At 40.0% G+C, this 72,089-nt stretch overlaps 1 protein-coding gene and 1 long non-coding RNA gene across 3 annotated transcripts in view; both read right to left on the reverse strand.

The window, feature by feature from the left end:
- The window catches only part of SKAP2 (src kinase associated phosphoprotein 2), a 100,642-nt gene extending 88,340 nt beyond the window's left edge, over nt 1–12,302 (reverse strand). Inside the window, exon 1 of one of the 2 annotated variants that reach the window (XM_054161200.1) lies at nt 12,196–12,302. The gene's annotated coding sequence lies outside the window, so the exon portion shown is untranslated. The remainder of the gene's footprint in view (nt 1–12,195) is intronic. The other variant, XM_054161198.1, reaches the window with a different exon arrangement.
- A 10,827-nt stretch (nt 12,303–23,129) lies between these two features.
- LOC128897184 (uncharacterized) lies at nt 23,130–39,931 on the reverse strand. Its single transcript, XR_008462232.1, has 3 exons — nt 39,811–39,931; nt 25,144–25,249; nt 23,130–23,160 (listed from the first exon to the last, which is right to left on the reverse strand). It is a non-coding gene; the product is annotated as an uncharacterized LOC128897184 (long non-coding RNA).
- Nucleotides 39,932–72,089: the final 32,158 nt, after the last annotated feature.

Genomic DNA, 72,089 nt, shown 5'->3' on the forward strand with positions numbered 1-72,089 from the left:
TCCATCAACCAATGGCAATAGCAGCATGCTACAGCTCAGGCTGCAAGGAATTGATCAAACAGGGTAATGAGACTATTTCTTCATGGAGGTTATTTTAAATGAATATAAATATTTTCTTTCTACATAATTTGCCACAAAAGGTCACTGAACTCCCTGCGTTTCTAAAGAAAAATGCTGTGATATCCCCTTTATATATTTGAATTAGGATATAGCCAACAAACAATTCGGGGCATTTTTGATGATCGTGTAAATCTTAATGAGGTGGCATCCCAGACAACTGATTAGCAGCAACATTTTATCTTCACATTTAGTTAAGAACGAAAAAGAGGATTTGAGGGTATTTTAGAAAATCATGGTACACCTACACCCTTAAAAAAAAAGAAAATCTCTCACGAAATAATATGTTCTGGTAACCTAAAGACTTAACAAAAGATCATGCATATTTAGCTATGCTTGTCATACTCTGATAATATAGCTCTTTCTATAGATTCTTTCAAGTGAACTCGTATGTTAAAAATACTCACTTTGTATCAGAGCCAAGTTACTGATAAGGAGATCCACATTCAGACATCCCCACTGACATCATCTCAAAGAAAACTACTATAAACAGACACCAAGAGATCCTTGACATTTAATTCAAGCCAACTGCTACCAAAACCTCATCAAGGTTCTCCTTGCCTCCTATAGGATTTTTAGTTCTGTCATTTCCAGTACTGAACAATTTCTCCCAGTGCTAGGAAGTGGTAGTGACTTAAATACGAGTTTAACTGTATTTTTTTCACAAAGGCATTGCACCAGCGTACTCCTAAAACTCTGCTAAATAAATAGTGCTTATTGTTTTCCACTTTTAGGGATAATAAGAAAAAAATATTCTAACAGGCCAACTAAACACAATTGTTCATGTTTGAGAGTTCACAAGGTTACCCCAAACAACTTTAAGAAAATGCTTTTAACACAAAAGAAAAGTTAGATTTATACCCAAGGAGAACTATAATTCATTCGAGACAGCACTTGGAAATGGTAGTTAAAGCAAAAAAAAAAAATCAAAGAAATATATATATAAGAAGGATTTCAATTAGCTAGCCTTGTTCTGCCTTAAGAGGAGTCCACTCATATAGTAACATGAAGGGCTTTGGATCTTTCTATTTATTTTTTTAATTCACTCAAAATATTCAGAGTAATTCTATTTTATTCCTAGATGTGTTCTCCAAAACTCTGTTCTTCATTTTGGGATCCTCAGTTCTGCTAGTTGTTTTTTTCCTCTAACCAGCAGAGGAAGTGAGAATTAATTTTTTTCAAGTAAGAAATTATTAAGAACGATTAAAATACTCCCCTCCTCTCTCCTGCCTGAAATATTAGTCACAAAGCATTCTTTACCTTTGTATCAACACTGTTAGTGTATCTTGCCTGGCAGTGAATTGCATCTGAGGCTGGAAAACAATAAAGCAACTCAGATGCTTGTCCTGCTGAGCCACGACTTCTGGAAATTTATGGTTGCTTTAAAGAAAAGTTGACAGCAAAAATAAAACTGCAGTTCTGTTATTAAATAAATAAATAAATAGATAAATAAATAAATAAAAAGGTAGCTCAATTGGCTACTTATTCCAAAACAAAGCTCGTTACAGCTGTTACATAAACCACACAAATTATTACTGTCGATCCATAAGTTCTTTTAAAAGTGGAACTTCCCAAAAAACCAAAAAGGAGATAATTCTACCTTAACATGGAAGATCTATTTTTTTTTTTTTAACAAAAATCCATTCAGAAAATACAAAAATCCTGGGCAAATGTATTTGAAGCACAGGTGGAGGAAACCAATTGATACCTAAACTCTAATTTATATTTTTTTTTTCCCTCAAAGAGATTGCATATTAAGTCCTACAGTCCATTTAAAGATACAAATAAATAAGTAAATAAGTAAATAACTAACAAAACCATGCAAACCCCCCACAGTATAAGTAGTCCCTTACAATACCAAAATAAACCCCAAAAAAATATTCACTTGGGAGAGGCAGAAATCAGCACCCACTAGCCAAAGACATCTCCTCAGCAAACTAACGGTTTGACAAAAATCAGTGGAAACAGCAGAGAAGCCAATGCAACTTCCAGTGCCAAGGATCCAGATGGCACTGCTGGAAAAATTATATCTACAGACTGGCAGCTTGATTCCATGATTATTGCCCAAGGGAGGAGGAAGAGGAAAACAAGAGGTATTTCACTGTGATGGAGTAAATCAATTATCACCAGCTCACTGTGGCATTTTCACATTGTTTTTATACCACATTCTAAATATCACTCAAATCACTGAGAATACTGGAATATTCCAGCAATTTAAGATGGGGGGAGGGAGGAAGGTGTGCTATGCATTAAAAACAATTAGAAGTAATATGTACTGAAATGCACCTCCATCAACTGCATCTCATAGTTTCTGTTTCCAAATGCAATTTGCAGATGTGTTGTGGTTAGCAAGTGAAAACAAAGTTTTTATTGTCAACCTAAAATTCCAAACATTATCTATACAGATTACAGGGTGCAGGGGGGAAAGGGTCTGCACTCCATGTTTTAACTCCATTCTTTTGTGTATTTTAAACTCTTAAAGTGCCATTATTTTTACACATGCAATCACAGAATAATCATGTTGTTAAAACAGAGCAAAATGGTTTGAGTTAAAAAAAGTTTGTGGCAGTCTCACCAACTATTGTTAAGACCTGGCTTCTGAAGAAGCTGTTAGAGGGAGAAAAATTCGTCCCCTCATACTTTTCATATAAGAAAAGCTGCTCTAGAAATAAATCAAAAGGACAAAATTTTCACCCTACCAACATATGCATATCCATTGAAATCACTAAACACAAAATGGAGAGAATTACAAGACTGTTTCAGAATTTCCACCTGAAAACAGGCAAAGCTATTTTTTTTCATTGGAAGTCAATGAAAACACTTCCATTAACTTTTTCCCAGGCAACCGTAATAAGGCCCATTTCCTCTACCCGTACTGGTGAAAGCACAATTCATCTGTCACCTATCAAAAAGACTTGGGCCATCTTCATTTCACTTGTTTCCATCCCATAAACAGTTCAAACATCTTTCCCCCCCCCACCCCCGCCCCATCACATTCTTTCAACACTAATCCTTTCCTCCTTACCTCTTTGATGCAAAGCGGTGAGATGCAAGCGCAGATATGTCAAAGCACAAACTAAAACACATCTTTGAATTTGCATGGTGAGCATTTATACATCACCCATATTCATATACAAAATAGAACTGCTAAGGAGTAAGCAAAAAGATGGTTTACACATACATTAAGGTATCTCTGGAAAGTTATTATCAGACTGTGGTGAATTCCTTGATGAAAAGGACACATTTGTGTAGACAGTGCAAATATTCAGAAGGTTGCCAGGAAAATCTTGTTTAGACCATAAGAGGATTTCCTCTATTTTGTAGTGTAAGATCATCCATAATTTGTTCTCCAAAATGGGTCACAAAGTATTTATGACTACCAGCAGCTGGGCTAAGACACTCATGGGATATTACCTCTCATTACTGTGGTAACTAGTGGTGAATAGGCCCTGACTAATGCTAGTTAAGAAACTGTAGTAGTATTTTCAGTTTGGAGACAAGACAGCAGTAAGCATTTTGAGTTTGCTGCTCTACTCTTAACTCCTTATTCTCATAAGCAATCCAAGTAACCATCTATGAAGAATTGCTGAGGGAACTATCAACCGAGATAATACCATCTAGTGACAGATGTCCAAGAGAAGGGTGGTTCCTGCTGCAAATGTTTAAGCACAATATCTCCAACATCTTGAAAAGAGTAGTAATGAACTTGCTCATAGAGTAGATCTCTGAAGATTTGATTTATGATCTGTTTTTTCCTTTGCAGAGCACTGCAATAAACCTTTTCAGGACATAGTTTTTACTTCTCTCTCCACTCAAAGGTTTTACTTTTCCATTCAAATTTAATCTTAGAATTCACAAATATTCATCCACTGCACTCCCTCTTTTATTTAAAAGGAAACAAATCCAAATGCACTGAATTAATGCCTGGATTGCATGCTGCCTGACAGTAAACAGGCCTGTTTTGTTCTTGGTTAAGATTTACAGATACACTTTGCACTTCTACAGAGAGTATTAATCAATTAAAACACAAAACCAGAAATATGAGAAACATCTTTTTCTGATCATTAGAATTGACATCCACTTCTGTGCACATAATAAATTAAACAGGGGCACAAATTCCTAATTATCAATTCAGAGAAAGAAGTATACACCAAACTTAATTTGCACATTTATTGTGAGACCATACTTTTTTTCTTTTCTCTCCAGTTGATTCCTACATCCAGGTATTCTAAAGCCTCATCCTTGAGCCAGAAAACCTGAAGTACCACACAAAGTGCTGGTTTTTTACATATTGCTGATCTAGTCAAAACCAAAGAAAATACTACAGCTTTGTAGAGTTTGTTCTCCCTAAGATGTTTGGAACAACCACACAGTGTATGTTGAAGGCAGACCTATTTGCCTGTTGTACTCGGTAGATACCAGGAAGGAAAAGATGTCTTTTGCCATAAATGCCAAGCAGCAACAACCTGTTGGACCTGAGCTCAACTCTGAAAGAGCACTAGAAGGGTACCCAACCTCAAGGTGCCACTGGAGTAGCATGAAGCAGTGCTACCATCTACAATCAACCCATTTGGTTCTGGGAGGAAAGGCATAAGGAGCATACTGGAAGCTAATTTGCCACTACTGCTTGTCAAGAAGAAAGAAGAATTAGAGGGATACCAGAAGGTAGAATGTTTCTCAGCTGAGGGAAAGCTTTAAGGTCCTAAATCAATAATTTCCAGCTTCCAAAACACACTTGAAAAGTTTATCACGAATCAAAAAGGCTGAAGGAAAACCTTCCCTCTTCCTTTTATTTCATGATTGTGATATATAAGATATTATCTAGAAAAAAATTAGGCCAAAAAACAGTATGAAGTAAATAGAAAAAATCTATTGCACTTCAGCTTTCTGGGCTTTTTATATCATAATATTGCTAGGTATCTTAAATAAAATTAGGGAAAAAAAGATGTTAAGCAGGTCATTATTTGTTTTCTATTGTGGATATTGTCTTGTCTTGGTAGTGGAGCACATGTAGATGTTTTGTTATTGAGTAGTCACTGTAGCAACATAGATGAAATAAAATTAACAACAAACCATGTCATCTCTCTCGTGGGAGAAAGGTAAATGCTAAAAGAACACAGGGGTTTATTATTTAATAGGAAGTTCAAACGTTTTAGTATCATCAATTTGTTCACACTGTTAACCTACACAATGCCTTTTTTAACTTTACTGTTGACTTTAATAGGGCCAAAATCTCACTTTAAAATGCAGCTTTCTACCAGAAATTACTGTACAAATGGTTTAAATCAAAATTAATGAGATTAGCTTTGCATGTTTCACATGCCTTTTTATTTTTTCAGGTTTTTTTTTAACCCCTTGCTTCCCCAAAATAAATCATTGCTGCTATATTCACCACTATGGAACCTACAAATGAACACACAAGCAAGCAGTTGCGTTGCTTGCTCTTTTCATAAGGTTTCAATAGCAGTCACTTTATAAAGACTCTTCTCAGTCTTCAAATACATTCATGACAGAAGGGGAGGGGGGGGAAGGACAAAATAGCCTTGAATGTCAGATTGACAAAAAGTTTAAGGCACGTATCCTTTACTAGCAAGTGCAGTGTAGCACTGGGGCAAGCTGCCCAAAGGAGATTCAAGTTGTACCATTAGAGATTATTAGGAAAGATGAGACAGATGTTACCAAGAAATATCTCAGGCCAGCATTAGTCTTCAGGCGTCTCCTATCCAACAGGGAGTTGATCTTCTTTATAGCTTCTGATGATTTCAAAGTTAGCACCCCTTTCTCATTTGTTAAACAGATTTGGATCTGGGAGTTAATGCACATATGATCCTATATAGAATCATAGAACCAATAAAGTTGGAAAAGACCTCAAAGATCATCAAGTCCAACCTGTCACCCAAGACCTCATGACTACTAAACCATGGCGCCAAGTGCCACATCCAATCCCCTCTTGAACACCTCCAGCAATGGTGACTCCACCACCTCCCTGGGCAGCCCATTCCAATGGCTAACAACTCTCTCTGTGAAGAATTTTCTCCTCACCTTGAGCCTAAACTTCCCCTGGCGCAGTATGAGACTGTGTCCTCTTGTCCTGGTGCTGACTGCCTGGGAGAAGAGACCAACCCCCTCCTGGCTACAACCTCCCTTTAGGTAGTTGTAGACAGCAATAACGTCTCCCCTGAGCCTCCTCTTCTCCGGGCTAGACAATCCCAGCTCCCTCAGCCTCTCACCAGTCTTGTTGCCCTTCTCTGGACATGTTCAAGAGTCTCAATGTCCTTCTTAAATTGAAGAGCCCAGAACTGGATACAGTACTCAAGGTGTGACCTAACCAGTGCCAAGTACAGGGGCACAATGACTTCCCTGCTCCTGCTGGCCACATGCACCAGTATCTTCACTAACAACTTTTTAAAAGCACTTCATATTTTAAGTTCTTTTTACTTTTCATTGTGTTCAATCAGCTTGTAAAAGATTGCATTCTAAGTGACATCTAAACTGTTCATAATCATCTCAGCCTAATTCCCTTCCTCTGATAGCCTCTGTATACCACATCAGAAATTCTAGGCTTTGGTTCTCCTGCTTCAGATCAGGTTGCTAATTACAACTTTCTGAAAGCAGTATTTCTGACCAGTCATATTACCCTTTCAGCCAGAATTGTCCATGAAATGTGAAATAATACCTTGCAACACATATATGGCATTTCCTCTGCCATGTAACATCTGTTCAGATGCAGCAAGAGTCTACTAAACCATTGCTGAGAACACAGAATTACCTACATATATCAAAATAATGAAGTACATTATTTCACAGTCACAATTCTGACAGGAACTAGCATCCCTTCAAACCAAAGCTGGGTAAAGACTGGACTTCAGCATGCCATAAGAGCATAAAGTAGAAGTCACCTTCTCTTGCCAAAGATCAAGTGTCCCAGTAAATCTGGATCTCATCTTCCCCCAAATTGATCTTTTTTAATAAAATCTGAATATTTAAAGAAATAAGGAATGAGAAGATACATGGTTTGCTGCCTTCAAAGAGAAAAACTAGCCAAATAAAGAACTTGCTCACCTCTTCGAATAGCTGACATGAGCTTAGTTTGGAACTCTCTCCAGCACTGCAAAGCAAATAAGTCCTAGGATAACTCAGATAAACTTCCAATATTGTCATCCCCAAGTCAGCTGAACAGCCTCTCCACATACATGATTACAATACTAAAATAGTGGTAAACCAATACAAGATTGGAGGGATAGGAAGGTCTAAAGGAGAGTGATGTAACAGGTGATATAACAGCTTTTGGTTTAATATAGTGCTTCCAAAACAAACTCAGTAGGAATGTAGTGAAGAGAAAGTGGTCAAATACTTGTATATGCATTGTACATAAAGATAACCTTCTTCAATGACAGTATTCAAACCTTTATGCCTACCAAAGAGGGGAAAAGAAAAAGAAAGAAACCAACAAAAACAAAAAAGGAAACTTAATCAGTACTTGTAATTCAGACTTAAAATGTCAAAAGAAGCAGCATGCAAAATTTACTCACATTATTTTTCGTTCTCACTTGATCAATCAAAATGCAAAATGTCATGTTCATGCAAAGGAAATACTATAGATCATGTAAATTAGTTGACTCAAGGCTGCAAAGACTCATATAGAACTTTTCCAGAGGAGCTGCATGAAAACAGCTTTAGAATCTGTTGTTTCACCTAAAAATTATACTAACAGCATGTTGCAGAGAGCAACAAATTCTGTTCATTTTCAAGACTTCATTGATTCAGTTTCCCCAAAATTCTCCAAATGCTCTATTTTGCTTGTCCAGGTCCTACCTTCCTTCACTCCAACTATGGGAAATTTTTTATATGAGATTCTCATTCTATTTAAGAATTTTCTACTAAAACCCATGTTTTATTCATTAGCTCTAGCCAAATATGATAATTTGAAGAGCATATAAAGTCCCCAGACACATTTTCAGTACTTCTTTCATCCCTACATGCTCAAGGCAATATTTCTAGACTTTCCACAGAAATTATGATGATCTAAATTATTTTATCACAGCATTCACTGTGATCATTTTAGATCCACTAATTACCCAGTCACGTACTCCCTGCAGAGAGAGACACATCTTCTTCAGAGTGGTCAGTTCACTCACAGTGCCTTCAAAGTCAGAAAGTTTGTTCCATTAATGCTAATAGCATTTCCTACTGCAGAATCAAGTTACCACACCATAAACCAAGCAAGGTTTACTATTAAAAGAAAAAAATATCCCTGGAGATCATAAAAGATAGTTACACTGTTAAATAAGAAAGTTTCATCATGGTATTGAACCTACCTTTAATACCATCCTAAGAAACATAAAAACCAAGTGAAAACCAGTCACTTTGCCCCCCATTGTCTCAATCAAAATCAAGTTTGTTACCAACTTTAAAGACAGTCTTACTACTCCAGTGAAAGTATTTTGGTATACTTCAGTTTTCACCTCATCAGGACACATATTTTTTTTGCTATTCACATTCTTCAAAACACAGATGGAAGGGGAGTAAGAATTTACCAAACATAACATTGTTATACAATGTACTATACAAAAACCTGTCATTTAAATTGCAAGAAACCTAGTCATCAATAAGTGAAAAAATACCCTGCTCAAAAATCAATTATGTTGAGTCTTTTGTATAGAGAAGTACTACACCTTTCAGGCAACTGGTATTAATGAGCAGACATGGCTATAGAATCTCCATCTGTTTTTCTGACAAAGCTGTGACTACTTCAGTCTCTCATTGAAATTCCATTAATCTGGTGCACCAAGGACCAATGCGAAAATCAAAACTCCATCTAACCCTTTATCAGCTCACAATAACCTACAAGTGAACTCTGCCTGTTAGCATACAGCAAGTTATGATTTTGCTATCAATCAGGCTGTTAGCCAATTAAAAAGGAAAAAAAAAATCAAGTTAAGAACTGAGTGCCTGGCAGTGCTGTTTTGTTTTGTCTTGCATTTGGGTTTGTTATTTTATTTGGGGGTTTTGTTGTGTTTTATCCCTCTTCCAGTTTCTGTAGGGTGCCTAGACATGTAAGCCTATGCATCATTCTCCTTTGCTGTGATTTAATTGCTGCCAGCAATCAAGTCAAAGCATCACTGAAGTGTGCTTGAATTTCATTAGATGATATAACTTATGCTACTTTCCTACAGTACCTAATAAACCATAAAGAAACCAAAACACATATGGCTTGAGGGAATAACTGGGAAATTAGGTGGCCATTGGGGAACTGAGTGAACTTTTGAACCAGAGGAATAGAGAAAAAGAAATATTAAAAGGAAAGACAGACTTAGAATGCACACAGAGACATGGGGGTTTGACCTTTTCAGTACCTAGAAAATTACATTAGCATTATGAAAAATACATATCATGTTTAGAGTTTATAATCCATCAAAGTTTAGATACTTTATTAGTGCCTACCATAAGGTAAAAGTCAAAAGGACAACACAACAATCAGATTTGACAAAAGGCCTTTAAGTGACCTGTGCTAATTTAGTTATCCCATACTTATTGTTAAATGGATTATCTCTCTTGTAATTAATACACCATTAAACAAAGGTCACACAAAAACTCCAGGATTTTACAATAGCTGTAATGTACACGTAATACACTAATTCTTTATCTGTTACCAAGGGGGTGCCTTCACAAATTATATTCTGACAGTAACATTGCAAAGCCACATAGTAACACTTTCAGAAGTGTTGTACAAACCTTGCAGTCTAATTCAAGTATATAAAAGGCAAATGCCTGCTTTGTTTTGGCTTTTATTAGCAGAAAATATATAGCAGAAAAATATAGATGCAAAAATATGGACTCAAACAAATAAACAACCCCTCAATTTAGTTTCCTACTGTTAGGCCTCTCTATTAATGCTATTGAGCCTTGATCCTACACAAAGGCGGTTCTACATCTGCAAAGAGCCCTGCCGAACTAAACTGGTAACCATAGAAGGTCAGACTCAGCTAGTAAAAACCAGAAATAGAGCATTAAGCTTCAGAACCTATGAGAACTGAAAACAACTGGCACCTTCAAAGATCAACCCACCTCTTGTGAGATTTTCCCAACATACATTTTCATACACGCTCTAGGTGGCTAAACTTTTAACGATGGACTATATGTGTTAAAATCAAGTCTGAAAATGACACACGAGACATTCAAAGAAGAAAACAGAAACACTCCTCCAATGAAGTATAGGATCTACTAATGAAGGTATTTGTAGATCAAAATCTACCACCTTTTCCTCATGCTGCATTCCCACTGGCTAGTTAAAAAGGATTTAGCCTAAAACACAGAAGGACCAGTGAGGTAAAACTCATCTTAAATAGAACAGACTCGCACACACTGTATTTCTACCTCAACTAGAATGATTAGCCAAGGTACTGTTAGGCAGCTATTATACCTACTTGCAAAATAGGCTAAAAGTTAATGTCCCATTTGCACAAAATCACAGTATTTTATATACTCTTGCAAGGCCATTCTTCAGCCATTCACTATTTACATTTATTAATACTATCACTTTTTTCTTGATTAACTGTTTCGAAAGACATCTATCATCATATCTCCTATTAAACAGTCATACAATTTTGCCACATAGCCTTTATGCAATCAGTACCATGTTATTAAGTTACAATTAGAAATAATGTTAAGATTATGTTTGTAAGCAAAAATAAACACAGGGAAAGTTGCATTCATCTGTAGTTCGGAAAATTAGCTTGGGTGTTCTAAAAGCCATATTCAATTTGACTGATAATTACATTTCAACCAGAAAGCAAATAAATAGACTTGGGTTTGTTGGTTTTTTTTTAATGCAAAGTCACATTGCCAAAATGCAACAAGATCAATATTAAAGGGGGGGGGAAAGTGTTATTATTACTGTTACACATTTTACAGAGTTCTGCTTATAAAAAAAATTGTGTTATTCTGAATCAGTGGTTAGAAGGTTTATCACTTATGCATGTACTTCTCTTATCCCTGTTCTGCAATAGACATAATTTTATACCTCATAAAAGCAATTTATGTTTCCAAAGGGAATAATCTGGATAGCATAAAATGTGGAGTGCTATGTTGCAGGAAGCACATTTTCATTCAGCAATTGTATTTTGAGATGGAGCTGCACAGTTTGATCATCATATCATGTCAGAAAACATCATTCACTAGTAAGTCTATCTAACTTCCACTGCCACAAATTAATATACAATGTTAATTTATTTCTACATACACTTAATTTAGTGCCATATATTATCCATAGAAGGTATTTATGTTATGTATACAATAAACCAATCTCAGAAATATGGACACTAAAGTGAGCTTGTTAACTGTTGAAATATTCAAATCGTTCGTGTCTTCAGAACAGTCACATTTAGCATTAAATTTAATGAATAAAATAAAATAACATGAAAAACAGCTACGGAGCCTAGATTATTTTTTTTCAAATGTAAACTCAAATTTAAAATTTATATGATGAAAACATTCTGCAAAAGACTGTCTTACGAGAAGAAAACATTGCAAGAATAATTAATTTAATATTTTATGAGCCTGTTCTGAATGGAGTTTCCAGAAAAGTATCAATCACGTAAACTGCTTCATTATTTATTAGATAAATAATACAGGAAGCCATTAAGTAGCACAATAAAATTAAGCAAGAATCTGATAATGTTGAATTAACAAACAATTTGTTACTACAAACATTCACACTGGTTTAGGACCACTGATCTATCTTTAAAAGCATATGCATCCACAGAAGATGCTTTGTTATGAAAAAACATGAGTTTTTCTTTAACTAAAACAAACAAACAAGCAAACCAAAAACACCCGTTAAAAAAAAAGACCCAAAAAACACAACACATCTGAGAGCGCCCCACTATGCTCTAGTGCCACTAGAGAGAGCTCTTCCGTTCTTTTAAAGGTTCTTGGAAAGGTAAGGAAACTGCAGCTGTGATGCTTCTCTGTTGATTTGATTTCCAGCACTAACATTCGCATCACAAGGATCCGATTACATGAGTTTGTAGCAAACTGGCAAATCTAGTACCTTCTAAGGTAAACAGTGTCACATACCACCAGGGAGTACTCCATCCTCTTTATCATATTGGTCAGATGCTACCGAGTCACCATCACCAGGAGTCGAAGAAAAAGAGCCGTCAGACTCATCCCCATCTTCCAGTACTGTAAAAGTTAAAAATACATTGGAAGTTAAAATATCTTACCATACAAACAGACAGGATTGGGGTGTGGGGTGAGGAGGAAAGGGGGAGGGGAAAAAAGAAAGAAAAAACCCCACAAGTATTTTCATTGAAACGTAAGAAGGATACCAATTCCTATCTGAAACCAAGACAATCCCATTTCTCATGGACTTGTAACACGCACCGCATCCACTCAAGCTCCTCTTTGGGGGCTGCCTCCGGACCGGCCGAGTACAAGTTGCTGAAGTGGTTTCCCTAAGCGCTGCGATATAGCGAACCTGCTCCCCACGCTGCAGAACCGACAGCTTCTCACACAGACGGGGAAGAAACACACCACAGCACAGAGCTGGGCGAGGGGAAACTCTGGCAGGAGGAGAAGCAAGCAGTGCCAAGCTCCCAAGTTCTGCCTGTCCGAGTGCAGGAAGGAGCTGCAGCAACTTCCGTGCGAGGAACTGCCAAACTACTGTTGGCAGCAGTTTGTCGCCCTCTGCCCACTTGCACTTTTCCTCACCATAATTAGGTGCTACTTTGTAAATGTTTTATGTATATTCCTCCCACCAAACTAAACAGGGAATTGCCTTCTGACAGCAGCGAGTCGGAACCCACAGTTTAATGCAGCAATCTATTGATGAATTCCTAACACAGCTGGGAGCTCTATTGCAATACATTATTATAACATACAACCCTACATTATTAGCTAACCTGTGCATTACTTGATGAGACTGCATTAAATGTGAAGGTCTGGGAAAGGTGAAGTTAAATCAATATCAGCCATGGTTTTCATTTAATTAAGCAAAATTTAAGTTATCTCTCCCAAAATTTAGTATTTCTGATTTTTTTTTCCATTTTATTTTAATACTGTTTTAGGTGAGGAAGAGGTGGAAAAGTAACACAAACTTGATTGTTCATTTAAAAAGTATATAAATCAAATAGAATAAACCAAATAAAACAAAATAAATCTCATAAAAGAAATAAATTAAATTAATTAAATACATAACTAAAATTAAATAAGATAAATAAAATAAATCAAACCCTTGTGAAGGAGCAAAATCCAGTAATTAAAGATAATAAATATCACCAAACCAAAATCATAAAGCTGATTGTCCAAAAGATCAAGTGACTGTTCATTTTCTTTAAAAGCACATAAGGTTAAATTGTTTAAGCATTTTCTTTTGGCATGTTGATATGCAGAAATGTTTCCAGAGACTTCCAGGCATGCTTCACTAGTCACAAGTTCCCTTTTGGAGTACTGTATCCAACAACTAATTTCTCAGAATTCAAAATAAACACCATGCATAGTGAAAATATTCTTCTCCACAGACATATGAATTGCATTCATCTGCAGGACTGCCTAGCCATGGCTCAGACTTTTATGTCTTGGCTTCACATTTAATAACGGAAAAATCACAGAGTCCATGCCCCAAAGCATCACAGTCGCTATCAAAGAACAGTGAGTTTTCTATGCAAGTAAGACAATGAAACCTGTTTTTTGCTTTGCTGGAGTTTTTACATCCCCAAATTGTTAAACACCAAATTCTTTTCCCCTTCATTAGTTTAGTATGCTTTTTTTAGGAAAGCTTCCTTTCAAGCTTCCATGCCACACAGCAATTGCTTTGAACCCGAATCCAACTCCAGTCTATTTTTGACACTGCTATCTTCCAGTAGCACTCTAGCCATCGTGTTAATCTGATCAAAATATTTGCATTTCATCACACCTGTCAAAACAATCAAAAGTAACTTATGCCTCTCCAGGACTGTCCTCTTCCTCCAAACAGAGAACCGGAGAACAGATAGCAGAGGAACAGAAAATGTTATGCCATGTTTACAATCAGCATGATCATCTTTCACATTTGCATGCCAGAGTCCAGTTGCCTCTCTGTCTATATATATCTCTGTATCTTTATTAGATGATAGACTCCATATAAAAAGTTCAGACATGATACAGTATCAAAAGTCGTTCCAGTCTTTTCCTGGCCTAAACATCCACTAGTATTTGAATGCATAGAATGTGTCTATGTATAAGCTCTAACTGTCAGTCAGAAATGTCCTCTTCTCAGCTGTGCTATCATTTAAGCTTTATGAAGGTGTCAGCATAATTTCAAAATATTAGGGTGTATTTCTACAGGAAAACAGTTCCAGAAACCCCCACACTCCAGCACCAAAAATCCGTGGGCTGAGTAGCAAGAGTAAACCTAAGTATACTGAGTACATCTAAAGGAGCAGCCCTTGTGGATGACAAATAGCAAGTATATATGTACAAAGAATATCTCCAGAGAATTTTGACTCACTCAGCAATTCATAATCTCTTGCAGAGTTGTGATTTATTATGTAAGTTTGCATAGCTGCACTGTTACCTTGCTCTTCCATTAAGTCACAATACTACTATTTTCTCATTTCAAATGCTTAGAATTTCAAATTCAGTAAAACCTTTGTGCTTTGTATTCATATAAAAGTCCAGATGATCTAGAAACAAGTGGCTTTTTAATGCATACATATATATCTAGGGCACACCATGCATCTATTCCAGATGTATTTGAAACAAAAACGAACAAACAAAACCCCCAAACCGGGGCACACTGAATGTTGATTTATAATAAAACAATATGTGCTCTAATTCTACAATATCCAAGTTCAAAATGCTCTTAAAACAACAAAAAAATATATATTGAGGTATTAAACGGGGGGGGGGGGGGGGGGGGGGAGGATCACATGCTCAGTGCTTTTTAGAAAGCTTATAGTCTTCAAAGCATTTTCTAGATGTTAAATTGCAAATAAATGCTTGTAGACTTCCAGGAAGAAAAACCTCAGTGAGAAAGACAATTAGAAGAAATATATAAATCCCATGTCATACAACACTACATTTAAGTATCCACACTCTGTGTGGAAACTGGAGAACAGGTTACAGACACTAAATAGAGGTACAAGCAACCTGTATCCCTGCAGGACTAGATTAAACCAAAAAAAATCTTCAACTTTTAGAGTAAATAAATGTAGTTATAGATTTATATTATACACTGAAATGCAATCCTCAACTCATGTACTTCGTGCATAAGAACTGCAGGCATTTTGAAAGGACTCAGTGTACCCTGGAGCTTAACACAGGCAGCATTTCACAAGGTTTTTTTGTGCTTACGTAAAAGAATGACTACGTGCTGCCTTCAGGATTTGCCCCCTAATTCTGACACGGTTAAAAGATATCTTAGAAGCATATGCTATTAATACATAAGGATATTGCTCCTGACAGTTTAGAGAAAAGCTTCCTCTTGATTCTACAGAGTCTCCTGCATTCCCACTCAGAATAATCTCTGCCCTTTCTCCACTTTTCATGCTCCTCCATCAAGGTGTTGCACTGACTGCAGTTTATACTCCATCTGCTGAGGAGGACTAGATAGAATTGCATTGAAGCTACGTGTGTTACTCCTTGAACAGTCAGAGGAGTCAGTGTTGAGCAGCACAAGCCACTACTCTCTTCAGGTGCCAAGCACCTAAAAATACACCCGAAAAGCATCAATAAATTAAAGAACAGCATTCAGCTTGCATTTATGTAATAGAAAACCGAACTACAAAGCAACAATGGGCATCAGGTAAATGTATCCAATACAATTTGCAGACATAATTGAAAGCATTACTGCCTAATCAGACATCTAAAAGCAAAGCATGCTCAAACAAAATGTCTATAGACTCATTAGTTGGCAGCCATTCCATTACAATCACACATAATGTCAGTAGTGCCTTGAACCTGTGCCAATGACAACAGCATAAATTTTGCATCTCATTTCTGTGGTCATAAAATTAATGATCAGTTTAAAAATACTTCTTTGCTAAAGTTACTGCCCAGAGAAATGACATGAATGTGTTCCTGTTATGTAGTCATGTGGTGGGTTGAAGTTTCCCCCCCAGCATTAACTTTTTTGCCAGCCCAACTCAGTTAGAAGCAAATGAAGCTGCATTTACAAGCAAAAACTACACTCTACAATGGAATGCAATGAATATGTATAAAATATACAGTGTTTACAATATCATACAGATATTTACAATTAGTAAACAACACAAAAAAAACCCTGGTCAAGAAGATCAGGGAAGCCATTCCACTGCCCCCCACACACACCCTGTCCCAAAAAGAGAGAGGAGCAGAGAGAGAACAGCAGTGGGTTAGACTTACCCAAGGCCAGCCAGAAGCACGTTCTCTCTCCCGAGAGAAGCATAACAGCCAGAGATCAGAAGAGAAGAGAAAAAGGGGAAGAATTGCTATGCTACAGCTCCTCTTATTCCAGACATTTACCCAAGGAATTTGTTTAGAATAATCTTTTGTTTTCCTTTTTACACCCAATAGTGGTTTCTTTATATTTTTCTACTTTTCTGCTTGAAATCTGCAGCTAAGTTTTAAAGGCACAGCCTAAAACCACCACAAGTCACAAGCATAACTAAGGAGTTGGTGCTCATTAATATAGTTTCTTGTTTTCCCAGAATACCATACGATCTATCTGGAAGTTGAAAAGAGGTTTAATTAACAGTAGATAGTTAACAGTTGCAAGAGTAACAATAATTTGTACATGAACTGACCCTATTCTCCAGTTTCTGCAATTTGAACTAACCTCTTGTGGGTTTGATAGGTTATGCACCCTGTAAAAAAAGTGGGGGGAAAGGAAGCCACACAGTATCTTTCCTTATTAGATACTACCAATACCATTACAGCTTATTTATTGATTTAGGAAATAATGTATACCAAAGGGTAAGTGATGTACAAATGGGGCATAAAACAAACTCTCAGCATTGTAATGAGTGCTGCACTGCAATCTCTGCCCCCCATACTGAAGAATTCCAACAGATTTAGTTGATACAAGCTGTATATAATGAACAGGAGCATATTACTTCCTAAGAATTGGGGGGAAAAGGGGGGTGGGGTGTTGGTGGTGGTTTTTGTTTTAAATCCAGACTTTCATTTCCCCTAAGAATTATTTTTCTTCTCCAACAGTCTGATTATAGTAATGATTATATTAATGAAAAAAAAAAATGAAGAAAAAAAAAAGAGCAAGCAAGATGTTTCAGCCAATGCCTCTGAAAGAGACTTGCTAGCTCACATCCTCAGATCACTAAACACTTTCAATTTCTTTCTTTAAAAGTCTAGAGAGGGTGATGCATTGCAATTACTCAAGTATAAGAGAAATAAAACAACTAACAAAAAATAAAAAGACATGCAGGTCAAAACTCCCTGCTTCTTGCTGTTTCAGAAGGTCCTGAGTTACAGCAGGTTGAAATCTTCTTCCTTTCCTGTCCCTCCCTGCTGCACAAGAGCCCACCAAACAAAGGACTGGGTGAAGCCATCAAGCAGATCAATGCAAGGTTCTTATTACACAGTTTTTCACAAAAGTAACTAGATGGAGTTGCTTTCAAGCTGGCACAGGTATATATAGCCACCTTGATAGCTGCAGTTGATAAGATGGTACTGTCAGCCCTACCCAGTCAGTCCCAACCAGATGACTGACCCACCAGTCAACTTGCAAGACTGGATTCTTCTGACAGACCCTTTTTCAATATGTGCTTTGCCATCCATTCTGTTCCAGCATACTTATTTGTGTCTCCTAGAGCCTTATAGTAACACAATTGGTTTTAATGGCTTTTGTAAAGGTCAAGCAGGAATTCTTCAGCAGCTGTTTGTTGAAACAATACTGAGACAGCATTAAGTATCTAAGCAAATACACCTTGATTAAAAATAAAAGGCAATGCAACTTTCACTTGCTGAGTTGCCTCTTGTTCCAATGATGCACTTCAGAATAAGATCATTTTGTGCTGCACTGGTGGCTGTATCTTGTGCTACTCGAAACTGCACTTGACATAGGCACTTCACAGATAACAGATGTGTGTAGCTGAAAGGGATGACACAATGACTTGCCCACAATGAAACCCTCCAAATTTCAAGGATAGAGTGATATTTGGCACACTTCTAATGCATTTGATGGTCTCTCCTCAAAGGACTGAACAACAGCTAAGCCATATCTTTTCCATTTATGGTTAAACACTAACAATGTATTTATGCTCCTGACTGAAAGCTCAAGTGTACAATAATATACAGCTTGCATCCATATATTGCTCTGATGACCACAAGCTACTGCCTCCCTTTCTCAAAAACTCATATCTGCTGCTGTTTCCTGAAAAACAGAGTGTACACAGACAAATGAGGAAATATCACCCCCACAAAAACAAAACAAACCCAGAAAAGCCCACACCACAGAAAACAAGTAAAAGAAAAAGAAAGGGGGGTGGGGGTGGAATATTTTGCGTATAGTGCTACTCTATCAGCTTGACTGTTTCCAGGAAGCAGATGTCTTAGGCTCCAGACACTCACCAAGCCAAGAGCCCAAGAAGCATGAGTCATTTAAAGGTTTCCTAGAGGTGCTCCAAATATCTACATAAAGAATGCCAGTGCTCCAGAGACACAGGCTTATCTTCTATTATAGTACAGTGAAATGAAAATGAAAGTGGACCTTCCTTTTTTATCAGACTGAAAAGTAGTAGTCAGCAAATGTCATATCAGACTTCTTTGCAAAAAAACAGTGCCAGAGTTAACGTGCTGCAGATCGAATACAAGGTGCACTGTGTGGTTTATGGGGAACTCGTTCTGCAAATCCCCACATCATGACTCAATTTGGCTAGCACTTTTGGTGTCTCACCCTCAACACTGAGCCAAGATCTTTTGTGAAAAGTGATTAAAAATATATATTTTACTAAAATAAATGCAAAGAACAGATGGCAAGTGAGCTTCAAACACAAATACCGTTTTCTAGGGCTTTCAGTGCTTCTGCCAACTTTAGCGCTATTTTTAGCATAAATTGAAAGCAATGTTCTTCTAACTAAACATTTTGGCAGCCATGGTATTGATTCAATTAATCTCAAAACAGAGCTATGCCAAAAACTGTATTAACCCAGAATCTCTGATGAAGTCCAGACTTCTGTATCCTTAGTGGAATACTAGTCTCATAAAAATGAATCCAATTTGTACGAAAAGCATCTTAGTTTTCAAATTCCTTCCCAATTCTAAGATCTAGAACAGGTCACTCTGAGTGTGACTGTGGGGGTTTGGGTTGGCTTAAAACTGCTTAGATTGAGAGTTAAATATTTCAACTTAAAATGAAAATAATAATAATAATAGTAATAATAATAGTAATAATAATAGTAGTAATGACAATAGTATAATAATAATAAAATAATAAAATATAATAATAATAATAATAATAATAATAATAATAATAATAATAATAATAATAATAATAATAATAATAATAATAATAATAATAATAATAAATCATCTAGGAGAAAAATATATATATTTCTACTGAATATATATATTTCTACTGAAAATATATATATATTTCTACTGAATTCCTTACTTTAAGAGCAAGATAAATGTAAAAAAAAATGTTTAATAACTTACATCAAGGAATAAAAAGTAAAATTTGTGGAAAGATTAGTGGTTTGGTTATTAATATAACTGAACATTTTTTGGTCAGAAGAACAGCATGCACTTTCTTTGTGTAGCAACATTACACTTAACTGTAGAAGTTAGTGTAAAAAATCAGCACATCACACAGCAGAATTAAATACTTTCCTGTACAGTTAATTCAATTTTCACATGCACACACTTCCCCTAAAAAGCTGCATTTTCATGGTGAGTAGACATGAAAGATGCCTTTGCCAGCGGATTTACGGACCTGACAGACAACACAAGAAGGCTTCTTTTTAAGAGGATGCAAGAAGGTCCTCTAATTCATTAATCTGATTGCAAAGAAGTATGTGTGCATTTTCTGAAAGTTAAGATATGCACACAGATGAAGGAGTCTGGTTCTATTCATGCACATGCTCTTCAGCTTTTATTATTATTAATATTATTATTATTATCATTATTATCATCATTATTACCATTATTATTTATCATCATCATCATTATTATTATCATCATTCTTTTAACCTCCTTGCCTTATCTTCATGGAAAGTAAGATTCTGCATACTAATGGCCAAAGCCCATACAACAAGAGCTCACATGAAATACCTTGGTCAGACTGACTAGTCGTGACATGCAAAGCCAGTGGAACTTCAAGAACATGAAGTGATGAAAGACAGTGGAGTGACAAGCTGATTCATACAAAGCATACTTGTGGAACAACTTGCAAGCTGAAGGAGCTGCTATTTGAGAGACCAGAGTCAAGTTTCATTCTGTTACAGAGGAAATGTATGAATTATGACAGCGTTAGTCCACTCCATTTGGCCTCCAAAAGATTCTACTGGATGCTTCTGGAAGGATGACAGCTTACAACTCACCAGATTCTTGAACACGGCTGATACAGTATGATAATTAGTACACCATGATAATAGGGCACATAGTATTAATCATTTCTCACCTTTCCTTTCAGCTACAAAGATTATTTTATTTGCATTTTTTAAAAGTGGGGTAACTGCTACTGCAAAACAAGCCAGCACATTTGAAGTCTAATCATGCACAATAGTGCAGCCCTCTTTTTTTCCTAAGAGACACAGTCTCCTTTTTCACCTCGTATATCAGGTTGCTTCTTCTTTCTCTGGAGAGAAGAGGAAAAGGAAAATGTCTGACCACCACTGTCACCTTGGGTTTTAATCTTGTCTCAAATTTTCCACCTTTCAGATTTCTAGGTGTGCACAGAGATACGAACAGACACAAAAGTTGACCTCCTTCAGATGCTGCCTCTGCTTTGTTTCACCGGTAGCTGGCCAAGAATCTGACCACTTACCTCCATGTGGGTCCTTTGTTCTACACCTACACCAGTCACGCCTAATTTGTACAGACCTAAAGTAAGAATGACAACCTAATAAAGTTTAGCACACGTTTCTTGAACTCTGGAAATCATACCAACCACCCATACCACCGAACCACAATCCCTCAAATATTTCACAATTAAGTGCAGGCTCCCATTTCTCATGAATTTTTCACAGTCATGCATGTAAAGGCACATGCATGTGGAGGAATTTATCCTCACTTGCAGAAAACAACGGCATAATTTTAGAACCCTCTCATTTTATTAAAAACCACTGAAAGAGGATTAAAGTGTCAGTATTTGCAAGTTTCACCATTTGTACGTAGTTCTACGACCTGAACCAAAGAGGCACATCAGGAGAATTTTAAAAAGAAAAAAAAAAAAAGGCCAATATATCCTCCTTAAGAATCAAATGAAAAGAATAAAGCTGAACACAGTTTTCACAGAAATCAGACCAAGTTATACCGTAACAGTTACAGACTACATCAATTAAATGATCCATTTCGCTGGGGCTAATGAAATCCCATCTTTATTAATAATTTGTGGAATCAGAAAAGAGATTCCGAATCAAATTGCCAATGAAGAAAGTAAATACCATTTTCCCGACCTTCAAATAAATCAAAGCAGCGAATACAAACTCTGCTCTTTGTAGATAACACTCATGTTTATTAGAGTTGCAGCTTCAGGAAGTTAATAAAATCTTTTAAAAAAAAATATGCTCTCCAGAATTTTCAGTGAAACAGCCACCCTGCTCAATGTTATATTAGTAAATTTCTTAATAAAACAACGCTTGACTTATCTTTCCCACACTTATTTCTATTGGACAGTGAAGAGAGAAAGGAAAATACATATTAGATTCAGTAAGGGTGATGAAGTGCAGTAGTAAAAAAAAAGAGAGACAAAGAGAGAGAGAAGATTATTTTAATAGAATTTTTAAATAATCACATAGTTTGAATTTACAAAAGCTTGGCAAACTTTGGGAAGTCTCAAGTTGTATTCTTCTCTTTCAGTTGAACCGTTATGGCTATATAACTTGATTTAAACTGGGGTAAGAAATGCATGAACTTGTTCTGCCTTGTTATAACGTTACTTGCCCAATATGACTTACATATTTTCACTTTTATCAGGAGGCACACTCTAGTCTACACATTTCAACTTCTTTGTCCAGAAACAGACAGTTCTTAACCACTGCAAAAACTGAAGCTTTGCACAGGCTTTTTTGACCTCGTACTGTGACCCTCATACCAGCATCCACAGGCTATAGGTCATGACCTCAAAAATTAGCATCATGGAAATAAGAGCCCTTCCAGGTTTAGTTACAGAACAGAACACTGTAGCAACAAACTCCTCTGTCTTCCCTAAACCGCACTCTGCAGCTTTGTTTTAACTCCACTAGAAAACAATAGATAACCCACACTTCAGTTTTCACTATTCACACACTAAATCATCTCCACTCCAACTAAAGGTCTGAGCTCGCACTGCACTGTGAGTAACAATATGCCGTGTGGATCTTACGGCCACTAGACGATCCTATTAAAAAGTTAAAGAACCATCACTGTGGAACTGAAGATTTTTGCAATGGTAAAAAAAAAAGAAGGCTAAAACCAGTCATTCCTGTTGAAATTCTGCCTCCTAAGCAGGCTGCTTTGCATATGTTTCGTCTGGAAGAAAACAAACCAAACCCAAGCTGCATCGCCCGGTCCTTCGCAAGGCTGCGCCACTGATGATTCCGCCGGACCTAACAGGCTCCGTTTATCATAAATTCCGAGCTGTATTTCTAACCTACTGTTTCCATCAGTAAGCGTTCTCAGAGGTGTTTAACAGCGGGAACTGGGCGAGCCGTGCGTGCGCTGTACCGCGGCGAGCACCTCGGCATGGCCGTGCTTTCCCCGCGGCGCTCGGCAGGGGGAGCCTCGGCCCCTCGGCCGTCACAGGCGCAGCCGGGCCCAGCCCAGGTCGGGCAGGGGGCGGGGGTTCGCGGCACCGGCACACCGCGGGGAGAGGGGGAGGGAAAGGCACGGGATTTACCTTTATCCGCGAATTCCTTGGGAAAGCTGCAGAAAGAAGAAGAAACAACGTCAAGCGGTGCCCACTCGCAAACACGTGGAACACAGCATAGAACACTTGGGTCTCTAAAAGTTCTGCAGATGAAACTTGGCGCTGCAAATTTTCCCTGAGAGTTTTTGAGTCTGCATTTTTGGTTAAAATATTTTCTCAGTTTTTCTTTTGCCTTCGCATTTGAGAGAATCTCCCCTCACTTCAAAGCTGACTTGAACAAAGCCAAATGCAGGCAGAGCTGCCTTTGCTAGGAATATCCATCTACTTAGAGATCTTAAGGTATAAACATACAAAAGCATCACTAGTTTTATTAAGCCTTCTAATGTTAATACACTTAAAGTTTTGTGCACCACTAAAAGCCACTAAACATGCTATAAAATAACACAGTAGGTTAGCAGGAAATAGGTCCACAAATAGTGGGTTTAGCTACAGTAATTTCTGAAATTTGTATGAAAAAGTATTAATAATTAACCAGAAATTTAAAAGTTAATGTGTGCACAAATAAAATCTTTTTTTTTTTAATTTGAAGTCACTGTCTAATAAGATCTCAATTTATTTAATGCCCAAATAAATAAATACATCACCACCTCAGAGGGAAAAGATAGTTTCTTCAGAGCTAAATTTGATATTGCAAAACCAAAGAAAATAATCACAGGATATAGCTTGATGTACAAAGAGAAATAATCAGGACAGAGGTATGTAAAATGGCATCTCAGAAAGCATGCATGCACTAGAGTTTGTGAAAAGATGGGGATTTCATCCAGAAATAACTAGCAAATAAAATGCAGCTGCCAAGATCACCTTCATGTAGTAGTAGTGTCTGCATCAGGTTTAGTCAGAAAGGAGATGCTTAGAAGTAGTAAGCAGGAAAGAAAGGAAGGGTCTAGAGATAAGACACTGAGAAATGCAAACAAGATAAAAGGCTAGAGCTAAGAAATCCTGTGCAGCAAGTAGCAGTACTGATATATGGAATAGCATAGCCTGATAAGTGAAATGTGAAAATTCAAAGATGACTACAATGTGCATGTATTACATAGCCAGCATGAAAGGCAAAACATGCTAACAGTTACATGAGACAAGGAAGGAATTAGATATTAAAATAAACCATGAAACCATAGTGTCATGTAAGTGAATAGAGAAGGATTCAGTGTCAACTGTTCTCATAACTGCAGGTTCCCTCCTTTGATATTTCATCATCCAAAACCACCTGGTTAAGTTGTAAGACTGAAGAAAAATGTCTGTAATGCTGTATCTGTAAGTCATCTGCACAGTCCCAGTTAGCTCAATAACCCAGAAGGGAAAGCACATCCCAAAAAAATAAGAGAAACTCCTGGTTGGTAATAATAATAACAGGAAAAGCAGTTTCCTAGCATTTACAGCCTGAATCAAAGGCACACACACACACAAAATCCACAAAACCAAACCACTGCAGCAAATACCCCTTAGCCAAATCCTGTGACTGAAGTTAAAATACAGTAGGAGAGAGTTGGAAATCATACCTGAGTATCATAGTACTCCACTGTTTTAACACTGGTGAAACAAATTTGTGATCTGCAAGATTCCAGTTATGGTTTAATTTTCTATTACAGAGCTAAGCAACAGAATACACAGTAAAGCACCGAATTATGCTGTTTTACACTAGCTCTGAGGAATTTCACTCATTCTCAGTGTATTGTATTTCTCCTGTTTTAATGAATCTTACCAAAGTAGGCGTGAAGGCAAGCTCTATCCAACCAGCTTGCAACCAGAGTTCAGAATACTACAGCAGTTAAAATGTGATAAATGCCTGTGATCCCATTTCTTACTAAATTGTAGCAGCCTCTAAAAGGACCAAGACTTGAACCTGTGCAGATTGACAAATTCAGGACCTAGACAGGATTTTTTTTGTTAATATTGCTAGTGGTTATTAAAAGTTCGTAAAATACTGAAGTCATCAGTAAATGACTTAATAACATATCAAAGCCTTTAGGTTCACCTACCTTGCCACAACATCTTTTATCTTCTTAAGAAGAATTTCCCTTTTTTCTTTTGCTTTGTTGGACAGATTTTCTTCTTTTAGCATTTGGGAAATAAATGTGTGAACATCTAAATAAAGAAGAAAAAAATACACATCAAAAAAAAAATATATAATAAATATCACTGTAATGGGTTTGCCCTGATACTACTGTGGGAAAAAAAAAAACCCACCATAGTATTTTCAAGCATAGTTAACAGACATTTCAGAATCTAAATGGGATAAATTTGTTCTCTGATCTACTTATGCTTAGCACAGCAAATCCTATGGTGACATTTGATTTTTGCTCACTTAATTATGCCATGTAAGTCCTAATAAATTGCAGTACTATAACAATTACTTTCCATCACCTAAAGTAAGGGATAATGCTCAAACATGGAAATAGCCTTTATGTATGTATTAATGACATGTTGTTTCAGAAGTTCAAGATACAAAAATAGTTGAGTAATTCATTATTTCAGCAGTGACACCTATGTGGCTACTAACATTGGTCACTTACTGGGAACAGTATTTTCAAACGTTGTCACATTGCCTCTCAACTCTCTGCTTCACTAAAAGCTTATATCCAAAGCTTTAATCCTGTAAGCAATTAGATAGGCAAAACAACCATATCAAAGGAGGCAAGGTCAAATGTGCACTTGAAGCTAGGCACACCTGCACTTGTAGAATCACAAACTAAGGTACCAACCTGCACTGTAATACTCAATTCTTATACACAAAATATGTTTATACAGTCATGTAGAATCAAAGCATTCTGCAAGAGTTGCCATGTTTCTTTGCAAGATAGTAAATATCCGTTCCATAGGATAAAAACAGTGCAGTGACTGAGAATTTGGGGGGGGACATAATTCCTCCGGTATTTTAATCAGAACAATTCCAAAAATTAACTGTAAAAGCTTCTTAAGTTGCCAATCATACAACTGATTATCCTGAAACCTGAGAAGCAGAAATATGACTCCAGAAATCCTGCTTGTTAACTTACATTTCTCAGCTGCGTGGGTAAAAAACTGTTTACTGGCAAGGGAAAGCAAACATAAATAAACACCATCACACACTGCCTCCCATACAGACACACAGACAGGTATGTAGACATATACACACTTTGACTTCATCTGTGTAGATACAAACAGATGGAGGTAGTACCATTTTAATCCTGTAACTGTTCCACTTTCATAATTGGCTGGCTTGCATTTCAAGTACTGAAAATGTTTGCACTCAGAAGTTCACATTTTAAAACAACATCAAATGAATATTTACTGCAGATTTCCTAACTGAAAACCTTAATTGCCTGTTTTGTTGGGGTTTTTTTCTTTATCAGCAGAAGTTCAACAGAAACACATCCCACCTTATATTACAGGTTGCAAGATAACAAATTAAGTCCAAAGTTACTCTCTGTAACATGTATGCTAGTGTTCTCAAAGATGTCTCTCTTTATAAGTAATTTACCAGATTATTAGTTAGATGTTTGTATTGCTGCCTTCGAAGTGTGGCAAGAATCTTCATTTTTTGAAGTATTTTAGAGTTATGAAGAATGCTATTAATGGAGGTGTTTCAGAAGAGACTGGATGAGGCACTTGGTGCCATGGTTTAGTCGATTAGATGGTGTTGGGTGATAGGTTGGACTTGATGATCTTGAAGGTTTTTTCCAGCCTGGTTAATTCTAATAGTTCTAATAGTTCTAGTTCTATTGTTTCCCATCCTGATAAGACAGAGAAGCTTCCCCCTTACATTTTCCAAAGCAGTCCAAAAGAGAGAGGGCTGGGGGGTCCACACAGTTCAGTGGCATTCCTTCTTTAAAAGGACAGAAGGAAAGACACTTAACATGTATTAATCCATCCTCCAGACATACCCCAACACCCTCAATGCCATACACCAAGCATCTCTAGAAACATTTTGTCATAAGCCACAGAAAATGTGTATATCTTCCTAAATTCCAGTGATTGTGATTGCCAATCAAGCAGGCAAATGAGGACCCAGACAGTCCAAACACATTGACTAATCACAAAACTTAGGTCAAAAAAAAAGAAGAACCATCACCTGCTACTTTTATTACTGTGAGCAAAACCCAAAACAGTCATTTTTGCCCCCCCTCAGATTTTCCAGCACAAACCAACCTTTCAGTCTGGAAGGGACAAGCTGATTAAATATTTATTCCTTCATGCTTTTACATATTTATTTAGAAAATTCAATAACAGCTTCCAAGTTCTATCTGAGGCAGCAATATGCAAAAGCTTTGAAGAATTAGGCACATTCAAAAATAAGGAGCAATGCTCGCACAGTAATCTTTGGACACTAATTAATCACATAACTTTCCTTCAAAAGTCAATTAAACACAGTAGGCTGCTTCACGTCTTGGAAAAGCTCAAAACCCAGCTGAGAACTCTGCTGTTTCAGGCTTTCACTGAGTCTCAAGTATTATTTTTGTTTCCAATACAAATATTGAGATAACACAACTAAGGAATATGTGGGGAAGAGAAATCGAGTTGATTACGGTAAGCAAGAATTACCACTTGTAGCTTGAAATAGATACTCCAAAAAAAGGGATACAATTAGATACCAAAACAAATGGATACAAATAGATACAAAAAAATGGACAGCTAACTACATTGCTGATAGAATTTGTTCTTTCCTAGAAAAGCTTGGACTTCAAAAGCAGAAATAATGCAGAATTTTCAACCATGGAGGGATAGAGCAGAAGTAGATGTTCCCTTTATTCTCAGTTTAAGTAGATAATGAGTTGGAAGAGAGGGGCAAAGGACAGAGCAAGAGAACAAGCATGCACAAGATCCTGATGACCTGCTTGTTTCTAAGCAGCAGCAGTTGTTAGAAGAAATCCCTGGAATGGCTTCCCTCTCCTGCAAGATTGTAAAACAAGTTCTCCAAGTTTCAGTATCCACAAAGAGGATATGCTGTATCATGGAATTATGGAATACTATTACTTCCTTATACCCACAGAAAGCCTATGCCTTGGTTCATCACAAACTCAAAATACGAAGACAGATCTAGCCTGGAGAAGAGGAGGCTTAGGGGTGACCTCATTGCCCTCTACAACTACCTGAAAGGTGGTTGTAGCCAGGAAGGGGTTGGTCTCTTCTCCCAGGCAACCAGCACCAGAACAAGGGGACACAGTCTCAAGCTGCGCCAGGGGAGGTTTAGACTTGAAGTGAGGAGAAAGTTCTTCACTGAGCGAGTCATTCGTCATTGGAATGGGCTGCCCAGGGAGGTGGTGGAGTCACCATCCCTGGAGGTGTTCAAGAAGAGATTGGACGTGGCACTTGGTGCCATGGTCTAGTCGTGACGTCTGTCGAGACAGGTTGGACTTGATGATCCTTGGGGTCTCTTCCAACCTTAGTTATACTGTGATACTGTGATACTGTGATCTGATGTACACATGCTTTTCAACAGGGTACTACAGAAGCAGTTTACTTGAAAATCATAAATTAGTCTATCATAGATGTTCTTATCTACTCACAATTACATAGAATGCTATACATCTTCCTTGGCCCATCTTCTGACCTAGCATGTGAATCCATCCAGGATGCACCAGATGCATGCGAGATGAGCAACTTACCCTATGCTCCTCTGGACTTCAAGGAGCAAGAAAGTTACCAATGTTATGATCACCTCTTCAGTATCTATGCTTCCACGCTATGCCCAGAGTATTGAAGGAGCAGTCCCTGCTAGAGAAAGCTTCATCACTGATTTAACCTAAGGGAACATTTACAGTTTCTATGACATTCCACCAAGTGATTTATATGTAATGACAACAGAACTCAGGACTTCAGTATGACAGACATGTCTCATACAGTGAGCTTCAGACAGAATCAGCATATTTGGTCATTCCTTACCACTAGTATAGTCACCAATTTGCTCTTACTTCCAAGATGATCCAAAACTTGCTCACAACAGAAGTGTGAACACAACAGAGAACAGAAGTGTGAACTGCTAGTCCCTAGCACTCGAATAGCAGTTGGTCCACTGAGGAATTTAAAAAGTAACAAAAAGATACATTCACAAAAGAAAAATCTTTGAACAGACTTCTGACTTAAAAGCACTTTTACTAGTTAATTACCACACAAACAGCTATTTCTATAAATTGTTTCCTTGGAACAAACTAAGCAGCGACACATTGTAACAACGTGTAACAAACGCATCGCAGGACTCGTCTATTTCCATTGAAAACACTACCATTTTAAAGAGAAATAAACTTTGGAAGCATCTTCAACCCCTCCTAACTTCTTTTAAGCTTGTGTGTTAGACTGCCTGATAGCCTGAATATTTGTTGCTCTGTTTCTTAAAGTTCACAATTTTAACTTTGCCTGAACCATGCCCCAGAGAAATTAGTTGCCTGCAGAAATCGAACAATGGCTGCTGAACAGAAAGCTCCAATTGATACCATCCACTCAAATCGCTGTCAATATAGGATACAAAGTGACAGAAAGGGGAAGTCATGCTCCAGTCCAGCTCTGTCCACCTGAACCAGCTCATACAGTTCAAAGCTTAATTGCCATTTCATACAACGGTCAAAAGCTGAAAGGTCATTGTAATTTCACTTGCATTTACATTTCATTTACAAGGAGGAAAGGTACAATTTGTTTTGCTTTTGATTCTTGCAATATTTTGTGGTACTCCGTACTTCCATGATTATAAACAGACAACACTGCAAGCTGTTAATAGTATTGAGTCTTTAGGGCTATTTTCTTTAATGAAGTCTGAAACTACACAGAAGAGCTTTCCAAGAACATTGTAAATTTTCAGCCCAAAGCCAGTGCTGTGTTAAAGAGTGCTAATTGTAAGAAATCAGAGCACATCAGTTGTTTACAGGGTTTAACACCATGATTGTAAGTCACACTTAATAAACAAACATACTCAGGACAGAACTACCTCATTTTTGTGTCAGGGTGGCCCAAAAAGGCTCTCATAGCAGCACTCAAAGACTGCACTTTGGGTGTTCCTTTCTCCCATTCGGTAGGTAACCAAAACATTGTCCATCACAGTATCAAAAAAATTAGTCACTTCTTCATCACCTCATGAATTCATGCCACTCAAATGACAGAGAAAAATTACAAACTGGCAAGGAGATAGTTGTGTTTCCATTCACATGGCAGGGCACACAGCTCCCTGCCTGTGACCCAAGGAGAATGCAGGCTCTTGTTTCAGGGCTGGGCACACATCTGCCAGGTGACAAGCAACACTTGCATGGGGTCACCTGGTGGATGCTCTGCCAGACACACAAGGGAATGGCAGGACAGCAAAACAATTCCTCCAGCCACCAGCCTTCTCCCATCTCCCTCCTCCACCCCAAGGCCTGAGAGAGGGAGAAGCCAGCTGCAAGCCAGAGAATTTGGGAAAGCAAGCCACAGAATTTTAGAAATTAGCTTCAAGCCAGGCACATTTGTGTACACACTGTCCAAAGGTGACGATTATTAAACAGCCTGCCATGTATCTTTCAGCTTGACATTGGCTGGCATTAGAAAGCAATTAATTAATTTGATTTCCACGTTTCTGTGCAATTCATTAATAGGGAACAGGTCTGAAGACAAATTATCAAGCAGCAGCCTGTCCAAGAAACTTCAGAATTGTGTTTCTGCTCTCCCTCTTCCTTCTCAACCATATTTTAAAGTCTCTCTCCAAAGTTTGCTACATTGTCTTTAAAAAATGAAAACTTATAGAGAAACAAAACACATGATGTAAAAGAAAAGTGAATTGACAGTCTAAGGCTTCTAAAAATGCCACACTGATCCTGCCAAACAAGTAGGTGAGCATTCCTTTGAGCACAAAGTACTGGAAAGGGCAGCATTTTAAAAGCTGCTGTACCTTAAATCCCCAAAAGCAAGGCTCTCTTGCCATATTGCCACACACAAAGTGAGTATTGTGAAAACCATTGACATGCAAGTCTTGCTAGTGATTTAGAAAGCAGAAGTACACCAAAACTGCTAAGACTCCTCAAATTAAGTAAACAGACAAGACAGCTCTTCCAAGAAGTTAAAGAAGAAAAATTATAATGAAAGACTCTCTGCATCTAATCTCATTGAGTGAGTAGCTGAGCATACTCTCTTTGCATTAAGGAGCCAGGAAAAGATGAAGCTGTAACATATTAAGCATATCATAAAAAAAACACCCACACCAGTACAAATCATGATCAAGTTAAAGTGATTCCAAATGAACTCTAATAAAAAAAAAAATGTTAGGGATTAACCTAAAGATTTACACTGTATGCCACATTATGCTGCATCTGTTGTAGTTTGTTGACATATGATCGTGAAAGAAATGTAAACCCAGATGAGAAAGATAGACTCCATGTTAATTGAAAAAGACAAACTAAGTGAATAATGAGTATATAAAAAATAGCCTATGCCATTTTTATCACCCATATATGACACTTATTCTCAAATTTATGGCAGAGACAATTGAACCATGTTTCAAATCACTGGAGATTATTTCTTAACAGGAATGCCTCTGCATTTTTTCACCTCACTGTTTCTATTCTTATTCCATTACTATTGAAATATATATAAAAAAACCAAAGCTACAAATATAAGTCTACTTAGAAGATGTCTACAATAATCACCCCCCTGGTTTATCTGGTAAAGATGGATTTTTCAGCAGGATCAGAATTTGTTAAAGGCTTGGAAATGTGGAAAAAAAAGGGATAGTTTAAAACAGACTAAGGTTCTGAAGTGCAATATCCTTTTACTACTGAACCACTCAATAAAGAAAAGATGCTTTGTACCTCAGTACCTTTTCCTTTTCTTAGTTTGGAGCATGTCCAAAGAAGGGCAACAAAGCTGGGAAAAGGTCTACAGCACTAGTCTTTTGAGGGGCAGTTGAAGGAACTGGGTTTGTTTAGCCTGGAGAAAAGGAAGCTTAGGAGAGACCTTATCGCTCTCTACACCTACCTGAAATGAGGCTGGAGCAAGGTGGGTATCAGTCTCTTTTCCCAAGTAACAAGCACTAGGACAAGAGGAAACAGCCTCAAGTTGCACCAGGGAGGTGTAGGTGGGATATTAGGAAAAACTGTCACAGAAAGGGTGTCAAGCACTGGAACAGGCTGCCCAGGGAAGTGGTGGAGTCACCATCCTCAAAGGTATTTAAAAGACATGTAGATGTGGTGCTTCGGGACATGGTTTTGTGGCGAACTTGGCAGTGCTAGGTTAACAGTTGGACCTTGTGATCTTAAAGGGCTTTTCCAACCCAAACAATTCCATTATTCTGATGACAGGATCGTAAGGAGTAAGTTCAGCAAGAGCTGACAAAGCACAGTTAGTTTTCTGGACATCAGGGGTAACATAACTACTGCACTGCTCAAAAATAAAAGATAAACAAAATCAAACTCATGCACTGGATCCACTGTCTAGGGCAAGAACACTGGCCTCAATTTCACTGGGGGCTTTTGCTTACTAGAACATGGAAAATGGATACTGGGACTGGATATAAGGTTCCATATGATCTGGGGAGAAAGATGTATTCCATTTTCATAGCAAAAACAAATCCTTGTAGCTTTTAAAACATTAATGTGGAAAACTTAAACTGGAAATACTGCAAAGTGTGAGAGATAAACTGAATTTTTAAAAGCACCAGGACCCTTTGCTACAGTCACAAGTGTCGTGAAGCTAAGGGAGAAAGGGTATAAATGATATATATATATTTAATGATCATAACACCACCAAAACCTTGTTTTAAAAAATAAAGAATTATTATCTCCAACTAAATCTTCATTACTGAAGAAACTCAAGGTTTGAGTCCATGTGTGTCTCCCCCAACTCTAATGAAGATGACTGAAGCCACCAGTTTGATTTATGCCTCAAGAGAAATCTTCCCTTTGGGGAAGAAGCAGCCTCTGAAGTCCTTCTTAGCTATGGACAACCAAAGCTCAGAGCATGCACGAACAAGTGAGAAAAGAATAAAACTGAGCAGCCTTCCAACAGTCTACATCACCAATAATTTAGCAGCAAGAAGAACAAAACCAGGAAACACCCCATTTCTCCAGACACCAATAAAAACATCTTGAACATATAAATGTGACAGAGGATGCCTTTTCAAATGAAGAGGACACAATGAAGCTGGGCTTCCTTCACTAAATTCCAGACTCTCAAGTATCATCTAGAAGGTGCAGTTTCCAGGTATAAAGAGGAAGGTAAGAAAGGAATAAAATTGCTTTCTCCTCCCAACTCATGACCAGAGGACCCAGTCTCTGTCTCCAGTGTTTCCCGCCCAAAACTTGAACAAATCAGAGAAAAGAGGATGGGACTGTGAAATCTTGACTGTCTGCACTAAGCCCATTGCCACACTGATCTTTCCCCTAGAACTTTACAGAAACAGCTTCCTCCTTTTTCCAACTAATACAGTTAGCCCTGAGTGAGCTCAAGTCATGCTTTAGCCTGGAACATTTCAGTGCCACTTACACAACCCTGCCAGCATGTGTGACAGAATTTTGCTTTACATTAAAGATATAATATTGTTCAGGTTCAAAGTAAAGCACTCACAAGTCAGAAAGTTTCCTGTGCAACTTTATTTCATCCCCTGGTGTGTTTATTCCTATTATCAGCATGTTTAACTCCAGAAACACTTAGTATGATTTCCAGTAGGACCCCTACTTGTCCAACAATTGAGGCAGTGATGAGAAAAGCCATATGATTGCTCTTCCACTTGTTGCAGACATTGGAAGTTTGGGGGGCAAAATGTCAAGGACAGAAGGAAGAGCATGATATTTATGAGATTTTGTATCTCAATGCCATGTGCAATCTGGGCTAAAAAAGGGTGTTTGTCGCTAGACATTAACTGCACATTCTCAACAGAACCTGATATGAAGAAGTGGCCAGCCCTCATAATGGCCAGTGAATATAGACATTAAACTCACATTCTTTTCCAGATCCACCAGCACAGAGTGGAGGCAGGCGAATTTGAATTCTAGTTCTGTTCCATCATTGATTATTTTTTGCAACCCCAGATCACATCTTGTTTATTACACTAATTTTACCGACGGGAAAACAATATTCCCTCAGCTCTAAGAGGTGCAGAATCAATACTCGTGAGCCGTTAAAATAATACATTAAGCAGCACCCTCGAAGAAGAGCATGCAGAAATTAATAACTATCTACTCACTGCAGTCTTGGTATTGTGTAAGGGTTGCTTAATGAATAGTAAAGATATTACAGAGCTCACTTCCTTCCTCTATTACCATACATCTCCACTACATAAATAGATTGAGCAAAAAGAAGCAGGAGGCTATACAATTAAAGAGTATGAGAACCTAAACGTTTAGGTAAAAGAACTGCTTATTCAGTCTGAAGTCTCCAGTTTCTAACTTTCATCCATTTGGTGACATAAAAATAAGGAAAGGTTAGCATAACATATACAAACTGTCAAAAGTAATGTCTTTTTTAAATTGAAAAAGAAAAAGAATTGGGTTATTGAATTTTGACACTGTATAACCCTAAACTATCTTTACACTTGCTTCCCTTTAGTATTTATATAAGTAAGAATTAAAAGTTTCAAACTATTAGCTGTTCCTCACTACCCCATCTCCACCCTGCTGGATTTCTGATTACTCTATAATTAGGCTGACATAAAATTAGCAAGCATTGAGTTCATTGTGCATGGCATGCAAATGCAAGTTAAGTTGAAAATGTCACTGTTGCAGCTGTACAGATGTGTTATTATGGTAGCATAAATGCTACATCAAGATGGAAAGATAAATAATAATTATTCATCATGGTAAATCATTCCATTCAATTCAGTTCTATAGATGGCACTAAAGAAACCATCTCATTTCCTGGAAAAGCTGAAGCTGTTCACAGAAATCACTGAAAATATCCAGTTGGAAGAGACCTCAAAGATCATCCAGTCCAACCTTTGACCCAGCACTGAAGGGTCAATACTAAACCACGTCATTAAGAGCCAGGTCCACACACTGCTTAAACACCTCCAGGGATGGTAACTCCACCACTGCTCTGTCATGGCTTGAGATGAATCTGCTGCTGATATTCAATACCATGCCAGCTTCAAAATGAAAATGCTGGCTGGAGCAAAGTATTATGGGGCCTGAAATTCAGACTGTAACATGAGAGGCTTCCTGTTCTGGTTGCAGCTTTCAGTTTCCAGATTTGGGGTGTTGGGCATTTCCACTGGACTGGCTGCAGGTCAGTGGGGGCTAGGTTACTGGCTTCTGGTGCTGCTTCTGCATTTTGCTGTGCTTTTCTGCAAATAGGCTAAAGTAATTGTGCATCTTATCATCTCATTAAATTCTGTCTCAACCCAGAGGGTTCTTTTGTGTTACTTTCCCTCCCATCCATGTGTAGAGATGGGGGTTTGTGAGATCATGCTGTGTTAACCCAGCACAGTCCATATTTGGCACCCAATGTGGGACTCAAAAAGCAGCTGTCTTAACTAAGACAGTAGATTTTGGCAGGAGGAAAGAGTTGAGGTAACAGGAGACAAGGTAACAACAGGTTTCAAATAAGGGTTGAGGCTTGCTTGTTAAGAAAGTTTTATATATATATTCCCTCCCACCCCCATCCCATGGTGTGTTCACTATGCTGATGTATTGCTTTCCAGGGGTGGCTGGGACCAACGTGCTGGGATCCTGTAAGTGCTCTCTCTGGTGCTGAATGTTACATTAGGGGAATCACTTAGAGCTGCACTGTTGCTGTTCTGGTTACTGACATGCCAAGTTTTGTTCAGAGCAATACAGGACTCTCCCAAGAACACCACTGAGAGATCTGTCCCAAGGTTGAATAATTCTGAGTGACAGGGTGTGTGGGAGAGTATGGGCAAATTCTTAACGCTGGTGGTTACCTCCAGTGCTTTGGAATTTCACCCCAAACAAGGGCAAAATCCTGACAGGCCAGTGAAATGTTTAGAAAACTCTGCTGTCAGCCTGGAAGTTCCCAAGAGACAGAAATCACTGCAACATCTTGGGGTCTGGCCCATGCCTGTCAATCACTTCTCATCATAGTCCAGAGTGCTCAGGGGCAAGACAAGGTCTCTGGGCCTTCAGACAGACCAACAGGCATGGCAGCTGCACCGAAGAACCATCCTGTGCCACTATCAGTTGCCCCTGTATAGAAAAAAGAAGCATACAAGTTAAGCAGCTCCTCTGGCAAAGGATGAGGATGAATCAAAGTCATCATGAGGACAAGAGAAAGCACCAGGTCTGGTTGCTCAGTGTTTATCTCTGGCTTTGGAAGATGGCCACAGACAAACTGTGGATGAAATCTCTAGCAGGTCCCAGCAATGCAAGGGAAGCCTCTCTTCCTTTGTCCAGGCCTGTGTTTTGTCTGTGAAGGAACTGTCCTGTGAGGTGCATCAACTCAAGAAGAACATGTTCTATTCCCCATCTGTACAGTCCTGTGTTTCAGCCATGAGGAACAGGTCTGAGAGTGTGGGTTTACTTACATGACTATGGAGAGGACATGAGGAAGTGGGACAGAAAACCCATTTCAGTCCTAGCTGCATGAGCCTGTGAATTACAAGGAAATTGTTCCCCAAAGAATGCTGCCTGAGTTTTCAGTGGAAAGTCACCAAAAAACAGCAGACAAGCTTATACTGCTTCTGATCCTCCTGAAGGGACTCCCACAGCATCTTCACAAGATGCAAGTGATTTCAGTCAGAATTAGAGGGGCCCTGCTTCCACTGCTTCCAACCAGATGGAGGAGAGAGACAGCTGGGGTTTTGGACTGTACTGAACCACGTTAAACCCACAAGAGTATAAACCTTTAGTAGATACAGGTGCCCAGTGTAATCTCATGGCATCAAACTACAAGGGGTGGAACCCATCTGTTTCTGGAGTGACAGGGGATTCCAACCTGGATGTGTTGGAAGCAGAGCACCGGAACACAAACCACAGTTTGCTTTCACTTGGGGGAGTAGGAGTCACTGGAATCAGCTGCCCAGGGATTGAACTACAGCCCCACCATTTGGGAATAATCCCATCTGCATCACACCCTCCCCCTTAAAAAAAAACAATCCATAAAGAACTTAAAACACAGAAGAGTTTCAACATCCGCTTCATCCAGCAAAAAGTGCTTCAAAACAAACACATACTTCATGTCATCACAGGCTCCAGAATACAGTAACACCACATAAAATACTGTTTGGAAAGGCTCTCTAAGGCTAATATTCTAATTTATTCGATGTTTTTATGATTAAGAACCTAAGCCATGAGAAAAAATCATCAGCAACATTCTTGGTTTTTCAGGTAGCCTTCCATGCAGATTTTACTACAGATGGTACAACCACAAATAATGTGGTTACAAGCAGCAGCTTAAAACAGTTGGCAAAAGCCCTTTACATAGAATACATAGAATACATAGAATAACCAGGTTGGAAGAGACCTTCAAGATCATCGCGTCCAACCCATCAACCAATCCAACACCACCCAAGCAACTAACCCACGGCACCAAGCACCCAACCCACGGCACCAAGCACCCCGTCAAGTCTTCTCCTAAAAACCTCCAGTGATGGCGACTCCACCACCTCCCCAGGCAGCCCATTCCAATGTGCAATCACTCTTTCTGTATAGAACTTTTTTCTAACATCCAGCCTGAACCTCCCCTGGCGCAGCCTGAGACTGTGTCCTCTTGTTCTGGTACTGCTTGCCTGGGAGAAGAGACCAACATCCGTCTGTCTACAACCTCCCTTCAGGTAGTTGTAGAGAGTAATAAGGTCACCCCTGAGTCTCCTCTTCTCCAGGCTAAGCAACCCCAGCTCCCTCAGCCTCTCCTCGTAGGGCTTATGTTCCAAACCCCTTTTTGGCTCCTGCCTCTGCTGGATGAGAGCTGCTGCATTTGCCCTCCTGCTCCTCAGCCACGTGGCCGGACCTGATCCTTCTCCCTGCTGCCTCCACACCTCCTCAGAGAAGGACTGGTTTTGTATTATTCTTTCTTGTCCCCTTTCCCATCCATCCTTGTTCCTTGCCCCTTGTGAACCTTTCCTGTTATTGTTTTATATATATATATATATATATTTTAAAGAAAATTCTTCACCTCTCTACTTCCAAGCCGACTCCAGATTATTGTTTAGTGGATTTGCTCCTTACCCTTTTCTTTCCCCCTCTCTGTTTTGGGGGGAGAAGGGAAGTGGGGGAGAGATTCTCAGCCTTTCCCCTATCTGGGCTTTTAACTCCCAGCTAAGGCTCAAACCACCACAATTTTAGAGGTGAGAAAACTGACTGGTAGGAGAAGTATTGTTTCAAGAGTTAACTTTTACCATCAAAGCACTTTTAAAAAGTCATCAAAGGTGATGAGCTGCACTAGAGATTCTAGCTGGTGCTCAGCCATGTAAGCAAGTACAGCCGAAGGAAGATTTTGAGAAGCATGGGTAATTTGAATGCTTTAAGTCAGACCTACACAAGTTCCCATTGCAGAAACAGAAGTTCTCAAAAGACAGAAACTCCCACTGAAACTGAAATTGTTTCAGTGTAGCAAAGCCATTGCCCAAACTGGAAATTTACAATTTGTTGGACAGTGGACAATGGACAGTGAAAAGTTTAAGAAAAATAAATAAATAAACAGAAGCCTTGGACATAAAAGAAAAATATCATCAGTATGATGATATTTAAGTTTCCACTAATACTGTTGCTGGTAACTTTTTATCACAGAATGGTTTGGCTTGGAGGGGACCTTAAAGACCATCCAGGTCCATGCCCCTGCCTTGGACCTACTAGACAAGTTCCTCAAGAGCCCATCCAACTTGGCTTTCACAAAATCACACAGAATCACAGAATGTTAGGGGTTGGAAGGGACGTCCAGATATCAAGTCCAACCCCCCTGCCAAAGCAACACTTCCAGGCTTGGACTATTCACAACTTCTCAGTCCCTCACCATCCTCATGGTGAGAAACCGTCTCGTTTCTATGCTCCAACATATCCATAAATGTGCAGACCTATTTGAATGATATGACAACATGCCAGCAATTCTGTAACGTTTTAATCCACTTTGCTGACATAAGCCTTGGCTGTTTAGCGAGGAAGTGTCCTATTTTTTTCATTTAGGGCGGGGAAACGGCCCTGCTGGCACCATGACCGCACGGTGTCACTCCCGGCAGTACCTGTCGGGCATTGACACACCTGGAAGGGGAGAAGCTTTCCCCGGAGCGCTCCGCGATCAGGCACAGGGCCACGGGTCCTATTTGACTCCCAGTTCCTTCAGCAGAGGACTTTTACATCCCAGAAGTTCTGCAGGGGTCACACACCCCTTCCCAAGGGCGAACGGGGAGCTGCGAGCGCTGAGCCGCAGCACGACAGCCAGGCAGGGAACGGGAGTCAGATCTCTCTCCTTCCTCATTTCGGGTTCGCCGAGCAGCAGCGGGGAAAGGAAGCACCGCACCGCAGGGCTGCCGCCGCTGTGGGGGCACGGGGTAGGAAGTAACCGGGGAAGAGGAGCTGACGGGGAGCCGGGGATAACTCCTGAATCCATTCAGTGGAAGCGAGGGTCTAGCTCACGCTGAGAAACGCTCCGCCGTAGCAGCGGCTCAGGGGGCTGGTCCCCCCACAACTCCCGGTCGCACGGGCTACCCCACGGTGTCACACGCCCCCGCCGACCCGCCCCCCTCTGCTTCCCCTCCGCCCTGCTCACCGCCCGCCCCCCGGGAAGCCCGCCCTCCCTTTCTCTCTGCCTGCAGCCAGCCTTACCTGCCAGGAGGGTGAAGACCTCCTCGGGAACGGCGAGACCACCGTCCATGCTGAGGCCGGCGGGAGGCAGCCAGGCTGCTGGGGGCACCCCGCGGGAGGGGCTCGGCGACTCGCCCCAGACTCGGTCCCACGGCGGAGGAACCGAAAGCCCCGCCCCCTCCCCGGCCGCAAGGGCATGGCTACAAACCGCGGGGGCGGGGATTTTCGTGCTCGGGGCGGGGCTTCTTAGAGCTTGCCCCGCCCCTCCTCTCCTCCCCGCCTTCTGGTGCTGCGCATGTGCCTCATACCCTTCCCGGTTTCTGTGCCGGCTGCGGGGTGCCCCCAGCAACGCCCCTGCCATAGGGACTGCCTCCCACATGAGTGCTGCCAGGAGCCATTTTGCATGAGGGCATCATGCAGGCCCGGCGCTCTTGCCAGAGTCAAATATGGCGCTCAGCGCTAGTCGCCTGCTCGTCCCCGCCCCGACACCCAAATAAAGATGACTAATGGCTAAGAACGCCCAGAAACCGCTCTCTGATTGGTCATCTGGCTGCCCCGCCCAAGCCGAGGGCTGGCGGCCGTATCTCTTCGGGCCGAGCCGGGTGGTGGGTATGGAGAGCGATAAATTTTGAGTCTAGTGTCTTCAAAATATTTGTATAGTCCTCATTCAGAGCATGGTAGTGGCCTTAGCTCTCCTGTTGGCAGGCGGGATGCAGCTACTGGGGGCATAAGGGAGAGCATGAGGGCCCTGGCATTCAGCAAAGCTCTGCCGGTGGCCCTTCTGTCAATTTCAGTGTCAGGCTTTGGGATAGGAGGCTGCAGCCCAACCTCATGCCACAGGTGTGCCAGTGCCCCAACGGTTGTATCTGGCAAAATCAGGACAGAACTTGAAGAAATCACATGCACACACGAGGCACGCAGCGGAATAAGCGGAAAGTGAAGCAGTGGGAGCAAACCTACTGGTATCGGCATACGTTAGCATGGATGCCTGGGCAGAGGGAGGAAGAGATGCTGTCCCTGAGCAACAAGCTGGGTTGCTGGAAGGGCTGACTTCGTGGAAGTTTTGCTTATGGGGCAGCTTTGATACATTATCCTGATACAATTCCCCCTTGTCACCTGTATTTGAAGCGCCTCGGTGATGTAATATGTTTAGTGTAGCAACAGTCAAAGTAAACTCTTAAAACGTGCTTCTGGGAGCTTGGCGGTTTGGGCTGTATCTATGTTATTACTACAGCAAGCGTTTATGTTACAGCTGCAGATATATTTGCACATCTGTGTGTCATACCAGTGTAGAAAACATAAAAAACACCAGCTGGGAAAAAAAGTTATGAAATTTCACCTTTATCCCAGTGTAATTATATTAGCACTTGTGGCACAGCTGTATCAGCCAGATATTAATCAGTTTTGTACTTCTGCTTGATGTAGCTGTGCCAGCTGAAGTCTGCAATGTAGGTATGGTGTTAGATTATGTTGTTCCCCTGACCTCTCACATCTCTTTTAATTACATGGAACAACTCATTTCAAATGCATCTGGGTTTTCAAAGCGTCAAAGCTTTATTACCTGATTTTATGGCCATCTTGACTGAAACTCAAGCAGTTAACTAACTGACCTTATAGTGTTGCATGATGATTTTCATGTTACTTAATTTCAAAATTAACATACACATGCATCTAGGTCCGTATGTGGATAAAGAGATCTTGCCCCTTTATTTGTACTCCTCTGGTACAAGAATATATTTGATTAGTTTTCCTGTAGTTGGCAAGGAGGGCTCTTTGCTCTTATGTTAGATTACACATTTCAGCTGTGCAGTCTTGGGAAGCTGCCGTAAGGAATGGGGAAAGAGCTTGTAGTCTCATCTTGTCCTTTTTCAGAATCTTGCTATCTTGGTTGATTTTATAGCTCTCTCCATTGCTATTCTAGGAATGAGTCAAGGGTGTCACTTGAACTCTGTTGTAGTCCTTTCTTTTCTTTTTTTGAGATCACTTTTTGTCATAATTTGTTCCATATATTTACTATTTGTGTGAGCTTTCCCTGAGTATTAAAACATAAAATGGAAAGAAATTACTTCCCTTTATAATTTCCCCCCCTACCCCCCATATATTACTCAGTGGTTTTTTCCTACTCACTTTTTTTCTTAAAGACCTCCTTGTTGCTGAACTGAAGACAAGCCCATCACACAGTTAGCAAGATTTGTGACCTAGGCCTGTTTTGAGCCTTGTTAAATTCCAGATTTACTCATAGTTCCCTAATTTTTAAATCTACCACTAATAGGAAGCATAATTCAAAACAGACTCCCTCACTGAAACAAGTCTGGCTTCAGTGCCAATTCTGCCTGGTTTCTGAGGATTCCACAGCTTGTGCCTCATCAAAACCAGACACACTGCTTTGCCTAATCAGGCTCATAGATCAGGGGTTTGTGGGTAGCAACACCACAGGGAGCACACAGAAGTTTATTGTCCTTCTGTGTGGGGAGAGCTACAAAACCAGGGAGTTCAGGAGTAATAGCCTACCTGAATCTGCAGAGTCTATGGTAGCATAGCTGTAGGAAGAATAAAGTTTCCCATTCAGGAGCAGTGTCGCTGGTGCCCTGCCCCTCTGAAGAAATCCAACATGTCCAATCTACTGGGAAATCTACCATTTTTCCCATGAAATGTTCCACTTTTCTGCAGCCCTGCTTTAAAAGCTTAGATTCTAGGAGAGGAAATAAACAAGACCTGTGCACAGCTACTGCTTGTTCTCTACGTGCCCTTTAACAGAAAATTAATTGGATTAGAGTGTGTGCTCCCTGCACTGTCTCATACAAGCAGCAGCAGCCTTGTTGAGGCTGCTCTGGGTTCTCATCTGTTCACCCCACTGGCTGTCTGCCTTCTTTTGGCAGATTCCAAACGAGATAGCTAGTCTATAATCAGAATATTTATATTTTTTAATTGTTTAATTACATTAAACAGTAGTTGGGAAAGATTTCTGGCATGCATATGTAGCTGTTAAATGGAAAGAGCACAGACTTTCTTTACAGAAGTGCTTTCTTTATAAAGAAATGCAAAACCTTCTGGGTTTAAAAAGGTCAGAAAATTGTATTATTGTATGACAGTGCTCTAACTATGGCAACTCTATTAATTTTGACTGTGGCTGCTGCACTGAAGAAAAGCTAGTGCCTCTAACAGTGGAAAAACATTCTGAACCCTTTGTCCTCTGGCAAAACATTAGTGTTTTCTTAGGATTTGCTGCTACTGCTCAAGTTCAAATTATTTCCTCTCAGGCAGAGAAACATTCATGACATCACAGCAGTTGTTTTAAGTTTGCAAATTAACTTTTTTGCTTTGGATACCAACTCATTAAACTTTCATGCATCCTCTTCTATTCAGAATCCATCTCCAAGAAAGCTTCTCATTTTGCTGTCCCCTTATAGGCGTTTTACACCGAAACAAAATCTTTAAAGCTTTCAAGTAGTGTTTGCACAGTTGGGTTGCACTGGCTGCACTTTGTTAGGGTTAGGAACCACGGTCATGCCCTGAGAATTCAGCCTATAGAACGTGAGCTGGACACTCTTTTTTGTTTATGAGATGCTTTGATGAGCACAAATGGAACTAAAATGCACTGAGTGAGACTGTAAAATTGTTGAATACCAACTGCTCGTTTCTTCGTGAGTTTATACTATGAAAAAAGGCTATGCCCACCTTTTGTTTACACACTTTGGATGCTTTGGTGTCACTGTTTCATGTTCTGAGTTTTAAACAATTATGTACTTTTCTTTGTGAAGGTGACCTGCCATTTATCAAGTAATTGCCAAGCTGGTACTGTCTTGCTCTGAATGTTACTTTCTGTAACCCTCCGATATTGAGACCTCAGCCTGAGGATCACAATTCCCAGAAGGTTCAAAAACACATGTCAAGGAACACAAGTCATTCCCTTCCTTCTCCATGTTTGTCCAACCACAGAGAGGTGCTGAACTGGAACAGATAAAAAATAGTCCCCTAGATAATTTGCTGTGTGCCATGTCATGGCTGAGCAGGTAGTCAGCCTTCAGAACTATTATTTTTAATGCTGAAGTCTTCACCTTTCCAAATATGGAACAACAAGAGCATAATTCTTCCTTTTTTTTTTGTACTTTAATATAATTCAACCTAGCAAAGATTTACCTCTGGAAAGAAAAATTGGTGCTTACATTATTGAAACTACAAGACAATAAATATAGCTTTGAATTATGTCTTCTAAGCATTAAATGTTCGGGGCAGTATTCGTGCATAAGTATTTCTTTTTACCTGATCATCCATTAGTTTGTATTGCACGGTGCATTATTCAGTATTTTATTAAACAAACAAAACCAATAGTCTGTATCTCATCAAGCTCAGTGTCATCTTTAAAAACGAAATTATTAAGGAAACTCAGATAAAGGCTACAGAGTTTCATCAAGATCCTGTTTTGAGGTGACTTTTCCAGCTGGATTGGTTCACATGGAACATCCTGAAAGTTAGTTTTGGCAAAGTGTGAGATCTCTGTGGACGCTTTGTCTCACTTAGGTCTATGAAAGCAAGCCAATGATAACTGCCCAGGAATCACAGAAAGATGACTTTGTTCCTGTTTGTATCTAGCCTTTTGTTCCTAGACATCTTAAATACTAAAGGAATGAATACTCTTCCTCTCCCCGTTTCTCCAGTAAGGATGCATAGAGATGTCCAGATGGTTCTTTTGCAGCTGAGCCTGGTTTTCAGAAAGAAGCAAGAAGGGAAGCTCTCTTTGGAGTTAACAACTAGGTCTTACATAAACTTTTCTTTAACCTCTTGCTAACTGATGAATAATTTGGAGCAATGAAAAGTCTGAGGTGAGTAAACATGCATAAACAGCCTGTTGCATTCTCTGGAAACAAAGGCAAAACTTCATCATTATTTGAAAGGTAGGTGAAATAGTATCACAGTATCACCAAGGTTGGAAGAGACCTCAAAGATCATCAAGTCCAACCTGTCACCCAAGACCTCATGACTAGACCATGGCACCAAGTGCCACGTCCAATCCCCTCTTGAGCACCTCCAGGGATGGTGACTCCACCACCTCCCTGGGCAGCACATTCCAACGGCGAACTACTCGCTTGGTGAAGAACTTTCTCCTCACCTCCAGCCTAAACTTCCCCTGGCACAGCTTGAGACTGTGTCCTCTAAATAAAAAGATAACCCAAGCAAAAGTTGTAACTTCAGAGACTTGGAGGTAAGTTTCACAATAATTAGCAGGGGCCTTGTGGCACAACCAGATTAAGTGTGCCTGTCTGCTAGTATTGTGTTTTGTGAGCAGCAGGGCAACCCCCTTTTTAAAGTTCTCTCATCTGTACTGTTGTAGAAGTAGCAACATTTGCAGGAAAAACGTAGGGGGATCCAAAGCTGCAAAACTTCTTGACATAATGCTACATTTCCCTTTGGTCTGAAGCGGAGCTGAATCAAAATCAGGGTAAAATATAAATAAAGCTTCTGCAATAAGCTAGGGAGACATACTGAGAGCTTTTCACTAAACTTTAGAGACATGGTAAGCAAAGAATTAAAGAAGTTAAAGAGAGCTTCCATCAACCTCAAAAATTAATGTGACAAACTGTAGTTTAGCTAACAAGAAGAGCTAAATGTTACGTCATGTGCACAGGCATTAGCTCCCTGCCTTTCTTTTTGAAACAACTTGAATGAATTTTTGTCTTAATGTGCTTAACTTAATGTGCTGCTTAACTGCAGCATTCCCAGCTTTTGGGGTTGGTTTGTTGCTACTATTTTTTTTTTGTGGTTGCCACAAAGAGCAACAAATCTGGAAAGCATCATAAAATTTCAAAACTTCTTGCCCGATTTCAACATTGTTTCTGGGAAACACAGAAGAAAATCATCTCCAGGCTCACATAGGACTAGCCCAAGTGAGGCAGATGCATCAGGCTCATTCCTTGCCATGCAAACTCATTTTCTCTACAAGATGAACATCAGCAATTACATCATCAGTTCTTTAAGGTGATACATAGTTACGTAAAAGATCATGCCAAATAAGAAGCATTTGTTGTCTCCACTGGAGATTGCATTTGATCCCATTTTATTGAAGTGCTCAACTGATAAACTTCACCTCAATGGATTTAGTTTAAGCTGTGAATTATTATTATTATTTTGTAAAACAGAGAACCTTGAAAAACTCCTGATGTAAATACACTTTATAAATAAAGTGTCTTCTGGGATATCACATGGTTTACAGGGAGACTACTCAATTAATAAAATAGCTTTTCTCAGCAAGCATTTCTACCATAATGTCCATAAACTACACTGTGCTTGGCTAAAAGTAGCCCAAGACAATCATAGCAATATGCTAAAGGGGGAAAACAGACCCCAAGCCAATATTGTTTCCTTTTTTTTCCCCCTTCTTAATTTAATAAAAAGCTCTGAATGCAGAGACTGATGGGTTTTCAAGATCTGACTGACAGGTTTTCAATTGATCTTGATACTTTATAGCTTCTGACACTTGGTAACTAAGCACCTTACAAACCCAACCAAAACAGAAGCCTTACAAGGTAAAGACGAGTTATTACCCCCAGGCTGTAGGAGCACTGTCCAGGAGAAGCAGCTTTGCCAGGATGACAGGGGAAGTATGTGGCAGCCTGTGGAAATCAACCAGGTCACAGAAATCCCAGACAAGTAAATCCACTGCTCAGCCGTACCACCTCTCCAACTATAAGATCCTCCAGCTTTCACTAGCTCACCAGATCATTTGATTCTTGTCCTTTCTGTGAAAGGTTTGGATTTCTATAGACTCCTCCTAATTCTTTAGTCCCAGACTGTGCATTCTGAGACTGCCCTACACCCCCATCAGCTGGCACAGTACAATCCTGCTAGCTTGGCAGAACTGCCTCATTGCTGTTTCCACAGCTTCTTACCTTTCCCAGGCATGAGCCAGCCCAATGCTAACAGAGTTGATGCTGTCAACAGCTAAAAAAGTTAGGAGATTGGAATGTTATGTTTAATTTAAGAAATCAAAGTATCCTATGTAAGGCTTCTTCAACATGATTGTGTTTGCATTCAGCAACATCTGTATGGGTCTTCCCACACAGATAACTCCTGGCTTATGAAGAACCACCTCAGCCTTATCACCCATCCATCCTTTCCATTCCCAGTGAAGCTGCTGACTTGAACACCATCTGCCAGTTCTGAAATGTCTGCTGAGCAAATGTCTCCATTGTGTATAAAGCATATAAATCCATAAAGTATGAGGCTGTTGTGCTTTTATCTTACACTGTTAAGTACTAAAGATTCAACATCCTACACCTTATCAAGAAAGAAAACAGGGTTTAGGGCACAGAAGGCAGGCTTGGGGCATTCAAGTTAACTGCAGGTAAGCTTGAGTTTGCCCTAATACACTGATCCATCTTACCCATTCCTGCTTAAAAGTTTATCAATGCAATTATTCCTAATGAAAGTACTAAATACAGTGCCAAACTCCTGAGCCAAAGGGCTTTTTCCTTTTTTTAAGTTTTTCATTACCTACTAAGTAAATTAATTAATGCAAATGAAACCCTAGTATCATAAAACCACATCCTGCTCTAATTGAAGACAATGGCAAAACTGTCATTGACCTCCATGGGAACAGGTTCAGGCCCATAACTTTCAAATATTGTACATTAAGCAACATAATCAGAAATACTATCTTCTCCCATTAAAATGATATATAGATATAGCATGACAAGTAGCAGCACAGGGACTCATCTGATGGCTGTAATTAGAGTTTTTTAATGACAGGTTAGGTATGTTTAATATGCAATTCCACATTGCTGTTACACTATCAGATCCTATTCAGGATCTTTACACAGAGCATAACTGAATTCAGAGGCAGATGAATGTTCCTGGTATTTCAAATTCAGCAGTTTTGCTGATTTAGCACCTTCTGAAGCATGCACCATGTGGTGAACAAACACCACAAGCAAAGATGTTTTCCACTGAGATTTGTCAGTGATTTAAAATATTAACACTTTCCTGCTCTCCTTACAAACACCAGGGGGTGGGGGGAAGGTGTTGCTTTCTATTTAGATACAGAGAACCATGCAATTGTTCTAAAAGATATCATTGCATTATCTCTGAGGAATTTAGGTGTGGAGCCAACTACATGTATTAGGTAATAACCAACCCATTACTTGATTAACTGACTTGTATGAAGAAAGCTTATCATCCATAGATTTGTCTGCTTGGAATCAAGTCACAAGAAGATACTGAAAAGTGTTTTGTTGGGGTTTTTTTTCTTCTGGGTTTCAGTCTCTTAGAAAAATCGTTGTGCCAGTTTACAATGCAATATTCTGAAGAATAATACGTGTTCTTGAAAGTAGCAGATACTATAAATGCATTAAAATGATATAAAAATAACCCAAGGCACTACTAATTAAGCATGACTCAGTGCTTCCAGTAAATTCATGGCAACTGCAAGCAACAGGAAAAGAGTTGACTCTCTCAAACCGTTGCCAACTTACTGTACTGACTTAGTCCAAAGGGGTTTAACGTCTCAGCTATGTAAGACTGCCAGTTCATCTCCATATATACAACTGCTGCCTTTTGGGATGTTTCTTCCTCTGTTTTAGTTATCAGTAGCTTTTTCAGAAAGTCATCACTGCCTGATATAGTTCAGGAATTACTCATTTCCTTTCTTGCTGTGGTGCATTGAAGTTACACCCCCCACCCCCCAAATAAAATCACCAGACCAGATCAGTTGAAAGCAAATGAGGCTGTATTTACAAGGACTATTACAATCTAGAAATAGGAAAATGCAATTAATATATACAAAATTGGAATAGAATAGACCAGACCAGACCAGCTTGGAAGAGACCTTCAAGATCATCGTGTCCAACCTATCAACTAATCCAACCCACCTAATCAACTAACCCATGGCACCAAGCACCCTATCAAGTCTCCTCCTGAACACCTCCAATGATGTTTACATATGTTTGCAATTTATAAACAACACCCCACCAGACAAAACCAGGGGGTCACCAACAGCTTCCCCCTCTCTGCTCTCTTGCTCCCCAACCCAAAGAGAAAGAGAAGACCAGAGAGCAGCTTGTTAGTACTTAGCCACAATGAGAAATGCAGCCAAGGGCAGCACCAGCCAAGCAAAAGCGCCAGCTAGCATCTGCCAGAAGAGGAAAGGTGAAAAGAAAGTAAGTTTACACAACTAACTTTATGTTAGTAATCAGACCAATTGGATTATTTAGACCTTATAATTCTTTTTGTTTTGCTTTCAATGGTAATTTTATTTACATTCCACCACTTTTCTACTCAACCTGTGGAAAATTTTCCTGGGCATAGCCTAAAACTGCCACACTTGTCATAGTGTTAGGAGTATGTTTTGGCCAGGAAGCCTGAAGCTGCTAACACTGCAGCATTCATAACCCATGCCAGGTTTTTTTTGTTGTTGTTGTTGGTTGTTTTTTTTTGAACACCTGCACCTTGCAGTTATGCAAATGCCTTTGAGATATGTCAGAACACTGTTTATTTGCACCATACCAACAGCATGTCATCTGAATTCATTTTCGCATTCTTGTCCTGATGGGACACGGCTCCAAAGATAAAAATTGACATGCGAGGGTTGTGTGGTTAAAGAAGTAATTGATGCTTTGCCAAAATTACCCAATAGATCATAGCTGGCCAATGACATGATCAGACTAAGATACCTTTCTGAGTTATGTATTAGCAACCACAATTCACAGACATGTACTGCTAGAGTAATATTGCAACCTTAAATAAATGCAATACCTCAGTGCTTCTCAGCACTGTCCTGCACAACAGCCTACACCATAGGGTGAAGTCCCCTGCAGGCAGGTATTTTGTCAGCTACAAGTCACTTGGAGAGCAGAAGGGAAATGGGAGAGACCATGTTCACCTGTAGTCCTTCAAAATGTCACTAACTTTTTAAAGGTTCAGTAACATAATAATACCTGGTTCTGGGATCAGAAGAAGATTCAAAGTATATTACTTGTACCTCAGGAAGGCTGTGTCAAAAATTTGTTCACTTCCTGTGTTATGGCTTCATGACCTACAGATCTGAAGGCTTTCTTACACAGAATACTGTCCTTTTTCTCTCAGTCTCTGTCTCCTCCATATGTATTTTTCTTTTGTGTCCTGTGACACTATAAAAGATACTCTGATCTGCACATTTTTTATCATGTTTTATGCCATAGGTTTGTTGAAAGAGGCTGGCAACGATGTACTGAAATGCATAGTGCTTTTATCACACAACTTTCTAGCTTTATCAGCTTTCTGTACAAGAGAATAAGTAATAGTTTCAAGCCAAATATTTATTTCTTGTTGTTTCTAAATCAAAGAGGAAACTTGAGGAGATAAGATGGTGATTTGCTTTCATGGCAGGGAATATCCCTGTTACAGGGTATTGCTTCTAAGACACCTTCTCTGTGAGATGTGGGAAGTCCTCCCAAGCAGGGCACTCCAGCTCATGTGGGTTTTGCAAGAGCGTGGGAGTGCAAGCAGGCCTTTGGTCTATTCTTTTGCAGCAAATATCATCTTATTTATAAATGAGTACTTTCATGATGACCAGAACTACTGAAAGCAGACATTTTTGTCTTGTGGTTGACTGTGAGCTCTGAAGAAGGTTTGTTCACAAGTTGGCACGTATGAAAGATCCTGCTGTCTCCACTGTGGATTCTCTTTGGCCTTACAACCTTTGAGCTCACACTTCAGCTTTTTCTTTGTCCAGAATTTATGGGATCTCCTCTCCTTTTTGTCTTTATATTTTCATGAAATTTTAAATTAAGCAAATGTTTCACAGATGTCTAATTTTTCCATGAGAATGAAACAAAAAAGGTCCAATGACAGTGCATACATTGGTTATATACATAGACATATGCAAGCAAATACCTGGCACCAAGAACACTATATTCTCAGGTGGCTCTGTTAAACTGATATGTTGTGGATAGTAGCTGCCTGCAGGAATTGCTGTCCAGTTCTGTGTTTGAAGCTAAATGTATTATCTTTAATTATAATAAAATCATTACCTGGTTTTGTTGGAGCTCCTGCCTGACCACATTCTAATGCGCCCATGGCAAGGAAAATATTGGTTCCATTCCAATTGGCATAATGAGAAAGTACACTTAATGTGTTGGCCTTAACACAGTATTTATCAGAAGATTGTGCTGTGAAATTGTCAGTTTATGGCATGATAATTAGATCTAGTACTTGAAACCTGTCGAGTAAAAGCAAGCTTTCTTCAATAATTCTATTCCTTTCCACTTCACAGGTGGGACCTAATAAAGTGAGCTACTGAAAAGTATTGAGGCAATAGGAGGCTTGGCGTTTCAGTAAGTGCAGCGAACACTGTGTCCCAGGAAATTGCTTGGCAATGCTTTCCACATACAAGCTTTCTTCATGGGACAAGCTGAAAGACAGGAAACAACTGAACAATAAAGGCAGGGGGAAAGAACATTGTAGCATGGGACTGGGATCCGCTTGCGAGTCCAACAGAGGGCTAGCAGGATGATCAAGGGACTGGATCATGAGGAGAGACTGAATGCCCTGGGGCTTTTTAGTCTGGAGAAGACTGAGGGGGGATTTAAGAAGTGTTTATAAATATCTGAGGGCTGGGGGTCAAGAAGGAGGAGCGAGGCTGTGCTCAATTGCACCCTCTGATAAGACAAGGGGCAATGGATATAAACTACACAAAGTCACTGTGATACCAAGCAGGCTGGTGCTGGTCTTTGATGGGGGCTTCTACCATGTGTGGTCCAACACCCAGGACTTGATCCTAGACAGGGAAAAGTCCTAAAACCCCAACTTGGATGATGGTGAACAGACTCCACTGCTGTACAAGTGGTCTTGCACCTACTCCTCCAAGCTCCTGCTCCACCAACACCACCATTTTAGCACCCATCCCAGAGCCTGAGCCAAGATCTTCAACCAGCCAAGATACTACACAGAAGAGCTCAGCCCCAGTAAGGAGGCCCAGCCAGCACCCGTGGATGATATTGGAGTAGTCATCAATCCTGGTCCTAACAACCGGGGGGCCACCAGGCCCCCCGGCCTTTGTTGTCACCACCACCATCACCCAGTGTGCACCATGGGCACTCACCAGCGATGAGAGGAGGATCCCTCAGCCCAAATGGGCTCAGCTTAGGGCTTCTGCCTTTCCTGGGGGGAATTAAAAAGGGGAGTGGGTGGGGAGGGCCAAGTGGCCACACCTGGGGTGGGCCAAGTGGCCACACCTGGGGTTGGAGGAGACTCCAACAGAGCCTAGGTGCCCTGGGATTTGAGGGGAAAAAAGGTGGAACCAGTGTGGGTGGGGTGGAAAAGGTGCAGATATGTTGGGAAAGGGGAGGTGGTGGTGAAAGAAGGGGATTTTAAAATAACTTTGTTTTCCATCAATCTTCCATAATGCACAACTGCAGTTCATGGCTTGCTTTGCCTCCATGCAAACAGAACAAACTCATCAGTACTTCATAAAATGAAGCACAATGGTGGCTACTGCAATGAAACCTTTCCATAAGTATCCTTTTGCTTGGTGGGTAAATCTGTGCTTTTCAGATCAAAATAACAAGTTTCAACAACCACAACAACAAAAGAAGTTCTCCAAGAGTTCATTTTCTCCCTGGATACCAGCAGAAAACACCAGGATGATGAAGGGACTGGAACATGTGCCCTGTGAGGAGAGGCTGAGAGCCCTGGGGCCTTTTAGTCTGGAGAAGATAAGGCTGAGAGGGGATTTAATATATGCTTATAAATATCAGAGGGCTGGGGGTCAAGAGGGAGGGGACAGGCTCTGCTCAGTTGCAGCCTGGGATAGGACAAGGGTAAAGGATATAAACTACAGCACAGGAAGTTCCACCTCAATATGAGGAGGAACTTTCCACTGTGAGGGTCACAGAGCCCTGGAACAGACTGCCCAGAGAGATTGTGGAGTCTCCTCATGACCCTTCTTGAACCTTTCATGACCCATCTGAGTGCATTCCTGCGCAATCTGTGCTAGATTCTATGGTCCTGCTCTGGCAGTGGGGGGTGGACTCAATCTTCAGAAATCCTTTCCAACCCCTAACATCCTGTGTGATCCTGTGTGTTCCTATGTGATAATTAGTAGTGGTATCTAAGCACTAATAAGAAACCTTAAATATTTCCTTTGGTTTTGTATATTTTGTTGAATGAGATACAGTTTGGCTTGGCCTAACCAACCTAGCTTATTTGGTTCGGACTCAATGTAAGTACTATAAGCAGTAAGATAAACTCTAGGAAGTAATAGGGGAAGTGTTATTCCACCTCTGGGAATGGGGAGGTAAAAAAGTTAATTATTAATTCTAAAATAAAGTCCATGGAGCAGCTGTTTCCTCATTTCAGCTGAGGGTGTCACACCCTTGACAATTGTGAGAATTGAAAGACAGCCTGAAAATTATGCAATTCTTTCCAAACACTACCCTGCTCAGTATACTGTCCAATGAATTCTGTTCAGATGAAACACAGTGAATGAAATCCTTCTTGCAGAGGTTAAGACTTTCATGAATTTGACTGCATCATTACTTAATTCTACTTAATAAGACTAAGGAATAATATTGGCCTTTTTTTTTTTCCCTTCCCCCCTAATCAAGACGTTATCTACCTGTAATAAGACAGCACAGTATGCATATAAATAGCAGTATCTTAAGATATCTGAGATCATATCTGCAGCACTTTCAGCCAACTAGATGCTCAGAAAAAGAAGAAAAATAATAGAGGAACACAGTGACCTGACAGCTATGCAAAACTGCTGTTCAGGAAAGGCAGTTAGGAAAGGCAGCTAAGAAGCCCCTCATATCACACAAGTTAGTTAAAGAATTTCTGTGTTTTCAATTAAGTATTTTAATTATATTCTTTTTCTCCTGCAAGCATGGATCATGTATTTCCATAATGCACTTGAGGGTCTCTTTCTCAAATCTGAGAGAGGAAGGGGAAGGGGACAGGGAAGAGGAAGGGGAAGGGGGCAGGGAAGGGGAAGGGGAAAGGAAGGGAATTTTGTATATATAAACTAATGCTTTCAGTGATGCATTGTCCACACACAAATAGCATTTCTGTATTATTTTCCCCTGCTTTTTCTGAGCCTAGCAATTAACCAAAAAAACAGAACAAAACAAAACAAACAAAAAAAGCAGAAAGTACAAATTCAAAATTATGATTTTTTTTTTTTATGTAATATTTGAATTTTATGGCTACCCATTTTTAAATCACTAAGCTAAGAGTCCACTATCCAGAAGACCCTTGTCTGGATCAGTACAGCATGATTTGCATTGCTGAAAAACCCAGCATGCCTTATTGCAGTTTAAATAGAGTTTAAAAACTCCATGTTTCCAACTGTTGCCCAGTTGTGGGGTTTATTTAGCACAGCTGGCACTACTAGATGAAAAATCATTATTTTTAAGCAAAATTTACAGAATTTATTTCCATGGCAATTGTCCTTCCCTCATTTCTATACAGAGAGAGTGATTGCCCATTGGAATGGGCTGCCCGGGGAGGTGGTGGAGTCACCATCATTGGAGGTGTTCAGGAGGAGACTTGATGGGGTGTTTGGTGCCATGGGTTAGTTGTTTAGGTGGGTTGGATTGGTTGAGGGGTTGGACACGATGATCTTGAAGGTCTCTTCCAACCTGTGTTTTTATTATTGATGTTGTTATTGTTGTTGTTGATGATGATGTTGATGCTGATGTTGTTGTTGATGTTGTTGCTGTTGTTATTAGATCTTCTTTGAATAAACACTATAAAGTTCTTGTGAAACAGAGGGGCTGTCCATCCTATATTGAACCAGCTTGATCAACCAGATGGATTTCCTTGTCTTTGGCAGTGCCCAGGATTTTGTACTCCAGAGAAGGAGCAGAGATCTTGTAGATTTGTACAAGTAACCAGCTGACTTTGTGCTGATGCACTTATAATGGGATTCAAGTAACATATCTTATTGTAAATGGTATGGCTTTGGTTATAGTGCACATTTGGTGGGCTGATAGTACAACATGCGAGGTATGTTTTCCTTTTATTCATTTTTCTGAAGCAAAACCGTTAGAAAGCTAGAGACTGCCAACATGGCAGGTAGTAATCTAAATTCTGTGCAATTTCTGTAACAGTTTTGAAAGGCTATAGGTATTGATTCACACCACATCTTCAACAACTAACACAGCAAGGGTCCATTTTACGCACGTACTTAGACAACTTCAGTGACTCATAACAAAACTTAGGATCTGAAGTGTTCAAAATCCATTTGCAAAAGAGCCTCAAACCATGCAACACTGAAGGCAGCAATTGCTTGCTGCTTTTAGAAACCGAGGTCCAAATTTGAATGAGTGCCTGGGTAAACATCCAGAACTTGGTTCATAAACTAAACTGTGGGAAATGTGTCCTGAAAAACATCAGGGCTTTCGCCTACTAATATGCCCAAAGGTGTGCCTGGAGTCATTAGGGAACAAAGACCTGTCTGAGAAACATTATGAAGATTAATAACTGTGCATACAAGATTGGAAAGGAGCAAGCAGAGGGCATATTGCTTATTGCCTGTATCTATCTGGGACTGGGATGAAAAATAAATCAAATCCAGAAAGGTTTTCAAAGAGGTTTTAGGAAAAATTAGGAGTTGAAGTGGGGAGGGGAGTTCCAGTATAGGCAGAAACACCTTTTTTTTTTCCCCACCTTCTGGAACATTAGAAGGATGTAGAACCTGCTCTGAAAGTTGGAGGCTGATGGTAAAATACAGATGCACTCTTTTCATATTCATGTAAGAGGAGGAATTTTTGCATGTATCATAGGAGCTGAGAAGCCTATATTTTGAAATCTTAGGCATATAAGATTATGAGGTACATTAGAATATGGTATGTGTGGTTTATTTTTAAACTCATCAACCCACTTAGGGAATATTTGACAGGCCTGTGTGTAAATGGAAAATCCAGATGGAGGAAGTCTCACGGCTTCCTTACATCTTTATTCCATTGCACTTGTAAGACCCTATGTGCTAAATAAACTAAGCAATCTTCTGTTAGTGCACTTAGAAGACAAACAATTAAGCACAGATGTATGCAGTGCAGAGTGAGAAAGTGAAGTAGTTTGAGAATTCTTGGAGAAAGGTTGAATGTCATGTTCCGGCACATGATACCCTCTCAAACTGCTCGTCTCCACCTTGGAAAGCTCAACCCTATCAAATGTGCAGCAGAACTTTTGGTACAGAAAGAAAACAAGAGAGATGTATGAATATAACATCAGGGTTGTTGATTGCAGTTACTTGGCTTGAACTTTTATTAATTGTTCAGGTCAGAAGTAACAAGATAACAGGAAATTGATCCAATCAGTTTTAAAGCAGTTTTGCTGAGTTACTCTAACAAGCACTTGACTGATTTTATCCCTTTTGTTAGAAACAATGGAAAGAAGAAGTATCTGCACTTATTCTTCAGTCATCTGGAAGAGCAAAATCCACAGTGGTTTTAGTTGTAACTGGCTTGAAAGAATTGTGGTGTGTACATGCAAAAGACAAAAAAAAAACCCAACAAATCAAACAAACAAACAAAACCCCCACTTTTTAATATGTAGTTCATTTTACTGAGACACATAATTTCACCTAACAAGCACCACTATGCTGCCTCCTGCTGCAGGGTTAATCAGATTGTTGTGTATCAACAGGATTGGACTCTGGCAGAAAACAGTCAAAGAGAACATCAGTTCTGTTGGTAGATTTTTTTGAACCACTTGTCCACAGGAATGAATTCCCCTTGGCTTGTACAGGAAAATGCATGTAGTGCATACCTGCACTTTCGTGCTCAGAGCATTTACTGTTGGCTTTGCTTGAGGAATATGCCAGAGACAAGAAGGCTTAGTTCTCATCAAAAGCTCTGCAGACCTGCCGTCGGCAGAAGCTACAGGGAAGACAAGCTGAATCAAACCATATCCTCTGCCATGGGCATAATGCTTCCCTGACATGACAGCTAGTGGGATGGGTCTGGTTTTGCAGCCAAGAGTATAATTCTCCTGAAGGATTAAAGGAAGTTTCAATGCAGGATCAGGGAAAATCAGTTTTCATAACAGGTCAGAAATCTCCAGAAGAAAGTTCTTTCTTTGTATTGTTCCCCGCCTCAATTCTTCCTTTATTTCTGTAATTATAATATCAGAGTCCTGAAACTGGGTAAGGAGATTCAATACAAAGCACCTCTCTACTCTATAGGGTGATCATGGCATTTGCCCTCACCAAGTGTAGTATATCTAGCTTTTTCTCTTTGCACATTTCCAGACCCTCTATTTTATACTTTTTTTTTCAGTTCTTCTCTGCCCTTTTACAATGTCATCTTCCTCTGAGGACACAATTTGTCATTCTCTCCTTGCTTTATCCAAGTAAGTGGAAAGATCCACACCATTTGCTGAACCATATTTAAGCTCTCCAAATGACCACTAATTGTAACACTGACTTATGGGAAGAAGTCTTAATGCCAAGTAGTTGTATCTGTGATCTTGATAACGTTTCTGAATGTCACCTGGAATAATTTTGCTCATAGCCAGTTTGGATTACAACATTTTCATTTGATAACCTCTGTAGTGTTAATAATAAAGTGCACTGAATGTAAAAAGTACACAATTGGGATTTTTCTGCAGCTCTCCTGAGATCACCCTGTGGTGCTTCTGGACATGACAAGATTCTGCGCCAGTTGTGGGCAGCATGGAATATGTCATAAAGAGTCTATTTGTGACATCTTTGAGTGGAATTAGTATGTAATGAATTGGAGTATTATACAAGAAACACAAGTGCTGTGTAACACAGGAGTCTTACAGCAGAAAGCACTTTACAGGAGAAGAACCTTCAAAATATAAACCTTTCACTGTCATCATCTGCAGAAAACTGGACATTCACAACACACAAATGTCCAGGTTATAAACTTCCAAGCTGCATTGATGTGGCAGTAAAATTTACTAGTCTGAAAGCTGCACTTGTAAAATATTTATGGATACATGTGGTTGTCACTGCAAAGAAACTGCACTGTCAGCTCAACCTCTCTCCCTGATTGTTTTCTCTCCCTGTCTTCTCCCACTGGAGTGTATTCCATGAAATTCAAAGCATGAGGCTTACCTTACTATAAAAATACCTACATGGGAGACATTAAACTGCAAAAGGAATAAAGAAGAGCTGCTTCCATTATACTTTCGTGTAATCATGTTCACTGTTTTACCCACTCAGAAAGGTTTCAATTTGGTGTTCTTTAACGGGAGATTAAATTTGGTTTTCATGTGTCTGAGGTTCTGAAAATTAAAAATGAACTGTGAAGAATAATTTGATTTTTTTTCCCACAAAATTTAAACTATCCATTAAGTCATCACTAGTTTTACAAGTGTCCTGCAGAGCTGCCTAACAGAGCATTGTGGGAGAACGGGATTGAAAATGAAATTTGAAGGATTAAAAAATAAGATACATGCTTTAAATACATATTGTAGAATAGAATAGAATAGAATAGAATAGACCAGACCAGACCAGACCAGACCAGGTTGGAAGAGACCTTCAAGATCATCATGTCCAACCCATCATCCAACACCTAATCAACTAAACCATGGCACCAAGCACCCCATCAAGTCTCCTCCTAAACAACCCCCAGTGATGGTGACTCCACCACCTTCCCAGGCAGCCCATTCCAATGGGCAATCACTCTCTCTATGAAGAATTTCTTCCTAACATCCAATCTAAACCTGTCCTGGCACAGCTTGAGACTGTGTCCTCTTGTGCTGGTGCTGATTGCCTGGGAGAAGAGACCAACTCCCTCCTGTCTACAATCACCCTTCAGGTAGTTGTAGAGAGCAATAAGGTCTTCCCCAAGCCTCCTCTTCTCCAGATTAAATGACCCCAGCTCCCTCAGCCAGTCTTCATAGGGCTTGTGCTTCAGACCCCTCACCAGCTTTGTTGCCCTTCTCTGGACACGTTTGAGCAACTCAACATCTTTCTTAATCTGAGGGACCCATAACTGGACACAGTACTCAAGGTGTGGCCTAACCAGTGCTGAGTACAGGGGCAGAATGACTTCCCTGCTCCTGCTGGCCAGTTCTTTCTGGCTCATCTTCCTCCTTACAGCAATACTGGAACTGCTGCTGTGCCCCTCATCCACACCACGCTATCTGCAAGGGAGAGAGCTGTTTGGGCACCCATCCTCCTGGAGTCTCATTCACTGCGGTGCTGGTGGTGAAGTGAGCATCACCAAACACTGCAGGCCATCTGGCACCCTTCTGAGCTGGCAAAATGCTAACTGAGGAGCGGATAAAGAGCTCTGGCACACCACTCTCTAGAGAGTGCTGGAAGCAATAGCTGATACAATACTGGCAGGAGTATGTGTGCTCTGCTGCGGGTAATGAAATCCTTATTATATGGTGCAGCTGATGGACAAGGGCTGATGTGCCTGGCATTTCCAGGCTTCAATATTAGTGGCATCTCTTTTCAAATTTAACACACTATATGGCTTTTTCCTCCACAAGAGGAAAAAAAAGGGGGGAAAAAAAAAGTGACAGCAAATGTCTGTAACACTTGAAAAAAATCAAAGTCTTTTAAAGTAATAAAGACAGTGCTCAGAAAATGTTATGGACAGTAGCCCTACTACAGTATTTCCTTTAAGGAGACATCTGGGGTGAATTAGGGTGCTGCTCAGACTGTGGCACTGCTACAGATGTCGAGGTGCAAACGTGTTTTGCAGGGTCTGCAAATATGTGGTCATGTATAATGCTTTTATTAGGAACTCAAGCAATATATTTCCAGCAATATGAAAAATGACAGAGAAGCAAAGAAATGCCTTCTGTGTTTGAATTACAACCATATCTAATGAACTCGGAGGTGTTTTCACTCAACTTTAGTAATACTTTTCAACTCCTGCAGCTTAAATGAACCTACTGATCATAACAGCAAATATAGGCTCAAATAATATCCCAAGAGGTGTCATTAGGCACATATTACATCCTTTTCTAATTTGTACACTTACCATGTTGCAGAATTTCACAGGACTGATGAAACCTCCAGAATTTCATGTTTCCCTCAGCAGTCTACAATAACCCTTAGTCTCAATGACATGTGTTATTTCCTTGTTGAAAATGTGATGTAGAGGGCTTAGTAAAAGATTTATTGTAAGGAAAAGTTTTATTCCCGACCTAATTGAATACATTATTGCTCCGAGTTTAAAAATGCTGTGATGATGTATTACACCTCCAAACAACTGTACACATGAAATCTGCAGCGAGAAAACTTATTGGACTACAAATCAGAATGCAGTTGTTGATAGGAAAGCTGTATACCTTAAGTTACAATATGATACAATAAAGTTTTACTGTATAAATCATAGTGGCAAATCAAGCAAAATTCTGATGAAATAGTTAAGCAATGCTTCTATTAACTGAAATAATAGCAATTCAATAATAGCCAAACTCAAATCTTCATTATTGTGTATGGATGATAAAAGGACTATAGTGAAATCTTCCTGACATGCTTACACAGAAAAGAGTGATGAGGTTACTAATATCAGTAAGGATTAACTGCAGAACAGACTAGTTTCCAAATTCACCCTGGAATGGAAAGCCTGCTCTTAGCCATATTCATTGCTTGCCCAAGTATTTGGACATGGTGCAGGCACAGTTCAGAGCAGCAGGGGAATATGAAATGGTCTCTTCCCTCGGTCCATGGCCAGCAGGCAGGACTGCCATGCAGCTCAGCCCCACACTGTCAGCACAGCAGTCCTTCACTCTCTCACCAGCTGTTAGAGCCCTGAGACACAAGTGGGTCAGGGAACTCCCTGCATCTATTTGTCCTCATGTAACTTTCTGAAGCTGGATACATGAACTTGGAGACTTAGGCTGGAGAGTTGGGCATGGAGAAATGTAATGAACTTCAACAAGGGCAAGTGTAGAGTCTTGCACCTGGGAAAGAATCAGTGGATCAGTATAGGCTGGGGACTGACCTGCTGGAGAGCAGAGAAGGGGAAAAGGGCCTGGGGGCTCCTAGTGGATGGACCTAGTGGATGACCATGAGCCAGCAGTGTTCTGTGGCCAAGAAGGTCAATGCCATTCTGGGGTCTATGAGAATGTATTAGAAGGCATGTGGTTAGTAGGTCAAGAGAGGTACTCCTTCCCCTTTGCTCTGCCCTGCCCTGTGAGGTCACATCTGGAATATTGTGTCCAGTTCTGGGCCCCTCAGTTCAACTCTGGATTGTATTTCACCTAAAATGTTACCTTTTATTCCTTCTATTCTTTTTTTTGGGGGGGTCTGGTTTTTTGTCTTTCCAAACATATATTTTCTACCCAACAACTGGTCAAATTAGAAATTCTTCTTCAGAGTTGCAGGGAGTCTGGATTATGACAGTGCTGCAAAGCTGCTTGCTCTGAGGCTAAGAGAAACTGTAGCTGACTCTGCATGTTATGGGTTTTTGCTTGTTCACCCCTCCTGCTTTGTACCTGAGCTACCTGGTTAGTCTCAGTTGAAAGCAAGGAGAAGAAAACAAAAGAAAAGAAAAAATTGGTTCCAGAGGCCTACAAAGCACATGGACCTGATACCTAACACTGTGACAAGTATAGAACTAAAACAAAATTTGGAGCCTAAAGGCAAATTAATCACTTCATGGAATTTATTCTATAAATATAATAGTTGGGCTGCAGCCCTACCTGGCAGCATTGGGCCTAACTTATGGTAATGAAATGTTTATTCCACATCATTAATGTCTGAGATCAATGGGGGTCCTAAGATGAAAGTGATGCAGAGATTTTCCAGATAACAATATTTAAGCAGACATTTTAAAGAACATGGACCACCCTGTTAGCTTTAAGAATGCTGTCTCTACTAGGACAAGTTATTTTCTTCTGCCAAAAGAATAAATCCAAGGATTACAACCACACTGAATACCTAATTGCCTACCTTTAGACGCCTGGTGAGCCCAGGGGAGCTATTAATCTCTCCATGCTTTTTATTCACCAAGTCCTATGCGATGGCCCAACTGCTCAGCCTATCAAAAGTTCATCAGTCTTCCACTTCTCTTACCAGTGCTATAAGATTTCCATTAAAACTGAAAACCTCCAGTTTCCCTTGCACACTTAAAATATTCTTCCATGGTGAAGTAGAAGCCAGAGGTTTGTGAACCAGCCCCATCTGACTACTGCTGGCATTATGAGACTCTGCCTTTAGTTGGCCAAATCTACCTACTGTTAGCTACCACTGCTTCTGTTTTCATTAAGTTTCCTTTTGTGTCTGTTCTCTTTCATAGCATTTTTTTTTCCCTTGGCTCAAGTAATATAAAGTTACTCTTCCACGTGCAAAGAGCATCTTTATGTGTTCCTTTCAGAGCACCAATTTTCTGAACCAACCTCTATCTATTGTTTTAAACGATTGATCCACTGGGCTAAAATGGGAAAACAGAATAATCCCGCATTTAAATGATCAATGGAAGTGAATGACTAGGGGGAAATGCTGATTGCTGCTGCAGCCCTAATCATCCCAAGTGTTAGTGCAATTCAGAGATGGGAGGAGGGGAAGAGAGATTTACAACGTTGGGAGCTCCCAGGAAAGGCAGTAAGGAATGGCTCCCATATGGAACTGTAATGCTTTGTACACCCTGGCCTAGCAATTAAATTTACAAGGTGTTGCTAAGTAGCAGTACCCCTGTAAACTCAGCAAACGCTGGAAATGCTGTTGCAAAACTAGGGACTTCTTTTATTGCTTCTCACATTTCAATAGGGAGCAAGTCATTAGCAGAAGGCTGCTCTTTGTACAGACTTCCCATTTGGAGAGTTGTGAGGTGCATTCTGATGAAAGACCTGTGAGTGGGTGCAGCACACCCCATTGGCAAAGGCAGTTTTTTTCAGCGGGGAGGACAAAAGATAGAACAAAACAAGCATTTGGATCTAGATTAGATAGCATCTGTCTAAAATGGCTGGGCAGTCATTTACTTACACACAGATTCATATATGTGTGTGTGTATGTGTATATATATATATATAAAAAATATTTTTTATTTTATATATATATTTCCCCTTGGAACCCAAAATGCCTTTTAAATTCTTCTCAGTCAAGTTTCGCTGACAAACTTGCTTGACGGGCATCAGGGACCTGAAGCAAGCTTCAAGGGAAAAAGTAGCCATCACTCATGCTTCATTGGATTTCTATGACAGAATGATCAAATCCTGTAGAACCTGGCATAAGCACATCATTATCAAACCCTGCTTTAGCATTTCTTAACTGATCACGGAGGCTGAGGTCCTTGGTGACTCCTGTTTTCTGGCACTGTTTGTAGTTATTTGACCTTTTCTCAGTGGATAATCCACACAAAAAGCCCTAATTACTTCCCCAGCTTTGAGCGGTCCAGCACTGTGAATAATCAATGACACTGATTTAGGTATTGCACAATCAGATGCTTATGGTGTTTAAAGAACATTTTTCCATTGACCTGCCACAGCCGTAGGACAATACTCAAGCACCGAAGTTGCTGTTGTAATCACAAGCTGGCCAAGTGACCTTGGGGGCTTGAAGTTAATTATTAGGCCCTTGATTTGAACAGATACAATATATTTTTAATTATTTAGCTGTTTTTATTTTCCTAAACTAGCCTTTAGTCGGGATGCAGCTAGCAAGATATTGGTGTACTGACAGAATATCAAAGCGAGATTTGTCTGTAGACATAGCTGAGGATTTTTCTTTCTTTCTTTCTTTGTATCATCTTAATTTTTATTTTGGCTGTTAAAAAGCACACTGCTGGGGGTATTTTTTCAGCATTTTATTCACTTGCTTCAAAAATATTCAAGGATGAAACCAGAACAGGAGAAGAATGAAAACAGGAATTGCCTAGATACCGCTACAGGGTGAAATGTCTGAGGGAGGAGCAGAATGAGGATTGTTCTAACTTAAGCAGTCTCTCGTTTGCTGGGGCTTTTTTGCTGTTTCTGCTCTGTTCACATAACATGAAAAAGCAGTTCATTATCCTAGGTTATTAGGTTTTAGTCCACCACCTGCTCATTTATTTCAACTTTAAAATCTGAGAAGAGGAAGGAGTTCTATTTTTACCCTGGTTCTGCTTAAAATTAAAACTCCACGGAGATTTCTTGTAAGAAGCCGTTTGCTCAAGCAATGTTTATGATGGAATACCAGATGATTTGGAGGGTGACTTTAAATCACACAAGTCTTTCACCAATGAGATAGAAAATAAAGCGTTTGGTGGAGAGAGGTGGGAAAAGAGGGAAAAAAAGAGAGCCCCTTCCCAGCAGAAATTTTAGTCAGCCAAGAGAAAACTTTCCTCAGGCATGGTGGGGTTTTCTTTTAATAAAACTTATGTATCCCATTCAAAAAAAAATAGAATGTATTTCAGCAAAAGACTTAAAAGCTTGCTTACTTAAGAATTTTGCAATAATTAACATGATTCCTCAGAGAAATCCCAAGCAATTAGGAGTGAACACAAAACAGGGGGAGCGCCACATCTGTACCTACAGATTAGATAGATCCACCACCTTTCCTTTCCCAAAGCAGGGAGGAAGTCCCTTCTCCAAACTGGGGGGATCACCCCTGGCATGGCAGCCTCTGAAGAAGAAGTAACAGGAAGGAACGCTTTTATTGTGGAGGTTTTTGTTCTTCCAAACTTCCTGCCATGCCATGAAGGGGAAGATAAACAAAAGCATATAATAGGAGCGAGGATAAAGTTTATCAAACAAGAACCTCCGTTTGTCTTCTTATCAGTTTCCTCTCCTTTGAGGACATGACCATGCTCCTGTCCTTCCTCATATAAAATCTCTTCTTAAGACACCTGCTTATATTTGCATCCATCTTGACCAAGCCTAAGCAATGATGTCTGAGGGAGTGGTTGGGGAAGTGCCTGTTGTAGAAAGTTTATACTGTGGAGGCATCATGAGGGCACAGCCTGCTCAGAGCCTGCTTCGCTAGGTGCCAGACAAGCAACATAAATAACATTAATTGCCTTCAAGAGCTGGTGCTTTTCGCATGTGTGGCTCTGCTACAGATGGCTGGGGAAGAGGAACTGAAAAACAGGTTTCATCCGAGAGCTTTTTCCTCCCTCAAAGACAGAACAGGAAAGAATATGCTTGCCACAGAAGAGGGAAACCTTGCGCTGAAGTCAGTATGGCTAGTGAAATGTAAACAGGCATTGCAGTACTCTTGTAGAAAGGGTGAAGTAGAGTTGTTGAGGCAGCCATCCTTTGTCCTGCAACATTCACATCCTTCCAGGGTACATCACAGCCTCCTGAAATATACAAATTGCTGTTCGACGTACTTGTGTGATCAGAGACTACGCAATCCGGACAGGCATTGCAGGGTGACAGGAGCAGAATGGCACAATTTCTGGGCAGAAAAATCCTGAAAAGAAGTAATAGAAACTGCTCTGAGTACCTCAGCAGTTTAGATTTGTACTGCTGCTAGTGAATACTAAGGTCTTGAGGCAAATAAACTAACTCTGCAGTGATCTTTGCCTGTTTAATCTGGTAATACTCTTAGGACGAGCTGGCTTTGAACACTCTCTCCAGTGAATTTGGCACAAACATGCTAAGTGTGTATGATTTCATTTCATAAATATTTTCTACATGGAGAGTATTTAGGCTCAACAAATGTGTGTTTCTAGGGTGTCACAAGCTGTACTCCTTTTTTTGGCGTTTATTTGCCTTATAAGTGGTCAGCAGACTAATTACAGGTGGGTTTAGTCTGCAGTCAAAATTGCCTTTTTTTGTCTGATGCTAATTAATCTGAGATGAAATGGTGTGCAGCAGTGCAACCTCTTTTTTTCTGATGACTGACCGAATCTGTGTGCTGCCAGCCTGCTAGGCTATCAGTAGACTTCATTTCACCTCTCATTTGTCACGATGCCCTTCAGATGCTTGTACCAGGGAGAAGAGACCAACTGTGCCCCAATTCCCTGGAGAGGTACAGGTCTGTGTGAGGATTAAGTACACTTGCTTTTCAACAGTTGCTGACCAGGGAGAGTTTGAAAACAAGCTGTGGATCTCTTCTCCATGGTGACTCCGCTTCTTCATACCATATGGTTATGTTTATGTGCTCGGTCGTGGGAAAGCTATAACAGCTTTTAAGTCAGCAGTAGTGTCAGTGCCAGAGGATGAGTTTTATAGTTAAAGAAGGGGGCTGAGCTTCATTTTGGAGAAATGTCATCTTTTCTGAATGCCACCTCCAGTCCTTAAAATCTTCTCATTTTAAAACTGCTCAGCCTGATTGTACAAATAGGGGATGTCCTAGTTTAGAGGGGGACAGATTGCTCTATTGCTCCAAAGGGGCAAAAGAATAACACTCTCACACAAATGGATTGGATAGTAATGGAAAGTTTAAATGGAAAAGCAATTCATATGCTACAAAAACTGCAAAGCACAGTGGTGAGCACAGCAGAGCATACAAAGCTCAAAGAAATCCCCAGTCTAGTCACACAAGTTCCTTTCAGCAGACCAAAAACCCAACGCTTCTCTGCTCCCCACCTGGGGTTCACCAAAAACCCCCTGCTCCCATTGTTAGGCTGGTTTCAGGCTGGCCAGGCTTGAACTGCCCCCCACTATTTACCCTGGCATTAGACCTAAAAGAGGCCAAGATTGCACAGGGGAAAGAAAAGTTGCACAGGCCAAAGAGGCCTGGGATACTCCTCCGTGGTTAGCAGATATGGGAACATCTCTCTCCCACGGGAGCAGAGAGGGAAGAAAGAGACAACAACTTTGCAGCCAGATTTATGAGGGTGCAGGATTTATGGGTGGAAATACATTGTTGCCTGCATCCAGCCACCAGGCTGGGCCCTCTAGACACTGGAGGTCTCAACTCTGTGGCTTCTTTTTTGGAGGCACCCTGCCTAAACAGCCACAGGGGATTATAACAGTAGTTAGGGTCGAGTAGGTGAGCCCTCTTTAATATGTAGTGAAATGGTCTTTCTTCTGCACTGGATCCACTGCTGAGCTGAAATTTAATTGAAATAAATATTCCTCCTCCCAGCCTCCTGATTGTTCTTTTATCTTCTAAATCAGATTAAAATGTGAACGAGGCACTTAGCCTTATTTCCCCCAAGATCACAAATTCTCGAGTATTTTAATTTCTCATGTCTTCCATTTATGGCTATCCCACTACCTTCAGTAATTTCCTGAGAAGAAAGAAGAATGAGCTCTCTCACAGGCTGCCACGATAGGTGGTGACCTGAACATCAGAGCAGCTGAGGACCAGGTGGCTGTTCAGCTGACTTCTTTAGGGAGATTTTTTTTTTTCCAGAAGGTCTGAAAAATCAAACAAAACCTTCCTAATAATTTTTTTTATTTATTTTAAAAAGAAAAAAAAATAATCAGAAGGCCACAAACAAACAAAAGAAAACACACCCGAACCACTTGCCACGCTTTGAGTGGCCTTCTCCATGTAACTTTGCTATTAAGGAAACGATACCTAAATAGCAGACACTTGACTATCACATTCGGTGATAGCGCTCAAGAGAGGCAGTCACAGAGTGTTTACACACACTGATAAGTCTGTTGATTCTTCTGAAAAATAGCATGTTAAGTGGTTAACTCAGATGAATAACATATTTTCAATTTATTGATTCCAGTCAAATAAAAGCTGCGTGATTCATAGCGGAAATACAAATAGAGCGGCCCATCTCGTGCATTCAGGTCAGGTCAGGTCTGAATTCTTGCACAGGTCAGCAGGCATCCCCAGGGTTAGATGATGGCACTTCATTCTGCGACAATCCTGGAATCTTGGTAATGCATTTGTACTGTGATCCTTAAAAAGTGAACTAAAAGGTGCTGGCTGGATTTTTTCAAACCTGCTGTGCGGTTGGAACTATACGCAGAGACCCTTGCCTGGAGGAGGAGGAGATGACTTTGTGCCTCTGTTCTGTGACAAAAATCCGACACAAGAAGCAGCTTTCTTGTTTTCTATCAAGAGCAAAGACAAATTTATCCTACGCCTCCTTCCCTTTACACCTCCTGTCCTCTGCTTTGTTCTGCTTTGAGTCTTAAAGGAGAACAGCCCGTGTCTTAATGTTTTGTGACCCATCCACAGCTGCTGAAAAAGGCCTTTAAAAAAAAAAAAGCAAAACAAACTTTCACCATTTTATGCCTAATTTGCATTTATACAAAATGCTTCTGAGTCCTATCAGAAAATAAATACTCTAAAAGAATGCATGCTTCCTAACTGCGACATTAGGAAGTATATGCTTCCTAAATATAATAACGTCGTTTTTCTCCTGCATACGAAATTTATTGTGTCATCAGATCTGACTGAAATTTACAGTTAGCCATAATGTTACTTTGATATATTTGATTTATGCTTTTATTGCATTGTGGAATAGAAAAATGTGGTTATGGCTTTGTCCTATGAATATTTTTCCAGGAATTTAATCAAGAAAAAAATTTAGCCACGAAAGTTTTCAGTTCTGTTTTGACAGTCCTCCCCCCAGAATGCTTCATCATTTTGGCAAAAATAATTTTTCCTTCAGCAACATTTTCCTTTCAGAGCTCATATAGCTCTTTCTTGCTCAGACAAACCGGCCTGGAGAATCATTTCGTTTCATTTACATGAGAATTCATATGCATTTCCCCAACACGAATCGAAGCGCAGACTTGCTGTGAAAGGTTATGCCTTTATTAAAAAGCAAAATGTACCTAGCAAGTGCCCTGAGCTTCATTTGCAGCTAATTGATGCTGACTTTTGTCTTTTTTTCTCATTTTCCCAGCCAGTTAAAAAAATCCCTTTTTCTGTGGAGATGAGTTTCTGTTCCAAAATTTAACAGTGGAATGTTTTACAGAGCATTTATGCTGCAATCTAGACGATAAAATCAAAAGAAAGAGCAGCATTTCTCCTCTCTCTCAAACCCAGAGAATTGTAATAGTGGTTATTGTAGAAACCCAGGTACAAATGATCCAAGGAAAACTGCTTTCTACTGTCACACGGGGATGTCCTTCAGGAAGGCCAGGATCCTTCTGTGAAGGTTTTAAATCAGGGTAACACCACGTAGCAAGGCTGTGATAAATAAATAATAAACAAATAAATAGCCAAATAAATAAAATTCAAATAAAAGCTCATTATACTTATTTGAAATACACTCCAAATACTATAACTTGGGGGTTTATTTCTGGCTCCTTTACTCACATGGGTAGCCACTTCTTCTGCAGTCATCCAAATCAATGGGACCAGCTGTATAATATTTTTCAGCTGGGTCGTTGCCAGTATGCGTATAAATATTTTATTGTACTCAAAGCTTGAGGAAGGAGATGGAAGTCATAAGGCAGCACAGAGAGGGGCTATTCACTTTATCAGTCGCTCCAATCTTGGAAACTTCCTTTTCATAACCAGAGATGGCAACATTTCTAGCTTTTTATTGGTGTACACACAGAAATTTGGAGAAGCAGCCAGGTTGCAATGCCACGTCACAAGCTGGCTTTGAGAAAAGGTAGACAAAGAAAGAGCTGTCTGTGGGGTGATGCATGCCTTCTAGGCCTGTGCTTCAGGTTTTATTCACTTCCTAAGTATGGGGTTTTTTCCTTCCAGAGTTTCTTTAAAATGTCCCAATTAAAAAAAAAAATATGTCTCAAGAAAAATCGTGCAGGTTAAATGCGAGCCAGTGTTATGCCATACAATGTCTGCTTTGCCTTCAGCCAGGTTGGCTCTGACATTTTTATTTTTATTAGAGATGGACAATATTTACCTGATGCTCCAGGACACAGTGTTCTTTTTGAAGCTGTAGAAAGTTACAGTAGTGAATTTGGTCCGAAGCATAAGCTGGATTTGGAGTTGGGGGTCGTGCTTTAGTACAGTAACATGCGGACAGACTGAGAAGCTGAGGAAGGTGGACAACAGTGACACAGAAATAGGGCATGACTTACTGGCAAGGGGAGAACAGTCAGTGGCTCTTACAATAAGTGATAGGATTGTTATATGTATTTAGGTGTCACATGTGGTGTCCTGCTTCCAGATGATTGCTAACATGGTCATGAAAAGAAGCTAAAAGAAGACTGTGTTTTCTGTTGCCTGACTGCTCAGTCCCCACCATCTGTCCTTCCTTCTTCTCTGAGCTCTCCACATAATTTCATCCAAGTCTAGGAGGGGGATAAATGTCTCAAAGATACTAAGCTCTTGAAAGAATCCTGAAAAATATCAATCATGTAACTGCATCTGCATGAGGAAGGGTCATGTTCAGCCCTTGTCGAAGAACCCAGGCACCAGCAGCAAGGCAGTGGAGCAGGAGGCCTCAGGTATCCTGAAGAGAATTTCTGTTATCCATATGTTGGGAAATCACAGCTCATTCTCTTTAAAAAAACATTTGCAGATCCTTAGCAAGGACATGCCTATATTATCATAGAATCATAGAATTGTCAGGGTTGGAAGGGACCTCAAGGATCATCTAGTTCCAACCCCCCCTGCCATGGTCAGGGACACCTCACACTACATCAGGTTGTTCACAGCCACATCCAGCCCAGCCACATCCAGCCCAGGGATGAGGCTTCCACCACCTCCCTGGGCAACCTGTTCCAGTGTCTCACCACCTTCATGGTGAAGAACTTCTTCCTAACATCCAATCTGAATCTACCCATTTCTACTTTTTTTCCATTCCCCCTAGTCATATCGTTGCCTGATACCCTAAAAAGTCCCTCCCCAGCTTTCTTTCAGCCTTAATGCTCCCAAATCTCTGTGTCCTTCCCATGCTGCCTTTGACTTGCAGCTTACTTATGCCCAGCCATATTTTTCAGATTCCTGTAAGCTGGTGTGGTCACTGTGCATTTTACCAAAGACAGATGGGGGGGGGGGGGGGGGGGGGGGGAAAGAAGTCAGAAAACTAATTCTGTCTTTTGTCTGCTAAGTTATGCAGTTAAATCAGCAGTGCCAGTGCTTCCTGGGCTGCTCTTCCATCATCCCATACCTATTAGTCAATCTTTGCTCGCTCAACACTGCTTGCCAAATTTCATGTTTTATATATTCTTGCATATATCAGAATTGTTCATTTCTCCCAGTGAGATCTTAGTTATCATGTTCTGTTAGTAGAAGCAGCACATTCAGGTATTCACATCACTAGGCTTGAGGAAACTGATCTTGCAGTCTGTAAGCTGAATGGCAATACTGCATCACCCAAAAGTGCTCTGTTTTCACTGTGAAGTTACATTCTTCACCCTTGAAAAATAAAAGGTGCCAAACAAGAATCAACTTTGTATAATGAAGATGTCTCATTTAGACACCAGGGTTCAGAGGATAGGGGATTAGATCTTCAGTTTCCTTATTAAATGAAGACATCCTTGAACAACAGATGAAATATACTGACTGTTCTTGGAAAAGAAAAAAAAAAATAATCCAACCTGGCATGAGTTTTTCTTTTCTTTTTTTTTTTTTTTCAGCTGGATCAAAACAACTTTTGTAGAGAATAAGCATTTTCTTGGCAAATTTGGACCGGTTGTACTCAGCACTTCACTCTCTATGAGTGTCAGGCCTTGATGGCATGGTGTAGCTAATCAAATCTCTTGCTGTCATTACTGGGAATGATAGCGCAAGGGAGGCTCAACTCTGGTGGTCAGCTTGAGAGGGAGGGAGTGGTGCCTGAATGCACCAGATCCCAGATATCTGTCCTAGCCAGCTATGGGGAGGTCTCAGATAAGCCAGTCAACCTGACAGGACAAATCAGTGCTGAAAAGCCTTTGCACTCTGTGGGTTTCTGGTTAACAGGACAGAGTCATCTTCTGATAAGCAGAAGCTTTTTTGCTTCCTCTGACTTTCCCGGGCCCCACTCAGACCTCTTAGGCTTCTTCTCCCCGAGGCAGGCTACCACATACAGGCTCTGGGCCAGCATGTTCGTGCAACAACCATTCTGCCATCATTTTGCAATACAGTGACTGAGCTGGCATGCTCCTGGCCCCTGATGCAGGAGGAAATGTTGCAATCAATTCCCTGTCCTGATTGTCAGCCATTCATATGAAATCTAAGCACTTTTATCCTAACAAAAATACACCTCTGTTGGCATGGGAAGGGGAGGAGGACTGTACTGTGTTTTCAGAAGCAGTGACACATTTTCTGTGTGGCCAAAGCACAATGTGCAATGCTATTGCAATACTTCTGCTCAGCTCACACTCCAGGTTCTATCTGTTTAACTGCAAAAGCAGATGCAAAACCTGTGTCTTAAAAAGGCCCTTAATGTCTGGAACTTATTAAAAGTTTAAGACACTGGTGCTAATTAACTGGCAAGTTTGAAAGGTTCGATTGCATGATTTCAATAGAGAACGTAGACTTGTAATCTTCTCTGAGAACATGAGAGCAGTAAAAGACACAGACCTCTGCACATGATCTTTTTAATGGTTGTCTATATTAAGAGTAATTTACATGTCTTGAAATGAGATACATT

The sequence above is a fragment of the Dryobates pubescens genome, chromosome 4 (genome assembly GCF_014839835.1).
Source record: "Dryobates pubescens isolate bDryPub1 chromosome 4, bDryPub1.pri, whole genome shotgun sequence".
Taxonomy (NCBI): domain Eukaryota; kingdom Metazoa; phylum Chordata; class Aves; order Piciformes; family Picidae; genus Dryobates; species Dryobates pubescens.